The sequence below is a fragment of the Ostrinia furnacalis genome, unplaced genomic scaffold, assembly GCF_004193835.3.
Source record: "Ostrinia furnacalis isolate ACB-3 unplaced genomic scaffold, ASM419383v2 OfSCF3322, whole genome shotgun sequence".
Lineage (NCBI taxonomy): Eukaryota > Metazoa > Arthropoda > Insecta > Lepidoptera > Crambidae > Ostrinia > Ostrinia furnacalis.
In genome coordinates, this window is record NW_021133561.1 from 9036 (window position 1) to 81124 (window position 72089).

General features: G+C 37.0%; 4 protein-coding genes across 7 annotated transcripts in view; 1 reads left to right on the plus strand and 3 right to left on the minus strand.

Moving 5' to 3' along the window:
* Nucleotides 1-7170: 7170 nt before the first annotated feature.
* LOC114357673 (elongation of very long chain fatty acids protein 7-like) lies at nucleotides 7171-24570 on the minus strand. Its single transcript, XM_028311410.1, has 3 exons — nucleotides 24461-24570; nucleotides 21679-21869; nucleotides 7171-7494 (listed from the first exon to the last, which is right to left on the minus strand). Exons 1-3 carry the CDS (start codon nucleotides 24507-24509, stop codon nucleotides 7171-7173), a joined length of 564 nt encoding a protein of 187 aa, XP_028167211.1. The 5' UTR covers nucleotides 24510-24570.
* A 233-nt stretch (nucleotides 24571-24803) lies between these two features.
* Nucleotides 24804-30358, plus strand: LOC114357674 (oxysterol-binding protein-related protein 9-like). The gene is made up of 6 exons (XM_028311411.1): nucleotides 24804-24863; nucleotides 25472-25600; nucleotides 28043-28222; nucleotides 29459-29536; nucleotides 29816-29866; nucleotides 30242-30358. Exons 1-6 carry the CDS (start codon nucleotides 24804-24806, stop codon nucleotides 30356-30358), a joined length of 615 nt encoding a protein of 204 aa, XP_028167212.1.
* Nucleotides 30359-40619: 10261 nt separating this feature from the next.
* On the minus strand, nucleotides 40620-45163 carry LOC114357675 (uncharacterized). Its single transcript, XM_028311412.1, has 3 exons — nucleotides 44902-45163; nucleotides 42422-43116; nucleotides 40620-40687 (listed from the first exon to the last, which is right to left on the minus strand). Exons 2-3 carry the CDS (start codon nucleotides 42975-42977, stop codon nucleotides 40620-40622), a joined length of 624 nt encoding a protein of 207 aa, XP_028167213.1. The 5' UTR covers nucleotides 42978-43116; nucleotides 44902-45163.
* Nucleotides 45164-46203: 1040 nt separating this feature from the next.
* The window catches only part of LOC114357671 (protein lap4-like), a 37517-nt gene continuing 11631 nt past the window's right edge, over nucleotides 46204-72089 (minus strand). The window contains exons 3-13 of one of the 4 annotated variants that reach the window (XM_028311405.1): nucleotides 69317-69485; nucleotides 60139-60259; nucleotides 59766-60058; nucleotides 59437-59682; nucleotides 58881-59050; nucleotides 57972-58058; nucleotides 55244-55350; nucleotides 52031-52201; nucleotides 51429-51557; nucleotides 48718-48873; nucleotides 46209-46332 (exon numbers count right to left, since the gene is read on the minus strand). In XM_028311405.1, coding sequence (XP_028167206.1) covers nucleotides 46228-46332; nucleotides 48718-48873; nucleotides 51429-51557; nucleotides 52031-52201; nucleotides 55244-55350; nucleotides 57972-58058; nucleotides 58881-59050; nucleotides 59437-59682; nucleotides 59766-60058; nucleotides 60139-60259; nucleotides 69317-69485 — 1754 coding nt within the window. In that variant the 3' untranslated portion in view covers nucleotides 46209-46227. Of the gene's footprint in view, nucleotides 46333-48717; nucleotides 48874-51428; nucleotides 51558-52030; nucleotides 52202-55243; nucleotides 55351-57971; nucleotides 58059-58880; nucleotides 59051-59436; nucleotides 59683-59765; nucleotides 60059-60138; nucleotides 60260-69316; nucleotides 69486-72089 lie in introns of all 4 variants that reach the window. The other 3 variants (XM_028311408.1, XM_028311407.1, XM_028311409.1) reach the window with 3 other exon arrangements.

The window sequence follows — 72089 nt, forward strand, 5'->3', positions numbered from 1 at the left end:
TTTTTAAGTCCTTCAAACTATTCGAAATGTATTCCAATGATGTGGCGGGATTATTTTAAGAAGACAGGTAAAAATCACAAGCCTCATCAATAACACACCTTTTGTTAATTAATTTAAACTTAATGCACATAAAACAAAGTATATTAGGCGAACTTAATGTCCTATGGCATTCTCCTGCTCCTTGTGCCAGATGGTAACTGATTTTCTAAATATTTTTATAATAATATCAAACGTTTAGAAGTGTATCTTCCAAAATAATAAACTATCTAGGACAATATTAAATTATTACAAAAGTTGATAGCACAAGCTATGCGACACCCATTGATTTTAGAAATTATTCAAACTTGATTAATATTTGCTATGGAAAGCTTACCGCAAACTATGCAACTATCGATGAAGTCCAATCCTGCATACTACAGTCTAGTCACGAAGTTTGTCTGATGACGCCTCAATAAATGTTGATTACGCTCATGCATGCTGACTAAAGATGTTTTGATGCTGATTGAAAGTAATATTATTGCTTATTGTATTGGTCTAAATTGCAGCATTATGTAGGTCGCACTATAATTTTGTACCTGTTTTGATCATGTCGATCTGTACTTTTGAGTGAATGAGCGATTAGATTAGTTTTTTTTTTCCAGTCGATTGCCATCTGAACACCCCGAATTTAACCTACAGAACAATAAAATTCGTATCCGTAAAGAATTTTCGATTAGACTTTTTGTAAAGACACACCCAAATGGGTTTCTTTTCTTTCTTTCTTTTATCAGCTAAAAGTGAACACTTTTTTAGTTTTCAGTTGTATTCGTCGACCTAAGTGTGCATAACTTGAGATTTTAAAATTATGTTCTTGTAATTCTGTAAATGTAGAGACATTACTGGCAGAGAGAGCTTTGAATTACCAAATTTTTGCTCGTGACATTGAACCGTCTGAATAATTGGACTGTTAGCGCGAAAAAGACCGTACAAAATCCAGTCCTCAAATTAGGGCAGTGGCTCGGAAGCCGGATCTTATCCATTACCCGGGTAGTTATAATCAGCCTCCTAAGGGAGCTCACAGACGAGCGACAGTATATTGGCGACTGCTTGCGACTTAAGTCGGCGACAGTCACCGATAATAATCGCCAACGACAGATCTTCAAATTAGACGACCGTCGCCGACGCATTGCAAATACCGCCAATGGTCGCTGACAGTCGCCGATGCGTCGCAACTCTCGAAGACGGGCAGTCACTAACGTATAGTCAGAGACTCAGAGTGTCAACTTGTGATGACAGCGAAAGGTGCAAGTTGGAGACTGTCGCTGACAGTCGCCTGCAGTCGCTGACCATCGCCTACCACTATCGCAAGCAGTCGCCGACATAATATCGCTCGTCTGTGAGCTCTCTAAGCTTGCTTTGATCTCTAGGTTCATTTATTTCAGTGGGCAAACATCCTATTATGTATTTATTTCGCCTTTCTCTTCCAAACGTCGGCTTCGCGGGTTTATACACATTTCTGAATTATTTAATAGCCATAAATTTGAATGCGGCGCGCCTATGAAATGAACTTTTATTATTCTACGCCACACTTCACTGGAAGTAGGTTTTTCGCGCTTGTTGAAAAGACAGACTGTTTTTCGCACTGATAACACATTACTGTTGTCACTTACTAATATGTAACTTTCAGGATCAGACATTGATTTATCGAGTCGTTTGAATAATTCATTTTTTGTTGAGTCGGAAAAAAGACACATTTTGAGTTACAACACTATTGCACATCGCAATAGTGTAATTTTCAAATACTAAGTACTTTTGGGTATCTCCTATATTTTTAAACTATCAAATCTCTTTAACTGACCTTGATATCTCGAAATAAACTCACACTCTCAGTGTTAGGTCGATCGATCATCTACCCATCTACCGCTAAAAGCTTTTAAGCCCATTCGGGAATAGCATAAGCTTTGAAGTGTCATTAATAATCTCCAGCAAAGTTATAATTCACTAGTTGCTTGATTTACTTAATATGAAGGTTGGTATATTGGGGTGGATTAAAAATAGCAAGGGTTCAAGGGAACACTGTCGAGTGTCGACCTCTTTTATCAAGGAAAAAGGTAAAGGTTCTAATGGCAAACCTGGCCCCCCTCATTAATCAGTGATAAACAGACGGACTGATGTATTAGATGTGTTTTATTTATACCCGAGAATTCATTTATGCATTTAGCCCTTTATGGTGTTAATTCACAATTCTACCGTTTGCACGTCACGCTATGTATCCCACCCATGGGGTATGTCAGGTAGTACCTACTCCATTAACAGAAGAAATATATCATAAATGCATTAAATTCGCATTTTACTTCAAAAATTGTTGATTTACTGAGCTTTCCATTTACGTATGCGTTTATTATACCATTATTTTTCGCCAATAACCTACATTAAGGTCACTTTTTTGTTTGTACACACACTATTTAGTCCATAGGGTAGTTTACTGTGTCAGTTACTCAGTCAACAAGTGAGTTCCATTTTGCCTCGCCTTCTGCAAACAGACCTTTTAACAGCACTCATTGTTGTGTACTGGATAGTTTGCTTCTGTCAATATCAGTTTATAGGTACTCTGTGTCAATTTAGTATCTGTATATTAGTCTGCTGATTTGATACGTATATTGCCTCAAATGGTTAACTTACTTGTCTGGACTCTGGTAACTTTTTACAGTAAATTTTTGCAGAAGTTTTGACGTTTTAATTTAACTGAAATTTTCTTATTCAATTGCATTGTTTTTCCTGTAGTCCGTTGAGCTTTTATGTGGCCTTGCCTTTTCCATCATATTAGTTGAGGATGCATCTTCCATCACCTACTTACACATATTGCGACCTGCGTGTGGTACTAATTAAACTTCGTTTTGGCAATTAACAAAAGGCTAGGTCTGAGGTCCTTAAATTCTAAAAACAAAAGGACTACTTAACTGCTCTTACTAAAACAAAATAACTACAGTTGAAATGTAGCTCTCCATTTAGATATATCTAAGAGCAAGCTCTTTTGTTAACTGAAACCTATTGAGCGGCTATCGCTGCATCTACACCGGAAAGCTAGTTAGAAATAGTTCTAGTCTAGCGTTTTATCAGGTTTGTGTCTTATTGTCTTTACGTAATACGAATAAAGGTGTAGTTGTAAGTTATTACCGAACGTCTTTATTCTAAGCCGCTTAGCGATGACGTAATGCTTTCCTATTTTTTGGGATGACCCAGTTCATTTTGAATACTACCAGATTGTGTAAGGAGAAAAACTTGTCATTATTTTATTAAATTTGCGTCATCATCATTTCAGCCACAGGACGTCCACTGCTGAACATAGGCCTCCCCCAATGATTTCACAAAGACCGGTTTGTAGAGGCCTGCTGCATCCAGCGCCTTTATGAGGTCGTCGGTCCACCTTTTAATTAAAATCATACTCATTTTCATATTAAATGTCAGCACAATCCTTCAACGATCGTAAAATCATATATGCACGCACGCACGTTCTCTGAAAATTATTAGCTTTCCTAGAAATTAGCAAACAGTCAATAACTGTAGTGAGCCGGTAGTAATTCTTGGAAGGCTTCTAACAAATTGAAATACTAAGTGCTTACAGTGCAATAAACTTTAATTGATTACACCCTTAATATACACGTCCCATATTCATTTTAAAGAGGGTTTTCGCGTATGAAAAATCCGCCAGATGGCAATACGTAGACGCGAGGTCCAAATGCTGCATGATTCGTTATTTTTGACATGACATTGACAGATATGTCAAAATCCACCAATCACGCAGCAGTCAGACCCCACATCCACGTCCCGCCATCTAGCGGATCTTTCATTCGCGAAAACCCTCATCGCGTAGTTGCCAAAGATTTCCTTCCTAGTTTTGATTTAGCCTCATATTTTAAAACGAATTAACATCAGGTGCGATTGTGGTCAAATACCTGCCTTGTTATGCATAAAAAAATATCCAAATCAGATTCAAACCAAGCATATAGCTATATTTGATTAATCAAAAGCTTGGTTGTATTGTATATTTTTGACTGTCATTAATTTCATGAATATTATGTAGCGTCGTAAAAAGATTAGGTATTTGATCGATTGCTGGATGCAGGCTGCTACCAACTGGTGATATGGAAATCATTGGGGGCGGCCTATGTTCAGCAGTGGACGTCCTGTGGCTGAAAAAAGTCTCGCAATATCCAAAATAGTAAATTGAAGTTCATTTTTATCGAACACTCCAGTTGAGGCAATAATAGCAATGCGATCATACTAATTTGATGAATCAGCCATTCCATATTCCGTACCTACAATGACGTGCATATTGGCAATTAAGCAATGGTCTTGATGTATGTCACTCTCGATTAATTTCGTTCGCATTAATTTCGTTACGATACAAGTGTAGTAATCTCGAATTGTAAATCACACATAAGCGTTCTTTATGATTAAGACGCACATGTCAAATTGATTTCCACGTAAATTGGAATCCATATTGACCCGATTTGATTGAAAGATTTTACGTAAGAGCCGATTCGTTGTTAATAAATTTACTGTAGCTTCGAAGACGTTATTGCAGCAACCTTTTGCTATGAAAAGTTTGACATTGATTGGCAAACATTAAATAGCAATTACTTCATTTGTTGGTGCCATTTGGTTATCCAAATTAACGAGTCACAATACTGCCGATAGTATCTTTATTATGGTCTATCAAATGATAAAGCAATCACAATTTGCTCAGGGTTCCATTGCCCGCTTAGTGAGTGGTCAAGGTTATTATTAAAAATGTGTTATTATTTAAAACATCAGAATTTCATTTTTTTTATCCACAACGGCGAAGCTCAGCTGATGGTAAGTGATGATCAGGCCGAAGGTGGAAGCGAGCTTCGCCCGGAATCATCAACCACAGAGGAACTGGCTATTTTACCTCTAACTGCCGGAACACAACAATGCTGTTAACATTGTTGTTATGGCGACAGACTTAGGTAAGATGGTGGTAGCTAGGCAGGCGGAGTTGGAACAAGTCCTACCACCAACCAAACCGAACAGAAAATTCTGCCCCCACTGGGAATCGAACCCGGGACCTCTGCGTCTGAAGCAGGTGGTCTAACTCTAGACCACAGAGGCGGTTTGGAGTCTTTTGTGTTAAATAAAAAAAATCTGACTTCACCATAAACTGACAAGTAATCCGTTAACTTATCGACATCAGTCGCCAATGTTGGAGTCCAGTGAATGATTCAATGATTACATTTTTGAGTCCAATGATTCTGATTCAGATTGAATTACTGTGATGCAACTTCGGATATGTTATGTTCAGACTTGACGGAGACTTGTCAATGATTTTATAACACAGGGCATAATAATACAACCGGAAGACACCACATGGTGTCGTTTAGTCTCGCGTAACTCCTGGCTGTAAAGGCTTACTGACTTTCATTGCCTGCTGACCTAAAAACAGTAAATTTTCACTTGTCGAGTACCAGGGATTTTATTGATATCCGTAACCGTAACCGAAACTTTCGGATATCCGAAATAAAAAAGTATCCGTACCTAACCGTAACCGGTATAATATTATTCCTATATCCGTAACCGTATCCATAACCGAAACTACATATCCATAACATCACTATCGAGTACCTACCTATTAAAAGATCCTAGATCCTTATAGGATCCTATAGTTATAGTACGTTCTGAGTTTCGATTGTTTAAAATTAACAATCTACAGAGTAGAACAGTTCATTCCACTCACTTTTTGCAAACGAATTTCATTAACAAGCGTGTAAAATAATCAAGTCAGCGACATCATAAAGCCCAAATCGGCCATGAAAGTTTTAGTAACGTTGGAGCTTATTATGGCTAAACTGTATGTAAAATGAGGTAATTTCGGCGAAATTGTGCAAATGGCGGTTGTTTATCGACAATGGGGCGTGCTGCACGCCATGCGAACTACTTTGGATGTTTGTAGTTGTTATGACGGGGCATATTTGTTTAGGAACGAAAAAAATGCCGAAAGACTGACTTGAAAAGGTCATTAAAGCAGGATAATGTGATTAAATTGAGTTATCATCATAAAATCAGATAGTCAATCTAGAAATCATCATTCTGGGGAAGTATATGCTCGGCAGTGGACGCCCTGTCGCTAAAATGATGATGAATCATCATCAAGACAATTTTGATAAAGAGAAATGCCAAGAATTGATGGTATGTTTTCTGAGAGCAGAGGATAAGCACCAGAATCCATAAAAACACAAATACAACTGTAGAGGCTTACGTTTTTATAAATTACCGATTTTACCGGACAGCTACGATGTTGTTAATTTATCTAAACGATCACAACGTCCATTTAATTTTTAATGTCAGGCATTATCGTCTATATGTGAACATTAGCTTTCATAAGCATAAAAAATATTACGTTTGACCCATATTTAATTTTAAAGACCCATTTAGGTCGGTCATTACGGTGGATGCTTAACGTACACTTATTTTATAGTCTCGACACCTTAATTACTTAGCTTTTAATTAATATCGTAACTGGAAGGGACTTTCATCATATGAATGACGTCAGTGATGATCTCAAGATTATCTTTAGCTTTTTATTACAAGCTTTATATTGACTTCACTTGTTAGTATGTGTGGGACAAATCTTGCTACTGAATTTAAGACCAGTTCTCCTCAACCGATTGAGCTGAAATTTGGTATACTTATGTAAGTACGATGACAATGCAATATTATGGTACCATTGAGCTGGTCTGATGATGGAGTCGGGAGGTGGCCATAGGAACTCCTAAACAAAACGGCGGAAACTCATCGAGTTTGGGTTCGTTGGATTTGTCTTTTCGAGCACTTTAGTGTTAGATAATGTCCAGGGTCCTGAGATTAAGATATAACTAAAAAATGTAAAATAAAATTATAATAAAAATAAACTTTTTTAAAAACAAGCTTTTATTCTGAATCTCGAAAGCTTGTAGCGCAAACAGAGAAAAAGAGGAATAAATTCCATGCGCGATACAAACTTTCGAAATTCAGAATAAAAGCTTGTTTTTAAAAAAGTTTATTTTTATTATTTATGACTCAGAATAAACATGTCTTTAGTCTTCCATGTTTAATGGTTGGTGTTAGTAAGTTTTACCACGCAAGTCTAAAATAGAAAGACCATACAATTTTTATGGTGACAATGCAATGCTATTTACCTATATTCTGCCATTCATTGCCTCTCCAAGAAGAAAAAGGCGAATGACAGATCTTGATACTCTGATACTCACCTCCAACGTACTTGGCGGCTGACCACACAATGACCAACGTGCTGCAGTGATGGTATACATGCAGGAATGACACCTGCCTCTCTCTCTTCCTTAGAACGAAGAACACTGTCTCCCACAGCTCCAGCAGCTTGAGGATGATGGTCCACCAGAGGAAGCGCAGCATCCTTAGAGGTTCAGGCTTCATTGAGTAATCCGGGAGCATGCACCCGAAGTGGTATGTGGTTGTCCAGCCTGACGTCATTATCTGGAAAAAAATTGTTAGGAAATACATAATAACTTTGTTAAAAAGGTTATAGAAACCAAATGTGCTAGAAAGGTTGTACAAGAAAAGTAAAAGTGATACACCATTGATTCTTTCACTGATCGTAAAAGCCCTGGATGCGTCGTGTCTTTAAAGCGTTGGAATTCTCAATTGCACATAGGAATTTGAAATTCAAAAGACATCTTCATTTTAGTCTCTATGAAAAAACTTACATTACAAACGTCACACTAGCAGACTCAGTAACTTGACACAGATTGCTTTTGTGCTATTTGCGAACCAAATCAGGAATTCTCTCAAACCGATTTCGTAAACATGTAAATCTAATCATAATGTTTAGTAAACAAGGGCTACGATTTGTAGCGACTAGGATGGCGCTACAGCAACCACCTTATCACTCATAAGTGCCTCTTAATAATTCTACCGGGTCAAGTTATATTTATCGCGTGGCAGTTCGATTACTCTTGGAGTATATTACAGTACTAATGATGTACACATTTTGTGCATTCTAAAAAAGAATAGTAAGAGATAGGGGATAGAGTTGGCTAATGACCGTTTTCACCATCAATCCCAAATTTTTAAGTGATCCCTATGGAACACTTAACAGGAATTTTGTTTTCAATGGGAAAATTAGAGATTAATGGTGAAAACGGTCATAAAACTTTTGTAGTCAGTGCCTGCGAAGGTCATTATGATTTAGTCGCAGTTTTTTAGGGTTCCGTAGCCAAAATGGCAAAAACGGAACCCTTATAGTTTCGTCATGTCCGTCTGTCCGTCTGTCCGTCTGTCCGTCTGTCCGTCTGTCCGTCTGTCCGTCTGTCCGTCTGTCACAGCCGATTTACTCGGAAACTATAAGTACTACAGTGATGAAATTTGATGGGAATATGTGTTGTATGAACCGCTACAAAATTATGACACTAAATAGTAAAAAAAAGAATTGGGGGTGGGGCCCCCCATACATGTAACTGAGGGATGAAAATTTTTTTTTCGATGTACATACCCGTGTGGGGTATCAATGGAAAGGTCTTTTAAAATGATATAAAGTTTTCTAAAAAACATTTTTCTTAAAGTGAACGGTTTTTGAGATATCAGCTCTCAAAGTCGTAAAAAGTATGTCCCCCCCCCTCTATTTTTATAACTACGGGGTATAAAATTCTAAAAAAAATAGAGGTGATGCATGCTAATTAACTCTTTCAACGATTTTTGGTTTGATCAAAGTATCTCTTATAGTTTTTGAGATAGGTTGATTTAACTGTAATTTTGGTTAAGTTATTGTGCTTACACTGAAAACGATGGCTGAACCTTATAAGATAGATCAAAAAATATACTACAGTATTGTACACCTTTTAAAATCCGCGATGATATAAAATCTTTATAATGTAGGTACTTTTTACGAGAAATATTAGCTTATTCAAGCAATACGCCATTAATCCTTATCCAGTAATGTACCTTAAATACATTGTGCATTTGATAAAGTTTAATATTACAAATGTGATTGTTGAGTAATAATAGGTTAAACATATCCATCGAACCAATATTTTTAAAACGCGTTAATCCTATAGATTATTATTACATCGATTCAAGAAGATCGGTCGCTCGCTGCGCTGCAGCGCGTGAGTTGCGGGGCGTGGTCTCGCGCGGGAGCGGGGATAAGATAGCTAACCGCGTCGACCCGAACGGGCAGACACGTGAGGGCAGACGTCGTTGTCACTTGTGCGCGCTAAGAGAATTTCATCGTTCCCATTTACTTCTTTCGCAAGTCGAATTTGGCGTTGAGACTTTTTAATATTGAATTGTACCTATTATAAAAAATAAGTAAGTAGGTATACTGGTTTAATAGGTGCTATTAAACCGGTCACGTACTAATAAATCCCCCAATAATATAAATTCCTTTGTTTTTGGTGCAAATTTTAGTGTTTCGTAGCAGGTTTTTAAAATTTCTAAAGCTTATTGTATATCATCTAACAATGGATACTTTAGATAATACGTTTTCCTACATTCTGAATTATAATAACTATATCGAAGATGATGTGGTTCGCGCATTTCATGAAAAGTTACTTCGGTGCACATCATTTAGACCGCGTGAGCTAGAATTATTTCAACACCCTGAACTGATTGAACCTGTACCTAAAAATGAGACGCACCTTCAAGTAATTTATGACGGTGACGTGGGATTAGTGGGGCACTGGAGTTGTATTTATTACATTAATGGAATACTGCGTGTGTACGATAGTCTTGTTGGTGTTCTAGGAAAATCGCAAAAAATATATGTAAAAGCCTTGTTTCCGTATCTATCGGAGTCATGTATTCAGTTTCCAAGTGTTCAGCGACAACCGAATACTATTGATTGTGGTTTGTTTGCCATTGCTTTTGCCACCTCTTTAGCTCGGAATATTTATAAATACATATATAAAATTAATATTCATACATAAAAGTACAAGGCAAAATATCGGGAGAGTTTAGGCTCCATTCACCAGGTGTATAAATTGACATAATAAGTTTATTATATTTGCTGCTACGGAACCCTTTGTGCGCGAGCCCGACTCGCACTTGGCCGGTTTTTTTATTTTGTACTAAGAAAGGTCCTAACCTTTCCAGGGCTCTTAAACACGTCCCAAATAGCTTGCCCTACCACCACTTCGGGACAACATATGGGCTGGTGCCGAAAAGAAATGGCGGAAACACTCAGTCACCATTGTCAGCCATTTTATTAGTACAACAAATATTATGGTGGGTCTTCATAAATTGGACAACTGTCCCAATAAGTTCCCATCTCGCTAGTTCCACTCATTATTTATGAATGTCACTCCGTCATGTCGTATCTTTTATGAAACAGCTAGCCTTGGCGTGGCAGTAAAGGGGATAGCCACAAAATAGGTCACACTTTGCCAGCAAACGGTTGTAAAGCCGTGTTCCCACTAGCTAAAAGAACTGAAGTGGGATTCTGATTCCAGCGTCACAGTTATGAATGCCATTCACGTTTGAGTTGTGTAAATACAATCGCCTAGTGTTTATAAAGCTTCTAGCTTACTTGTCTTTAGTACATAAGTCTTGTATTATTATGATTTTGAAAAGATATAAAGCCTGAAATAATCCGGGAAATCTTTAAGCAGTCTTCAATTTTACAAAAGTTATTTAGAAGCCCGTTATTAAATTGAGTGCTCTGAAGGTAGAACCACTAGTAACGCCTTCGATACATTTCATAGCTGACTTAATATTGCAAAGNCTCCGTGTCTTTATTCAGACACCTTGATTCAGTCAGCTTCAGTATTATGAGACCGCTCGGACACCGAGCCCACAGCGTGGTAGGGGTGGGGTTGCCCGCTCTTTTGTTTTTTACTACTACTACGCTGAATATTGTGTGCGGATTGGCTTGTCGTACAGGGGTACTACATGGTAAAATAAATCTCGGAGGCGAAAACAGGATAATATCTGTTTAATAAGCACTAACTTACGTAATAAGTATGGATACCTAAAACACAGGCAAACATTTTTGCTTAGTTTAGGTATACTACCTTAATTAAAATATTGTTACTAACCAAATAATTTCATAGCCCCATTTAAGTTTCTTGTATTTAGGCTAAGTCTTTATTCAATAAATTTATCTTATCTTATCTTATCGTATCAGATTTTTTGTTTAAACTATTTAAATAAAATAAGAAACTTTATTCAATTGTACTAAAACAATGATTTCGAATAATCAACCTGTAAACCATCAGCGAGACCTTATATATATTAAGCTTTCCGCCCGCGGCTTCGCCCGCGTGGAATTTTGTCTGTCACAGAAAAACTTTATCGCGCGCGTCCCTGTTTCAAAAACCGGGATAAAAACTATCCTATGTTCTTTCCCGGGACTCAAACTATCTCTATGCCAAATTTCATCAAAATCGGTTGCGAGGTTTAAGCNCTAAAAATTGCCTGGAGCGCTCCCCTAGGGATATTCGATATACATCGATGTATTGAAAACATCGATGTTTACAATGCGATACATCGAATGAATCCGATGTTTTGAAAAGCTATTGAAATACTCGATGTATCGATGTTTTTAAGTTTCCAGTGTTAAAACATCGAATCGATGATAACCAATTAAAATTTCATAAAACTCAAGTCTGACCACTAAAATTTTACTTATACGGACAACCAAACTTGTATTTTAAAAATGTTGGCAACACTCGGATAAATTTTGTATTATTATTCAATTTTCTTCCATAAACTTTGAATTTTTGACGAATTTCAATATGTAACTACTACATGTGATATATCATTAGAAAGAAGAGAAGCTAGAGATGTTTTTAAGATTATTGGCAATCCATTATCACCTTCATTTTTTTTAATCGACTTCTAAATTGAATTTTTTACCGTGGTTTGTACTTTTGTTAAACTTTGGCGGCTCGTAACTAGCTATTCAATCATTATTTGGATCTAAAATTTATTTTATTTGACTAAAGACATATTCGATATTAATATCGAAAAAAAAAGCGGTTGAAAATACGCGAGAAAAAAAAATTAAGCAGTTTTCAGGTCAAATTTAGGAAAAATTTAATAAAAACAAATATATCAATTAAAAAAAAAGTGGCTCACTTAGGGTCAAATGGGCGAACTCGTATTCTTAAAATGACCTTACATATACACCCACGAAGTTTGTCTAACCTTCCGCCAAACACCTTGTATAATGAAGATTTTTCTCATGTATAGCTTTTACTGTTTTTAGGGTTCCGTAGCCAAATGGCAAAAAACGGAACCCTTATAGATTCGTCATGTCTGTCTGTCCGTCCGTCCGTCCGTCTGTCCGTCCGTATGTCATAGCCATTTTTTTCCGAAATTATAAGAGCTATACTGTTGAAACTTGGTAAGTAGATGTATTCTGTGAACCGCATTAAGATTTTGATGCAAAAATAAAAAAAAAATATATATATTGGGGGCTCCCCATACTTAGAACTGAAACTCAAAAAATTTTTTTTCATCAAACACATACGTGTGGGGTATCTATAAAATAGGTCTTCAAAAATGATATCGAGGTTTCTAAAATACTTTTTTTCTAAACCGAATAGTTTGCGTGACAGACGCTTCCAAAGTGGAAAAAAGTTCCCCCCCCCCCTCTCTATCTAACTTCTGGTACGGAACCCTCGGTGCGCGAGTCCGACTCGCACTTGGCCGGTTTATTTATATTACAATGCTTAAATTAGTGGATTATAAAAAATATTTAAAAAGTACTCGATTTATACAAAACATCGATGTTTTCTTCCAATACATCGAAAGAAATCGATGTACAGTTTCGATATATCGAATCGAAAAAAACATCGATGTTTTTTCAAAGTGGACACCCCTACGCTCCCCCAATCCTGGGTTTTCCCTTTCCAAGCTGAGAGGATATCATTTTGGTTCTATCGATACATTATAAAGGTACTTAATATTTGAAATGTATTACCAATTATTGTTATAAGCATTTTGAGAGAATAAAACTTTCAATTCTATTAGAACTTTAGACATTTCTCTCACTTTAAGCGGCATTGGATTTTTCATCGAATTTTGAAACTGTAACAGATATATTAAAGATGATCCCATATTGTTGTCATTGTCTATATCAGTGTTATGATCACAATTCTTTTTATTTTATTCATGACCTTCGACCAGTTGGACACATTAGATAGCTTCTTGTAGTATCGTGCAATATATTTTTAACTTTTAATTAAAATCTAGTCATACTGTAGCAATTTGGACGATTTATTTTATTTACAAGATCGGTATCTTATTGTCTATGATGACCGCAGTCAACATCACTATTACATGGATTCCTAACAATGAAGTACGGCATTGCCTTGTGCCGATTTTACATAGATTTTATCGACACAAATTATGGAACTTCATAGGATATGGAGCAGGCCACGCCCTAAAATGTCCGGATGTCGTCATAGTATTATGGAATACATATAAAATACTTTTATTATTTCATTTTTTAATCCTCAAGTGTCCGTTACAATCTAATTAATATTTAAGTATTCAAAAAGTAAGAGATTAATTTTGATACTTTACTGCTGTGCCCAGGAATCTAAGGCGGTTTCTGACAATGTCCTTTCCTGTTATCTGATCTGATAAAAACCGATAAGGTCGCAAACATCCGCTTATGCAGTGAAAAAGTAACACGTCAAAATTACATTATTAATAATCAAAATAAATAGTTTTATCCCAAAACTAGTTGAAAATACATATCTGAAATGATAAGATGCAAAAACAACTTGCTTTTAACAACAATCTGTAGGTACAGTCAGCGTCAAATAGCTAGCGACATCCAAAGTGGCCAATTAGTTGACAACGCAACCTTAAGACGTGTTGCGAACTTTTTGGCTACTTTGGGTGTCACGAACTACACTCAACATCAAATAAACCGCACCTTCCGCGACGCGAACTTTAAAGATTTTCTTCTGACACAATCACGGTTACCCCAACAATATTGGTGTTATTTGAAAGCCCAATAAATATCCTTAAAGAAAAATACATTTCATTCCTAAATAAATGATTAACATATACCATAAATGTGACTTGAAAATAGACCTCACTTTGGGCTCACCTCTGGGATCAATTAGACCAATTTTTATGGTTATAAAACCAAATAAAGATCTCACGTGTCCTCTTTAACAGATGGATAGCGATTAATCCCAACTTAACAGTTTTATACTCATAAAAAATGGCTATAGCGTAACTACCTATTTTTTTAAGAAGTGACTCTGGGTCCTTGTAAAGACACATTTTTGGGGTAAAAACCTTTCCTTTAATGAAATAAAGTTTAGAACTAGGCTTTCAAATGGTACCAATGTTGGTGGAAAGTGGGGATGCATACGTTTGATAAGTACTTGTCGCGGGAGGTGCGCTTTATTTGATGCCGAGTGTATTTGACGCTGAGTACACCATGGTGTTGGTGATCTTGAGAAGGCTTACATCCCCAAAAGTCGCTTGGGTTATATGAAGTCTTATTGTTCTTTGACTTTGGACGCAGGAGAACCAAAGTGACCGACGTAGCTCGCAGAATTGCTAAAATCAAGTGGCAGAGGGCGGGGCACATAGCTCGTAGAGACGATGGCCGTTGGGGCAGAAAAGTTCTCGAGTGGCGACCACGGGCTGGAAGACGTAGCGTGGGCAGGCCTCCTACTAGGTGGACCGACGATCTGATGAAGGTCGCGGGAAGAGCCTAGATGCGGGCAGCGCAGGACCGTTCATTGTGGAAAACCTTGGAGGAGGCCGTTGTCCAGCAGTGGACGTCATTCGGCTGAGACGAGCGAACGAACGATTGTTCTTTGACTTTTGTATATGAACTGTGCCTTAGCTGGGCTCTGTACTGAGGCCACAGCCTAAAGATGAGATCTATCTTGTTTGTCTGCACACGTACACCGCATTTTCTAGGAAACCAACCGGTGTTGAGTCAGACGTACTTTCTTATCCATTCTCGTAAATTGTAGACACGCTTCGCTTAGTTATTAATATGATTCTCCCCTCGGTACAGCCTCCTATTTATGAGCTTTAGCTTAACCATATTGTATGTGTGAAAGTGTTTTTCTACTCGCGTTTGCTAGTGAGAGAAACAACATGACTTCTTAGTGTAGATATAGATAAACTTCACAGTATGAGTACCTACTTAGTAAGTAGTATTGTTTATACTGCTGCTTTCGCCTTGATCCTTATTTATTGTATTAATATTAAACCTAAAACCCTAGTTACTACATGGTTATAACACCACCAATTTAATTAGTTAACTAAACAGAACTAAAAATTCTCCAAAATATTCTTCCACAGACTTGAAATAAAAAATGTTTTCTTACAGTTAATTGAGAACTAATTACTTTTTAGGTTACTTCGGAATTATTAGTTAATGGTGTCAACTACCCAATAACATCTTACTTTCCACGTTCCAGAACGTGTAAAGTTCCATTCACGGTTGTCTTTTACACGTATATCGCGCCAATTACCCGTCAATAACGTAACGACCGGCAAAACGTCGTGAACAGCCCACTTGGCTAATTACTCTCACAACACTGCGTTCCCCAATTAGTTGGCCAGCGAAGTAGATCGGTTTATAGTTGCGCACCTATTTGGTAGTTGGTAGGGGTTATTTTGATTATGATGCTGTTCCTGAATTTTCGAGTCCTTGTTAAACAAATTTCAAGACACATATAGACGGCTTTTTTGTGTTAAGAGTTGCAGATCAAACTACTTTTCTAATAACTTGAAAATATCCCTTTACAGGTTGAAAACCTTCTAAACACTTAAATTGATACATTTTAATGTAGGTACAGTCGCAGAATGAAAAGGTTCGTCACCTTAGTGTCGGTTTTCGCTTGCACTATGTACTGACTACTGTAAGAGTCAAACCTGCCAACATAACAGTGCAAGAAATAGTGCTGCTAACATTTAAATAAATATGACGTTTGCTAACAAATAAGGTTTTGCTTGTTTATTTTTCTATCCCAACAGTGCAATGCAATGATGAATTGACCAATTGACAGTAGTTTTTTTTATTTAATAGAAATAATAATGGTAACAAGAAGGTTTTAGTTTATCAATCATAATAATATTCTTGACAAGATAAATCGTCAAACAACTTTGATCTGAATAATTTTGAACTTTACTGACGAACAGTTAAAGATTATTTTCTCTAACTTGAGATTATTCTGTAACATAGTTTCAAAAGGTAATATGTGCTCGCGATTCGTTGAAGGAATCAATTTGAAAACTGACGAACCTTTTCATTCCGTGACTGTACATGAATTTTCTTACATTATACCGGAAACGTGAGCAAGATTTACAGGAGCTTCAAACGTCGTAGTCTTATGATCGAGAAGACTATGTTCTTTACTTTTATGGCTAAAGTGGAATATTTATACAAAAGCTTTCCAGGAAATTTTAATGTACCGGTTTGTATCGCTTTCTCCATTGTACAAAGTAGTCGACAATGAACCTCTGTGGTTTTCTTCACGTTTTCTTTTGCCCTTCTGCTCTACCAGTGGGGCTTTAGTCCTTATTTTAAGTTAGGCTGTTGTTACTTTAAAAATGAGAAAACTTTTTTTATCAATCAGTCACCGATAGCCAGATGGGCTCTGCCTAATTGCTTGTATTTACAGAGAACCCTTGGTAGAGATTTATTGATTCTTAAGCCAATCACAGTGGTATGCATTACAGCCTTGATGGGCTGATCTGATAATCATCAGCATCATCACTTTCAGCCACAGGACGTCCACTGCTGAACATAGGCCTCCCCCAATGATTTCCAGATCGCTTGGTTGGTAGCGGCCTGCATCCAACGCCTTCCTGCTACCTTTATGAAGTCGTCGATCCAATCCACCCATTAAATAAAACATCTTAATCCAAGATTAGACTTATTCCCCGAAATATAGAGCTACATTTTCAGTGCAACGTAAAGGATGAAAATGTAGTCTGATTTACAGCCGTCTAACCTACTGTACATTCAAATGGAATTGAATTCGCCAAAATCCATTATTCCAACCGTGTCGAACAATGAAAGCAACAATCACGAATCTAATCGATTACACGTTTGGTTCTCGGGCCCTGTGTTTAGATAACATCGATTCGAGCCGTTGACCGATAGCAGCCGTGTGACGTTTCCAATTATACCACAATTGAGGTCGATGTCAGTGCCATAATTTGATCTAATTACGTTTGGGAGCTCGATCATTTCTATTTCTTCTTATTTGGTGATGATGTTGCAAATCTTACTGACATTACTTATATTCAAAATCGAAACCTTTACATAAAATACTTAAAGAATATACCTTGATGTATCGTACCTACTGTTACATCCCTCAGATGTATACAATACCCCTGATGCCCAGAAAATCCTGCGGCATCAGAATTTTTGCCCGAGATGGATAGAGTTCTTCGCTACCACTCGTGCGTGACTGCTGCCTCTTCCAAAATCAACCAGTGTATTTCTATTAGCAATAATAATTATCATTTTTTAAAAAGACTTCACCAAAGCCCAGCCTAACAGTACCTTACATAGAGCACCTCAACTTTAATATGTCAGAAAATCTGTTGAGTACCAAAACGAAACATTTTTAGTGGTAAAAAATCTAAGATCAAACTTACAGATCTAAACACCATAAAAGTTTCTTACTGAATCTATTTCCATTTGTGATGATTGTCTCGCTCTACCACACTATTCATTATTACGCCCTTTCAATCGGACACACGTAGAACAGAGGATTGTAATTAATCTCCAACCATATGCATTGTGTCACTCCTAATCGGGATTCCGTACAAGTGATGCAAGATTTATCTTGTGAAGAGGCTATCATTCACACCTACGGATGCAAGGAAAAAGCCTAGAAATTGAAAGCTTCAGTTACTTTACGTTTTTGCTTCAGTTAGGCTGGCCGTTACTATAACGATAACCGATGTTTTTTGTATGGAGTTTGACAGATTTTTGACGTTTGTCAAATTTAAAGTAAGATCGTACAACCCAGCCTTGGTAATACCTTTTAGCTTCATTTTGTATACGCTCGTATCATTTAATTGTTAAATCTTTAATGTCACAAAAATGGGTATATCATAAAGCGAGTTTATTGAATGATTCATTCACTAACGAAATACGTAATATCGCAGAAAGAAGACAAGATAAGCCAGTGAATAATATCTTTTTTGATCCTCCTTCAAACCGGATATATTATGACTATGACAGAACAATTGGATTTTCCTATTATTCCTTATTTATTTCCTCTAAAAGTGAATACGAAAAAAGAGAATGGCCCTTTTAGCCCTTTGATTTATGTCATTTTTAAATCTATTTATTTTAGTTTGACTCGTGATCGAGTAAAGCAGAGCGTTCGTTCAACCGTAATGGTTTCATATATTCAATGCCTCTAAGCTTATTTCGTTTGCTCTCTGCAGAAGATTGATGCCGACTGATCTATGAATCTTAATCGAGTTTAGGATCGATCGATACCACTACAATGCATTAATTAAATTGTTCACTTCCGCGATAATACATTGTAATGTTGTTGAAGCAATAGCCTCTGAATGAAAGGTCGGGCGATAAGCGACAGTAAAATTGAGGTGAATTCACATTAGAGCACTTATCTGTAACGTTTGAATATAATAATTACTAGCTAGTTAAAATAATTATATTGGTTATTTCTGTAGTACATAATGTAATGTTAATATTCGTATTTTTCTTTGCATTACTTCTATAGTTGCCAATCTAGAAATCATTAGGATAGTCTTGTGTTTGGCAGTGGTTAAAATGACAATGGTTTGTTGATACATTTTGATAGTATGTCTAAATTTTCGTTCTGATTCAGTTCCAGTCACTTTCAAACAGTTAAGGAATGACGAATTCGATATCTTTGCCCAATTTGGGAAATGTGCAACAATAAAATGCTGGAACAATTGCAAAAGATCCGCGACTGCGCGTGAGTCACCTGCCTGACTAATATTCGTGGTTAATATGAAAGTGCTGGATGAGGCGTGGCACTATCGGTCGCGTTCAAGTCCGACATCGTGCATTCTTTGAATACCTTTCCTTTCTTCCCTCTTAAGCTCGGCTAGCATTCGAGTTTATTGAATGTAAGCTTTTTTTAAATTTTGGTAGGCTAACGGGTCTATTCCCACCTCTCGTTCCCACCGCTGCAACTCCGGTGTAGCCAGAATCTACAGCTTGATAAGGCTAGGTATCAATATGCTCTTCTGGCGGGGAGAATCCCACGTAACCCACAGACCGTCCCCATGTAGTACGAGTACAGTAGGTATGCGCAGCATTGCCCGACGAAAAAGGTATCTGTTGGGAACCGATAGGTGGACTAACCTTTTTTTGATATTTTGTCTATGTTTTATACTTTTTTTTTCTTTTTGATACCTTTTGTTTTTTAGTTTTTAAGTTTATGTTTTGATAGCCGTCTTGGAATTTTTGGAAGAAATACACCTTTAATTAAACCAAAGGATTCTTAGTTATTTCCGCCCGTCCGAGCGGCTGTCCACCACAGCATCCATACTATAATACCTCTTCTTGTTTTAAAAGTCGTTCTTTAGGTATTATGTAGGTAGATGTGTTACATTATTTGGCTATCCATCACTTATGTAAATTTTACCACTTTTCTAATCGTCTTCAATTATTTTAACTCGTGGCTTATGTATGATGATGATTGTCTAGATTGTAAAGCAATAAAATGTGCATTTATCAATGTTTTGGTTGTAAATATTTAGAATAATATTCTTAGAACGGTCTTTCACCGAGTAATTTATTTATTAGAGCTTTTTTGTACTTTTGCCCCACCTGTCTGGATCTTTCACATAACATTCATTTATTTACAAACTTAACATACGCATATTTTCTAATCTTAATTTCTTACTGCTAAAGCGCATAGACAATAATACTATGTGTAAGACTTCATATCCCAAAAAATCTTCAAACATTTTTTTAGATTGCGGTAGAGAAAGTTTGTATGCTATATCTGATTCTTGAATTGGACCCATTTCTTCCACTACCTCTATATACGCCTAATGTTTTCATCCAGGATGTTATTATAGGTCTGATGCAATTGTAAATTCTTTGAAGTTGCCAGAAGATTTAGCATCAATCCGATTCGTATGTATCAAATCAATATCCAAAGGTTTCAATTTCAAGAATAGCGTTGCCGTTACATAACAAAGTTGTTCCGTAAAGCAGCGATCCATTATTTCGGCACAAAGGGGGACTGAGGAGGGAAAGAGAGCCCTCCACAATTCGGCTTTGTGCTGTGTACCCTCTCCATCAATTGCTTTGAGTCGTATTTGAGTTTCTGTTGATTTTGCAATGATTTTGGCGCTGATAGACTTTAACGGAAAATGTTGGTTGAGTCGCCATTCTCTTTTTATTTTTAATTTATTGTCTTATAAAAGTTACGTCGGTTTTTTTTTTAATTCTAATTTGCCAAACTGCTGAACAGTTTTTTTTATCATCCCAGCCTAACTAGTTATAACCAAGAAAACAAAAGTGCGTGAAGACAAACACCCGTATTAACAAACGATGCTTTCTTAAGTGAAGCAGCTAATCGAACGCACAGCGTTGAATAGAGCTCTTTGATTGGTTCGTGTGTGACACTTTTCACTGCTCTGTGAGACCTCATAGTAGGTAATGTTTGTGAATACGGGCGAAATCGTAGGATTGCGTAAAATAAAACATTTGTGGCTGAAAATGTCACTTTAGAAATGTTTGCGATCAACATCATAAAATCTCGGTTATTTGAATACCTATGGATGAATGCTTTATATGAGCAGTTTAATTACTATCCAAGTTAAGAGTCGACTCTTCTGCAAGACTGGAGTCCATTATTTCTATTAGGAGCGCTTATTTCGTAAACATGAGACTAACCCGGTCTTAATCCCCGGACTAGAAGTTTAAAATTTTCTTACTGTAAGTAGAGTACTGTGTGACACATATTTGGCGTAAAATAAATGCATTCTCTTGTACAATATTTTTACCCATATTTGTTTTAACGCAAAACAAACTGGTTAATCAGCTGGTTACTTCACACAATAAAAATATACAATGAAACGCAATCCAGGCTATCTGTTATTTAAAGTATATAATGTAATTAATATTTTATAAAAGAAAATGTGTGGATTTAGCTGTGCCTGTGTGCTCTACAATTTTTCATTGTACGCATCTTTACAAATGTTTATATGTTTTATCTGAATTTGCGTCTATTTAAGTAAATCATCATTAAAAATATAAAATCGGGTATGTGTATGCGGGCAGCGCAGGACCAGTCGTTCTATTTCGACACTTCTCAGATTGTTCTATTTCGACAATCAGATTGTAAAGCTATTATAATGAGAATGATATTAATATCGAAACGGCAAAGAGATATGCACGTTAAATGTGGATACATGATATCGATAAAGTATCAAGTTGTTTTGTTGCCATGACTGTCATTTTGAATTCGTCGTTCCATATCCCAATTTTTATTTGCGAACGTCAGTCCTCTCCAACCCGTCTGGCCAATGTGGGGAGTCAAAGCAATCCTCCATTTGCCTCTGGTAAATTAGAGACGCTGGTACAATGGAGACGAAAGGAAAGGAGACTGCAGTGGGGAATAAATGACCTGACGTTGACCGAGTCTAAAGTATCTCGCCTAATTTTATTACCCTTAAACCCTTATAGTAATATGTAGTGCAACTTACCCCCCAAGTAACAATGGCATTGGCTACAATCTGCACCACATTGTACCACTTGATGATGGTCCTCAGTTCGTACGCCCTTCGGTTCCTCATGAACCTGGGCAGGATAACTTTGATGAAAACCAAGTATGTTGCTATGATCGACGCTACTGGCCACGGTGACGTCATCAGGAACCAGTCCTTGACACGGGGATCTGAAAAGATTTTATAATTATCTTTAGTTGCTTCAATGGACTCGAATCTTAGATAATATTTGGACTAACGAAGTAACGAATCATATCCAAGCACTGAATCCATCCTAGATAAATTCAAAACCGCCAAGTTTTTTTCTGGACATCATCATCATCATTGCAGCCACACTGTTGAACACTGTTGAATACTGCAAGGCAATTCGCTAATATTCAATAACTTAATAGTGTTTGTATCAGATCAATATATCTTGTCTGAACCACATTCAACCTAGGCATTATAAATGGCATTAGAACTAATCGAAGACATTTGTTATCAGCAGACAATCAAAATTAGCTATGATTGTATGTTACATTTTGCCTCCAAGGTCATAATGTGATCTAGAAATGTTCTTTTTGTTGTTATCTTTACAATTCGTGATTTAGACCATGCAACTCGTTAGAGGGATTGTGTCCAAATTGCAGCTGAGATAAACTATATCACGTTCAGTTCGACCTAGTTTTTTTGTTGCATAATTCATTATAATATGGTCAAGCGTAATTCTCAGGATGGGAGCTAATATTCCGTGATTTATCTGTTTTTATAACCATTAAAATTTTGATGTCGCTGCGACAGTCATCAGCATTGTATCTGGTTGGATGAAAGTTGTTCTTACTCGTTCTATTTCTTCTTATTTTCGTTGCGATTTTGGAAATTTCTCCAGTACTATTAACCATTATCAAATAAGCTTTTTCTTCACTCTATAGCTCTATACTTAGCTATACAACTGTAATAGTGAGGACTAGATATAGAAATAGTCGTGAAAACTTTTCGCGAACTTTTGCGGAAGCTTTTTTGTCGTAATTCCCTTTTGGTGTCTTTGTTTTCCCAGTTCCTTAACTCTTAAGTTACACTTTCCGTGTTATACTTATTATTATTCTGTGGTTATAATATCTACTGTATAGCTTCGCTAGATGTTATTGAAAGGAAAATACATTTTACAATGAGACCTGAGCCTGACTAATCCATCAAGAGGCCAAACAGCTTTTTCACGTTTAAAGGCAACAGGCTCTTTGCAAAATGAAATGGTAATGAATAGGGATCTTGTATTACTTTGATACTTTGACCTTTCTTTGTTGTGCTCTAGGACCTCTGGGAAGTCAAATATCGGATCCTATTTCGGCTTAATAATGTCAATTCCAAATGATTAATTCGAACCTTAAATAGACACGAGGTAAATATCGTCAGGTTATTTCGGTGTTCAAATTGTATAATATTTTTTATAAAAAAAAGTGCATTATTTTATTACATAGTATCTCTACAATAAAAACAAGGCTTGTAAACTATTATACTGTACTATATGATATTATTTCAAATACTACGGCGACTAATATGAAACAGCATACTTAAAAAATAATATTACTGTAAAATTTAATACTTATTATTCAAATTGAAACCTTCCGGTATGACTTGATGTTATATCATCGCGGGTCACTAGAACCGTTCTATATCTGCACACTATTGTTTCCTTATCGGTCAATAATCGGAATGAATTAACCCATCGTGAACCGACGCTACTTTGCAAATCAATTTCGATGTGTCAACTATATCCGTCTTTGTCACTCACAAAAATTGTAAGAGAGACAGACGTCTATATCGGTCGGCGGAATTGGACCAAATCCATATCTCAGTCTCGATCTGACAACTTGGACACCTCTAAATTAAAGCATAAATTCAAAACGTCATTGAATTCACCTAAGTGTTTTGTAACAAAGCAAAATGTCGGTGAGAGGAACTCGGTTGCATAGTTGCAAAGTTATGCAGAAGAAAAAAAAGGTTTTAACAAATGACTGCTGGTGTGGAATATTGCGAAGTGTGTATGGAAAGGGAGGTCTAATGTTCGGTAAAGTTTTCCGAGGTGAAGTAATGACTTGAAACATTTGTACCCGACTGTGCCAGAAGGAGGGTTATTTGTTAATGTAGAGTGGACTCTACATTAACTGGAGTTCTAGACGTCAAATGTTATGAATGAATAAGAAAAGCTCCTTTATAACTTTTTATGACAAGTATTCTGAAAAGTGAAATAGCAGAAGCGACGAAGCCAAACCCTAATTTTCTGTGACATAAACTGAAACCCCTTAACTCCCCGGTCAGCAATTGTAGCGTCCGTTCAGTTAAATGCCACCTCGGTTAGCGCTGAATTATCACCACTGGAGTTGCAAATGTCAAGCAACTAACTACAAATTTTATTGGAGAAGTGTTTGTGGAAGATCGCTTTTGTCTTTGTTTATAAAGATGTTGGATGGCGAAATCTTCGGGTAAAATAAGCAAATAAAGTTGAGAATATTGGCTTTCAAGCTTTGCAGACAATATTACTAAAAATGCCTATACTAATTGGAATGTACGGTTGTAGAAGGTCTAACAAATTCTGTAAATTCCAGAAGTTTAACTTACGTGTAAGATTTTGAGGAATTCGTAATAATATATCACTGATCACGAAATGAAGTCGTTGGTAAAGAAGGCCCAAATACATGGGTCTGCCGAAAAAAGTCCCGCACAGTAAAATTATGTTAAAATTTTGGCAAAAAGGAAGCTTTTATAAGTACAAATTTATTACCTGCTCTCTCATAAAATACGATATTGTAAGCTCGACGAATGGCGTCCATGTTAACTTCAAAATCCTCAAATATTTGCGATTTCACTTCACGTCACGAGTTCAAATTCTAACTGGCCCTAAACCTGCATGTAAAATGTGGACGATAGAATTTACAAAACAATCTACAGTCTGATTCCTTTTGATGCATTCAATTCGATTTTATTTGTCATGGGCTTTGTGACAACTTTATAGTTTGCAGGACAGTAAAGAATGAATTTAGATAAACTTTTTTAATAATCAACATCACACACACAGTCCCGTAGAAGTGCTGCACTTTTAAATGAAAAAGACAAATATTATCAAAATGGTTTGCAGGATCACGCGGCCGTACATCCCTAGCGATATTAAAAGAGGCATAACAATTGTAACTATTTCATATTTATTTAATTTCACTGTCGTGAATACGACTATCAAACAAATCATTCAGATCATCCTGTAAAATCAAAGATATTTACATATATAATGTAAGTTTGTGTGTACATATTTAAAATTCAAAAGGACAATTGAACGGTTGATTAGCGATTTTGTTTTATGCGCACGCGCTGTTATTTGACGATTCAATGGCTGTCCTTGTTATTTTTAATGTGAAAATAATTTAAAAAGGTAACTTTACTTGTTTTGAAGCAAAACTTTTTTGGTATACTACAAGTAAAGATATTTTTACAAGACGTGAATTTTTTGCCAACGCTTGCACACCCCTTATCATAGATTGAAACCTAACCTCAGATATTTCACCCGTATTCACAAACGATGCTTGCTTAAGTGAAGCAGCAAATCGAACGCACAATGTTGAATAGAGCTCTGTGATTGGTTCGTATGTCACCCTGTGCATTCACGCGCACTGTGAGACCTCATAGTAATATTTGTGAATACGGGCGTTATTAGGCACATGTATCATTAGACCTTAGACACAGGCATTCTCCAAAATATGCGACAAACTTATTAATTAATATTTCCTCTCTATCTTTCCAGTCAAAAGAGAAGATGATGCGAGGAGTGCGCCGCGGCTGCGTCAGACTGCGGGCGGCTGTCATCGGCATCGACGACGAAGACGACTCCACCTTCACTATCACGGTCGATCACAAGACGTTCCACTTCCAGGTATGTGTAATTTTTGAAGACTTCGATGATAGACTGTCTACTTTTTCAGACTTTTTTTTATAATAGACACATCGATTTTCTGTGGTCACAATATCTGTGTTATCCATGGCACAGTAGATGAAATGAATCAACCTTCACTATCACGGTCGACCACAAGACGTTCCACTTCCAGGTACGTGTAATTCTTGCAAACTATGACAATACACTATTTTTCGCATGTTGACCCTATCGTGACTGCATTGGTCACCGTCTCCGTTATTCAAGGTAAAGAAGACTATTCCACCTTCACTATCACGGTCGATCACAAGACGTTCCACTTCCAAGTATGTGTAATTTTTGAAGACTCTTCGATGATAGACTGTCAACTTTTTCAGACTTTTTTATAATAGACACATCGATTTTCTGTGGTCACAATATCTGTGTTATCAATGGCACAGTAGATGAAATGAATCAACCTTCACTATCACGGTCGACCACAAGACGTTCCACTTCCAGGTATGTGTAATTCTTGAAAACTCTATGACAATACACTATTTTTCGCATGTTGCAATACCCTATCGTGACTACATCGGTCACCGTCTCCGTTATTCAAGGTAAAGAAGACTACTCCACATTCACTATCACGGTCGATCACACCTTCCATTTTCAGGTATGTGTAATTCGTGATGCTTCTATAACCAAGACACTGTCTATTATGACTGCATTTGGTCACAATTCTCTGTCTAACCCTATTATGACTGCATTTGGTCACAATTATCTGTGTTATACAAGACATAACATTGTAGTAGACGGCTCTACCTTCACCATCAATCAAGATCGATCACAAGACGTTCCACTTCCATGTAATTCGTGATGATTCTACGACCATAGCCTTAGCCTGCCTGCCAGCCAGGCTATTACCTAACTAAATGGACTCTAATAAGGACAGTTGTATTTCAAAACTGCTATCGAAGACAAAATAAAAGTCCAACAAAAGTATCCACAGAACAAAATGGCCGGTTAGTTTTATTTTGATAAAGGTAAATCTGTAAATTCAGGGTGACCACTATTTATTCCTATCTTCGCTATTTATTGGTTTTTTCTTCTTCTTCTCTCTCTTTGGGGCTGTTACAACATGGTGGTGACGATTTTTATTCGTCACCTGATCCTTCAGACATGGTTCAACGGAACCAAAGCCTTTACAGACTTAAGAAATCATCTTTATTTCTGAAAATTGGACTAATTCAAGCTGCCGAATCTTGACTAACTGTGCCAAAGAACCTACCTACTTTGGCACAGTTCAATTCCGTCTTTCTTTCTGCTGTCCTTATTGTATTATACGTTCATTGTGTAAACAAGTCGATATCAACTTCATTAGTCGAACTGCCAGCTTGCTTCCGACCATTGTGTGATCCCTAGAAATATAACAAATACCGCATTGTTACGAATATTATTAAATTGCTGTACCGACCGCCGACTCCAGTGTACTACATACTTCTGACACAACTCCTCTCTATGCCGTATCTTTCAATATAAGAATCTAGACAAAACGTATCTCGCTCGATATGAGAGCTTGATTGGTTTAAAGAAATTGTCATTATGCATTCATCATCATCATCATCTCAGCCATAGGATGTCCACTGCTGAACATAGGCCTCCCCCAATGCTTTACATGTTGCCCGGTTGGTAGCGGTCCGCGTCCAGCGCCTTCCTGCTACTTTTACGATGTCGTCGGTCCACCTTGTGGGTGGATTCCCGGTGTGGTGATTTCCACTCACTCAACTCCAGAACCTAGCTGCCCCATCAGCCGTCAGTTCTGCGTGCATTATGGCCATAAAATTATCTCTGTCAATATAGCTTTGATTTTTTTATTTCACTTGTCTCCAAAATAAGTACTTTTACTTACGTAACACATACGTTTCTGTACGAAACAATTCGATGAAATGGTTGTTGTCAATTTAAACAAAACAGGTGAACTTTTAAGAAATCACTTCATTCCAAGCAATGCGAGTCATTTGAGGCGTGTATGTGTTTTGGATGAATTTGATTGTCGCTTGAGATACAAATAACATCATACGTGAAAGCGGGTAAAAGAAATGTTGCGACTCTTCATTGAATCAATAGAACTTAAAACATTCATTTGAAGTTCGGATTATGTTCAATAAAGTCAGGTCGGTACTTTAGATGATCGCTCTAATCTACTATGATTAACTGAAGCAGCATTTAAGTAATTGGAGACAAGCTGATTTCGGTAATTCCTTTATTGTTGCCATTAGAAGGAAATCTGTAGTAATAGTAGTTCTAAAATCATTATCAGACGACGACGATGCTTTAGTCCTAACTAATACAAACGGATCAATGTCCAATCCAATCAATCTGTATAGTATTTGTCGCATAAATTATTCAACATTCATAATCAAACCGTCATCTTAATTATAATAAAAATATTGGTGGTTGTTCCAGGCCAGAGACGGTTCAGAGCGAGAACGGTGGGTGCGCGCTTTAGAAGACACGATATCGCGGCACGGCCGGCGCGAGCGCTGGTCGCGGTCTATGCCGGCCCCTCGCCATCGACATGGAGACTTGGAGCGCCGCATCTCTGAAGCAGACGCCTACCTGCAGATCATGATCGAGCTAGTGTCGGTAAGGAAGCAAGAGCGAGAGCGATGAGTGAATGCGTTAAAGATATCACGTCACGACTATCAGAGCGCGGTGGGTGCGCGCTTTAGAAGACACGATATCGCGGCACGGCCGGCGCGAGCGCTGGTCGCGGTCTATGCCCGCCCCGCGTCATCGACATGGCGACCTGGAGCGCCGCATCTCTGAAGCAGACGCCTACCTGCAGATCATGATCGAGCTAGTATCGGTAAGGGAGAAAGAGCGATGGGTGAATGCGTTAAAGATATCGCGTCACGACTATCAGAGCGCGGTGGGTGCGCGCTTTAGAAGACACGATATCGCGGCACGGACGGCGCGAGCGCTGGTCGCGGTCTATGCCCGCCCCGCGTCATCGACATGGCGACCTGGAGCGCCGCATCTCTGAAGCAGACGCCTACCTGCAGATCATGATCGAGCTAGTATCGGTAAGGGAGAAAGAGCGATCGGTGAATGCGTTAAAGATAACGCGTTGCCACTGGTGAGAGCGGTGGGTGCGCGCTTTAAAAGACACGATATCGCGGCACGGCCGGCGCGAACGCTGGTCGCGGTCTATGCCTCTGAAGCAGACGCCTACCTGCAGATCATGATCGAGCTAGTATCGGTAAGGGAGAAAGAACGATGGGTGAATGCGTTGAAGATATCGCGTCACGACTATCAGAGCGCGGTGGGTGCGCGCGTTGGAAGACACGATATCGCGGCATGGCCGGCGCGAGCGCTGATCGTGGTCTATGCCGTCCCTGCGCCATCGACTTGGAAACCTAGAGCGCCGCATCTCTGAAGCAGCTATCTACAGATCATGATCGAGCTAGTGTCTGTGAGAGAGTCAGCTAGATAGTGAGAGCGATGGGTGAATGCGTTAAAGATATTGCGTCAATGACAGCGACCTAAAGCGCCGGAGCGCCGCTTCTTCAATGCGCTTACCTGCAGATCATACATAATTGAGCTAGTATCGATTAAGGGAGCCAACAACGCGTTAGCGTCAATCGCGTCTTCACTGGTGTTGGTGGCTCTGTGACATTGTCAATGGGGGACCTCATGACACTGGCATGGATAGTCTTACAAATCTTGATCGAGCTGATTTCCGCATGGAGACACTTTGGGATTCGCCGATATCTTCTAGCCATTTGTCAGTATTTCGAGTTTTCGACTACAAAATTATGACATCATCGAGAGATCACTTTGAATCTATTGATCCAGCTTATTGCATTTTGTTTGTTTCAGAAAATGAACACGCGAGTATCGGAACTAGCTGATCCTCATGAAAAGAGTAAAGGACAAGTAATTTTAGATCACTCCAATGTAAGTGTGATAAATTAATGTAAGGAAATAATGGTGCAAATACGTATTCAAACCTGTAACAAAGCCTAAACAACAGAAATACTCGACCATCCCCATACAAATAAACGTTTCGTATAGAAGACACTTTATACGCTTCATATTATTTAACAGTCTTTTAAATTATAATTTAAAAGAAAAAATGATAAAATTGTATTTTATGTGTAAATGTTAATGGGCTATTTTAACTGCAAATTGCGATTAATTTCAGCGTAGTCATAGACCGTTATTTTTTGTTTGCAGGCAATGTTGGATAACATTAAACATTCCATAGTGCTTCTTCAAATAGCTAAGGTACAGTTGACGCTATTATATATTATGCTCACTTTATTATATTTTTACACACTATTATGAATCACATAATTCATGATTTTCCGATCAAATGCTCCTTACTTTATCTAAGGTTATTTGATTGGAAGTTATTTGATTGGAAAATATCGTCACGTAGTCACGTCACTATTTTGCACCAAAAATTGAACCTTCCTCAACACATGCTATAATTGCATATTATGTTTATTCATAATATACTCAAGTGCGTTATCTCAATGATGTATTACACACCCAATATTGATTATATTACAGCAATTATCACGAAATTCGTAATTATTTATCACTGATAACACGATTATTAATAAAATATCAATGTTTGACATGCTGTTTGTTTTACAGAATACAGTAAATCCCGTCAATGGCGTGTACCAAGGACCAACGAATTCCCAATCACATATCAAACAAGGTATTTACGTAACATTTGAATATGACAAGTATTTATTATCATACATTTAAACCTAGGCGCAGACCACCGATTTTTAGTTGCCCGATAGTTGAGTCGGGCTGTTAATCAGTATGGAGATGTATGAAAGTGCGCACGTTGGATCGGCCGATTCTTCATACAAATTAGAATCGGGCCCGACTATCGGCCGACTAAAAGTCTGTAGTGTGCGCCTAAGCTTAAAATCGTTCTGCAACTTTCTAAATACAAAATTAAACAGTAGAATTTCAGCCAAAATGGTAGCTGCAATGAAAAGAGACAAAACTCCATTCCACCTTAAACAGTGGTTCTTCGCAACGAAATAATTTCTTAATTGTTCATGCTATCCAGATCAGTGTTGCCAGAATTAAATAATAGATAAATGAATATGGTGGCGAGAAAATTACAACCCATTACATTAACCGATATCGTACCGAGTACTATCACTCGGTGAGCGCTTTAATTTAATTATGTGCCTATATCTGTTCTCGCGTCGCCTTTCGTCTTGAACGGAGCACTTATACAATACAGTGACACTAAGAAACATTTATTATTTGTAACATCACAATAAATAATATATTTCTTGTTTTCTAAGAAAATTCTAATGTTATCATACATCAGTGATTGTGAACATTGTGGACATAATGCTAAGGGTTGATATTGCATAAAAACTAAGTAGCAATGTACAGTGTTGTTAAGAGAGTGTCTATTTATAAACGAGCTATAGATTAGCAAATTAATGAGTTGTTGAGTAAACAATCTAGTGTTGTACAATGTGGTGTTTAACTTTGATAATTTTGAATTGGACGGTGTATTTGATATATTGTAACGTTGCAATTTTTGCTGTTTTTTCACAAATTAATATTTCTTCTCAATATTCTGATTTTGGATACCACTAGCGACATCTATTGGCGTGATTTAGAATTAATTTGCAATAGATGGCGCTTTTTGCTCAGTCAATTCAAATATATTTTATTGAAACATTTCCTAATGTTTTTATTGTGATTATTCTATTTTTTAATAGAATATTTTCAGTGTTCAGGAGATTGTTTTCATCATGGTTTAATTAGTACAGTATTTACCTACTTTTTCAAACGGCGAAACGAAACGTATCGCGATGTCTATGACAGAGCGGCTGTCAGTGGAGCTGTCAAATCACTTAGGAATTTGTCGATCGTGCGCAACCGCAATTTTATTATTTTCGGGGATGTAATCCCCTGTGTTTTAAATCGTGTGTTGCAGAATGCATCCACGATAATTTCATAATATAATTTAAAATAATCACACATGAGGTAAGTTCCCGTCGGAGAATTTATTTATTTTTCGTGATTGATATTTTTCGTATTCCAGTACGTGGTATTTTATGTGATGGTTTCTTTCAGAAATTCCCTAAATTCTATTCGGATGAGGGTATTGGGTTGCTGAGGGCTGCGAGCGAAGCTCAAATTAGTGAACAGCCTTCGTAAGTATTTCTTTCCGCAATGGGGTTTTTCATAACCTAATGCCACGTTCCACATGTGATGCTGACAGTGTATTTTTCGTTTCAGATGCGGGATTTCAAATTTTATATTTCATANCACTAAGCTTCACCTGGTAAGATCAGGAGTCTACCACATGTCCATAGTAGTCTATAATAAACTGCCTACCTATTTAAAAAATATTGAAAAAGACTCATTATTCTTGGCCAAGCTAAAAGAGTTCCTTATATCAAAATGTCTTTATAGTATTCAGGAGTTCTATAATTTGAGTAGGATGCGATGATGAAAATTATGTATGAATAGGTATGGAGAAACATTATTGTATTTTAATTGTAATGTAAAATTATGTAAACTAATTAATTTTATAATTTATCAATATTAACAATTATTACTAACTATTGTAGAATATTTAGTAATGTACCTACGATACAAGATTTGCAACACCCTTACAGGGTCATAAGTTGAGACTAAGTTTAAGATCACCACCTATGTACACTTATGAAGCAATAAATAAATGATTATGATTATGATTATGAATGTCGTAAAAGAAGACAAAAAAGAGGACAAATTATGCGAACATCAGGCACCCTTAGCCCTTCTGGTCACCGTGGGCAGCCAGTGTCTTTGATTCTGGTAAATAAAGAGAGAATTGTGCTCCTGCATCTGAGACTCAAATGAGCTGATGATGATGACAATAATAAGGCAACTTAATTGAGAATAGCTCATGAAATCAAAGAAACATAATAACTTTTAAAAGTGTCAATATTAGGTACTTTATTTTAAATGGAAAGTGAGTCGTAGTGTAAAATTAAAATACCGTTGCAAGATTCTCAACAAAGATCGTGATAATCGTAGTAGTTGTTTTTCAGCTATTCCTAGTCACAGAAATTCCAAAAGAGTTATCAGGAGTGTCTATTTCAAATGGCTTTCGTCGTGGTTAACAAGAAAAGTCATGGTAAGCGTCTAACATTCCAAACATAGCTCTCACGGCAAAATCGTGGAATATCTCAAAGTTCATTTATTTTTACTATTGTATGAGGAACTTTTTAGAATGTTCTCATAAACTGTTACGCAAAGACACGGTAAATTCACAATTTATTACATAAAAAATAATTAACTATGTACAATATGTATTGTCTATGTAAGCCTGTACTTTTGATGGAAATCATGTTGTAATAAATATTGGTAATGAATAATAAAAACAAAAGTTAGTTTTCTAATCCTAGACGCAGACCACCGACTTTAGTTGGCCGATAGTTGAGTCTGGCTGTTAATCAGTATGGATATGTATGAAAGTACGCACATTGAATCGGCCGATTCTTCATACAAATTAGAATCGGGCTTAACTATCAGCCAACTAAAAGTCTTTAGTCTGCGCCTAGGCTAAATGACAATAATCGACTACTGGAACCAAACATCTTGAACATCTGAACATTGTTGTAAAACTTATCTTCTTACCACGATAAGATTGCATTGGAGCTCTATTTATGAAATCGCTCGTAAGAGTTATGTACTATTTTTAAGTTATGGCTAACTGTAAATCACGATGTCCGTGACTCTTGTAATACTTAATAATATTACTTAACTGTAAAATCTATAGTAACTTATAAATGGAAAGCAAATTGTATAATGGTGATTGGTGAAGTCACGCGTATAATACTCTTATCTATATTTGCTTATTAATAGTTTTATTGCTCAGGCAATCTAATTTATTTTGTTTAATTATTATACATGTTTACATTAATTAAATCATTCCTAACAAATTAATAAGAAAACTGCATCCTGTTACGAGGCATTATACATTAATTTATATTTTAACTCTTTCCTGAAGAGATATTTATAGTATATTGCTACTTATGCCCAGGCTAGATTACTACTTATATTTGGACGTCTATATCTGCGCTACTTAACATACCATCGAGATAAAGGCCGGCTGCACAAACACTGATCAATAACAAACGTTACGAGTGTTCGGTTCATATGTAGCGTATGATTGATTATGTAAAGCGCATTGTTTCGGAACAGTGGTCATTTGCGCAAGACGCGCGTCATCGCTCACCAAGTCTAAGGCCAAACATTAGCAAAACAGTTAAAACATCCTAACTATACTTAAGGAAACGGACAATTGGACAGAGATTACGAGAAAACCCGAAGAAGGTATGCTTTAATAGATAGTTTACAGCAAATGTAGAAAATGCTGTAAAAGGAAATGGACCATTTACTAATTCGTGGGAAAAATGCGGTAAGTAGATACGACAAAGTCAGTAGCGTACAATTAACGCAATGACCATTTCAATGAAGACGAAACATCTTGACACGGAAAGCGAATTATGCAAGGCCCCGTCCTCATCTAACGAATCGTGGGAGTCACAAAGTGCCGGCAATAATTACTCCTGACCCTGCGACGATCTCGCATGAACAATGTGTTGCAAGGATGCAGGTCGCTGCATTAGCAAGGTCAATGATTACATCATACGATCACGATTACACGACACTGTCACGACACAACGTGATAGAGTAACATTCTCCTAGAGCCATTTAACTTTCACGCACACATTTTGGTAATGGATTTAAAAACTGTCAGTACTTCATTAGTAATGTTGCGAAGCTAGATAATAAACAATCGGAGATATGACACTAATTAATGATACGTTTCTAATGCAACTGCGTTTCTCTTCTTCCATCGACAAAGCACACATAGGAGAATTGAATAACAAATGATCGTGTGGCCGTTTGGTGCTTTCGCACGACAATCAACATGTCAAGGCGGATGAATGGGCTGCAGTGAAATCATGATCCAGAATGGCTGTTAGTCCTGTGCGCACCACAATAGCCAATCAGATGCGATACTTTCACCCCCGGGTAACCTTAATAGAATAACAACGTAACCATTGTACCCAGAACGAGTCGTGATAGTTTACAGAGGAACTCGTGACTCTAATTTCAAGTAGTCTTATTTTATTGGAAATCGTCTCTGGGATCGATAGGGTTTTAACTCCAATGGGAATAACGGACAGGTGAAAATGAAACGTGAAACGTTCAAGTTATTAATGGAAAACATCTGAAGCTTATCGCTATTTGTAGAAGATTACACGTGTTAAAGATAAAATTGCAGTGCGCGATATCGAGTTGAAACTAGGTGGGTAATCCATTTAATAAGGGAAAATGTGGTAGCAATGTAAGAAATTGCTGTTATGATGGGTAAAAGCTAGGAGGTGGTCCGTTAATGTAAAATTAAGAGAGTAATCAGATTTAATGGCGGCGGCGGGCAAAGCTTAATGGGTTTAAATGTTCTACACGTACATAGTGCGCCGGTCTGGCCTCGAGACCGTTTCGCCGTAAATCTACAAAACATATGGCTTCATACGTCGTAAACAACATGCGCGACCTATACTATGTGGCCATTACAATGAGTTTACCTGGCCTCCGAAGTTAGTCGCATAAATCTTCGACACAAATTGAGTTTATGAACGTTGAAACTAATTCTTACGAAATTTTTATTACCCTTTGACCTATTAGATACCGCGGAAGTAGTTCGATATTGGTTTATAGAGCCAATAAAAAATACATTAATATAAAAAATAAAATATAACGCGTAGAAAGTTAACCATTAATATCTTTATGTGTGGGATGCACAATCGTTATTGCAGCAAAAACAAAGAACCGAAGAAATGCGTAATACCTAATTCGGAACGTGTATTTTTTTATAACCTTTACTCGATCTTCTACACGGAATTTCGGTTCGGTTGGCACACGCCTCAAGCAGTTTAATTTAAACGATGACATAATTGCCAAGAGCAATAATAAGAGATGAGAACTCGTAGTACCTTCAAATGTACTTATACTGCCTCACCTCTAATAACATCGAAGGTATTGCGCAGTTGAGAAATACCTTTGGAAGTGTGAACTTGTTAAGGCAAGGGCTACATGGATGTGAATGAGGATATTCGTATCTTCGGTTTTTAAATAACTGTATGACATAATGCAATCAATTTATCAATGCTGATAAGAGTCTTAAATGTCTAAAGAGTTTTATTAATTTGATACGAAGGCATTAAACTTGAAGGTGCGGTTAGATAGCTTTGTGTCTAAGTATAAACAAAAATATAAATATTGCACTCAATATCTAGGTCAAATTATTATGAGCACGATCCACCTGTATCAATAACAAATTAAAGTTTACTGTTTATAACATGCAAGAGAACTTGTTTTGGCTAGAGGAATGGCACGCGCGCGCCCATGGCATTATAAAACGCTTCAACGAAATAACATGTGAGTGATGACCGCATGCTACTGTTTCACCTTCACAGGTTGTGTTCATTGTACTACTCAGTCGCAAAACATTGTGTATGGCCTATTGCGTGATCGAGAGCGCATTGGACGAACACATTCATTGTCCATTGCATTACCCCATTGCATGACTTTATGTAACTTCGTAAGCATTAAGTGCTCTATCCGATTTCTGATCAGAATAATTACCGCATTTCTGATCTCATCTAAAGGTCTTTATGTAAGGCCAGTATAGGCATTAATTTAGATTTTCTAACACAGAGATTTTGCGAAATCTAATTGCGTCTATTTCATCAAATAAAATGGAGCAGTTTTATTGAAGGCTACGGAAAGGAGAACCGGTTGCAGATTAGAATGCATACCTTTTTAAATGCAAGAGTAAGGTTCCATCACACCGACTTTGCATTAAAGAAAGACACCATGAGCTCTAAGCTTTATGCGATGTTATTAATTATTAGGGAGTGTGTCCGTTATTTTGGTGTAAGTCGACCTTTAGATATGCATCGGATCACAAACACCAGCGGGATTAGCCCACCGAGAGCAGATTAATGTTGTGTACCGAATGACCCTAATATTTCCCGTGGAGTTCACGCTGCGCTCTACCGGTCGTAATGAACTAATAAATACAAATGCACTCACTTTTTGCACGGTGCTTTTGATGTTTATATTTCCCGGCTCAATTTTAAGGTAAATTTCAGATAAATTGCTATCTTTTGATCGAAATTATAGCAATTAGTTCGGCGGTCGGTTAAATCTAGAGTAAGAAAGGTATAATTTACGTTCTTTCGCGACAAACAGTAATATGTCGCCTTTCTTAACCATGTCGGGATATCGTAAATACTGTGGATCGACTTGTAATTAATGCAATTTCCGTGAGATGTAATAAATTGATGCCGGTACCGGTGACATTTACATTATAGAGCATGATATCCGTTCACTACCAATTTTCTGTAATTGACCCGCTGCATATCATAGATGTGCAATTAAAATGATTAATGTTTATTCAATAGCTTAATAGCAGTCAATTATAATATACCCAATTTCTAATTAATTAAAAGAAAACAATAAAAATAAGAGAGAAGCTACATACTTGCAGTATATCATATTTATTAATGAGTGATATGTGTAGCCTAAGCCCAATAATAATAAATAACGTATTCAGCTAGTAGCCATTAGTGTTTAGTTAGAATATCCTAATAGGCAAGTGCAAAAGATGACATCTCTGTTGCAACACAAGCTGATGTTTAAATGGTTAATAAATTACATCTTTTATGTATGTTACACGGTAGTTCAGTAGCTACTGAATAATTAATTGAAAGTTTACTCAACGCATGCAACATATTAGCAGTGTGCACTCTGGTACAAGTATAATAAATTAATTAAATGATGGAGGAATAAACAAGACGATGAAGACCATAAAACCTGACCAAAGGCGTCGTTTAACGTCAACCACACAGGCAAAGATTAATTATAACCCTAACATGGTTAATTGGAGTAGGTTGCCATACTTGCCATATTAACCAGTTCCCTTGATTACAGATTAATAACGTAGGAAAGTGAACTTACGCTTTTTCCTCCTTATCACACCCATTTCCTGGTCTCAAACTATTCCCTTTTACTTCCTCGACGGGGTTTGCGATATCCGTGGCCGGCTTTATTACCGGCTTTCTGGTTAGTGTCGGACGTCTATCAACTGGGAGAGCACCGGGAGTTCACCCTAACGCATTCCGAATAGGACATTGTCCAATTTGTGTACGTCCGAATAGTTTTGTTGTGGTGACGTTGCGTTATATTGGAGTTCGAGCGTTGTAATCAAAACAAACAGATGACGGTCGAAACAGACAGTTCGTAGTGCGCGTGCGACGATGCGTGCGCACTGCCCGGGGCGCAAGCGGCGACGGAATGCGCGCACCACCTCGGACTGCCTCGGAGGCTGCGGCGCCGGCGCCCGCGCCCGCAATCGCGACCTCTCCGCTCGAATAAAAATAGAAAGTCTTAACCTGACGCATACCGACTCCTTTTATTTTTACCCCCGAGTTATCTACCCATTATCTGCATCTATATTTCGAATCTGAACCATATTTGACTGACCGGTACGAGAACACTTTCGATTATTAATTTACCAGGCCTAATGATACGACTGATTAAATCTAAAGCTTTAACAATATAACTTATACATAATTATTATTACGGTGCGTTTCTTTTTTGGGAAGAAAATATCAGGAATGCTAGACGAAACAATCCACAGTAGATCGAACATAAAGAGTTCTCAAGAAGGAATGCGCAGCAATTATAAATTAAACCGATCGTGCTACACATTTGCCAAACCAATTAAAACGCAACTTATGTTCAAGCATGAAACAAACAACTGAAGTTAACTGACCTAAAATAAAAATATAACACGGAACCGGTTCACGGTAATACTATAGTATTACCGTGACCGGTTAATTGAATCTGCATACATCCAGAAAGAGCCTTTCAAGAAAGATAACAGGCGCCTCCGCTATTAGCTGGAGAAAATTAGAAACTCCGTAAGTCAATCTGGATACGGCTTTCAGTTTAAAGTGGATTATTAAGCAGGACCTGAGCGTTTCAGCTTTCGAATGGCAGTCCGACAAGTGATCTACATACGGCGAGTGCACCTTGCGGGGTGTCATTAAGCATATGCAAGGATGCCAATTAGATACGGCACGCGACGCTCCATCGTTACAATCCAAAGACCCAATTGACAAAGCCAAACCCGTTCGTAAAAACACATATTCGTTGTTTGTATGTAAACATTTGCATTTCAAAACATTCATATAACGGTCCTTTTGATATTGCTTGGATTCTATGCTAAGTCAGGATCCGTTCTTTCTAGGTGGGCGGGTCGCTAATACTTCAATGTAAACGTACGACGTACGCGAAAGTTTATGCTGGATATCTGTTTTCCTATTTCGATTTATTACACTATTTTACCCTCGCGCAACTATGGACCGTAATAACTCAAAAACTGATTAAAATACCTTTAAATAGCAATTTACTTTGAAAGGAACTAGTTATACTCATCTTTAACTTCAGAAAGTCTAATTAGCAATTAGTAAACCCTTTGAAAGTCATTTAATTGAAGAAAGTGTCATTAAAACGTTGGCGAGTGCTTAAGGTGCGCGATAAATTGGCTATCGTATTGCAGGGTATCATATTGTCGACGCGCTTCAGTAACTCATTTCACAGGTTCACTTTCGAGATCCGCGCCCACGGCACGGATGTAAACCGCAGCGAGGCTTCCTGCGCCCGCTGATTGTCTATCTACAAGCAGTAGCTGCGGTCACTGCCGGCTCTCACGCAAGAATAGGAGAAATGCCACGAAGACTCAGGATTATTACTGTCTTAGGGCCGTCTTACACGCATCATAATACTCGTACATTGAGTTTTGAGATTTAGTTCATTTTGAGATGGGGAACATAGTTCCCTGAATTCAGTTCAGTAGTCTTCTTGACTGTTATAAATTCTACCACATAATACTCTGATGGATCCTTGCAAAGAAGGTAGCTAGGAGATTAAAATTTGATCCATTTAATATACATTTTTAAAACCATTATTTGGAACATTGGAAATCAGAAATTTCCGTGCATCACAACAACAGTATTGAGCCGGACATCTCTATGGAGGACCATATTTTCCGTCATAATCATTCCTAACTTTTTGGTACAAAACAGTACGTCACGTAACACAGAAGTGTAAGATGTGCCTTATACAGATAGAATGAATTAGACGCGTCTGGCTCGACACAAAGGCGAGGTAATTGTGAATCTGTCCAGATTGCTTGTCCGAGATAAGTTACGGAGTGAAACTGATAGATAGCGCGCACGCCAGATAAAATCAGATACCAAAGGGTTTGAGCATAAAGGCCACATCGATCAGAGAAATAGTACTGCACCAGACAATATCCCTAATCACAAATACGCAAGGTAATTACGCCATAACAAGGACTTTCACAAACTTGAGATGCGGACGCATGAAGATTGATAACAAAAGAAAAACGTGAGTACACTACCAGCAATAATTACAGTACAGCGAAAGGTGTTTTGTAGCTAACATTGTAATAACATCTCCCAAATTACAATCTATGACATTAATTTATCGTGTTCGAAAGTAAAACTTAGTAATTTACGCCCGAGTTCATGACTGACAGATCCCTAACGTTACAAAACAATTTTTGTTTATTGCTCAATCACACTCGTGGATGTAAAATAATAACGTGTGTTTTCTGCCTGCCATTTTAACGGTCCAAAGGTGATAGTGTGTTTTACGTGGAATTAGAAACGTTATAGATGCTTTTAATTGCGCCAGCCAATATACCTATATTATTTCAATAAGTATAGAAAAGGTACATATAAGTAGTGAAATGCAGTAATAAAAACGAGATGTTATTTTCATCGTAGCTGCGAGTTCACTAGTGTCAATCGTGCTCGTCTCCTTTTCTATCGGGCATCGGCGCACGACGTAGGAGCGCACGCGCACTCCCGGCGTGCACCTTCTCCCAAGCTCATCCGTTATTTGTTATCCAGCCGCCTAAACAACCTCCACGAATACCGTACCCGATCGACTTTCTATCTGATAACGGACATCATTATACAACATGAATGAAATAGATTATGATTCGCCCGCCTTTTGTTACATTTGCCACTTATTGTGAACGCTTATACTTATTACATAAATTCCCAGTATCAAAACATCGTTCCAAATAAAGAACGTAAAGGTCGAGAGAAAACTTTCCAATGAAATGCAGTAGAAGGCACAACAATAATTGAAGAGTGTTATGTCGTTTTATCTAAAACGATCCCATAATGATCTACATTTTGGTAGACGTCATTTATAATTCGCATTCATTGTGCGATTTCTATTCAGGCATTAGAAACTGAGCATAGTCTAAAACTGTTTAAAGTAATTGATATTCTCTAATAGGACAAGACGCATAAAAGATGATAATTTGTCATTGGCCTTCGAACAGAAAGAAGACAGTTTTAATATGCATACCAAAAAGGTGACTTCATGTATGCCAACGGAACAATATTTGTAACGGCACAACTTAATATGGTTGTATGTAAACAAAAAACCTAAATATATGCATGATGATGATGTCACAAAATAAAACTTTGAACATCTGTGTAGAGCGAATCATCTTACTTGCTTTGAAGGTGAATTCCATAATAGAGCACATGATGCCGCGGACCGCCGATTTTGTGATCGCCATTTTTCCCGTATGGAAGTAAATGACTGCAGAAGTGTCACAATTTTCGCGTGTACTTTTAAATGAGTATGTGTGATAAAGGCGCGTGAATAACTGTGGCCTGCCGACGTAGGCCTGATATCGGCTAGGTTCATTAGAGCGCACCAGTAAGCGCGGGGAGAGCCTATGCAGCTATTGTTGTCCGTCCCTCGGGAGGGTCGAACCAGCTATAGCTCTCGTCCTACTTACGCACACACGCATAAAAATAATTTCATATTGAGAAAGTTTTTCTTTTGTTTACCAGAATAAAGAATATTATATTATTCTGATCACTTCAATAACTTTTTTGTAGATACTGACAATACATAAATACTACATTAGAAACAAATGCATTTTCCAAAATGTAACTGCCGGATGCAAAACTGAAAGTGAACATTTATGGTAAACCACTACAAGTTTAGTATCAGCTTGGAATGTGATGTATTTCAGACTAACGACTAGATCAATTTCTTTTTTGAAAATTATAAATAACTTGAAAAAATCGAACTGCCTAAGGCGGGAATTGAACCCACGACCTTCCGCTTGCCGGGCGACTGCTCTTCCAACTGAGCTACTTAGACACTGGATGAACCCGTCGAAATTTTCAAGTGTAATACGCTGTTACAGCCAGCGTTTGTTTCATCAATGTTAAGTATACCTACCCTACATCTAACAGAAATATTGTTGCAAATATTTAACTGTCAGTTAAGATGAAACAGCTATTTCGTCAAGGAAGGTCGTGGGTTCAATTCCCGCCTTAGGCAGTTCGATTTTTTCAAGTTATTTATAATTTTCAAATTAGTTTGAGATGCGACTCTAAACGCTAAAAATTTAATAACTAGATCAATTTCTATTCATAGAGACTTTCTATTTATTTGAATTTCTCTATCCCCCTATAAAATTCTGCAGTTTTGCTTGTTCACTCTATAATATAACGAATAAAATTCATTAGGAATAATAAACAGGGTATAGTATTACATTCCGAAAAGAGAAACAGTAGCGTAAACAGTAATCACGATTCTTTACATGCAAATAATGTTAAAAGATAAAGGTAAAGATTAATTATTAAGATAACGTACCGTAACCATACACAATAGGCCGTTGCGTACTGATGCGCACTCGCCTCAGGCTGGACCTAGCTGGTAATGTGTTATGCCCAAAATTTGGAGCACCCCGGTGTTGCTCGTGCTCATAGATCGGTGTTCGAGGTAGAGTGCTGTATACGTAGCCCGGTGGCGCTTGGTACATTGGTCGATACCGAAGATCTTCAAACGCCGAGTAGTATTGAGGCTGCGGCATGTGCCTTGATGGTTCCCCATAGTCGATGTACGGGTTGCTTCTGTCCCGCCTATCATAATCGTACGGTCTCTGCTGCTCATAATTATTCAAAACTTGCAGACTCTGAGCAGGATAGCCTTGTTGAATTGGGCGACGCCGATATTTGTCATTTACATCGAAAGGAGTATTGTGTGGTATATTGGTGAAGCGATCATTGGCGAATATCTCGCTCACAGGCAAACCTCCGCTACTACTTATATTACTTCGGTTACTTCTTATACTGCTCCTTGTACTGTTCCGACCCAGTGAACCGTCTCCGCGGACACTTAGCTTCACTTCTAGTCTTTTGTCCTTCATAATTGGCTACATATACTTTACGTATATGTACGTCGACGTCGGTGATATGGTATAAATATTATTGCATCTCTACGCTGTCATTATTCCACTCCAAACATTACACTTTGACATTTTAGACACTAAAAATTAGAAACGCTCTCTACCATTAAACAGATTAATTATAACTTGCGGCGGTTATTATACAACACAATAATGCATCACGAAAGAAAGTAAATAAATGACGGTAACTACAACGCTCTTCGCGAGGCCTGAGTAATGGGAGTTGATGAAGTACAAGCAAATGATCACAAGTTTGAGAACAAGACGCTGTCCAAGTTAATTGAGGTTAAAATAGCTTAGCCGAAACGTCGACACGACTTTAGACAATGTTACTGTCAATCCTCGTGACATGAGATGGCTTATGGACAGCCTCACCGCGATCAATGTTGAAAGAGTAGTTGATGGAGAGTATTTGTGTTCGAGTTCTATTGCACTTGAATAGAAAATTTGCTACACAAAAGGTCTTTCCCTACAAGGGCACTATCAATATAGTGAAATCAGTGTCACTATCAGCATATGTTTTGTAAATTACATAGGTAACAAATCGAAAATATCACCAAAATATGCGGAAACACAAGACAAACACGAAAAGTAAAATTCAGGACAGCGTTTGAAAAATAAAGCACATTAACAATGAAGTCACTAAGCAAACAACTTGTAAGCACGCAATGTTCAGGATTTATATCGGTCGTAATTTTGAAATAACAAAGGAGTTCATTAAATTAAAAACAATAAACAAAAGAATAACTTGATGAATTAATTTTAAGCCATTACAGAAGTACACTTCCACCAACAATACAAGAGCAACTAACTCTGAGGGACAGTTGTTAAGTTATTATTGCAGCCGATAAGATAAGGCTGCTGGTTCAATAACATGTATCATGAACAAATAAGACTCCCTAAGGAACAAAGTTGACTTTGTCATTTGTCTTAGTAAATTAGCATTGTATGGCCTCTATTGTTTCCATTAGATTAAATTCTGACCACGTATATCTTGAAGGGAATTTACCTTGGGTAACAGTCTTCAGTGTTAACATTTTACTAGGTCAAGGTTGTTATCAGTGCGTTCGGAATCAATTACTCATGTGCGGTTAGTTCCGTCTGATTCACGATACATAATCTTTTTATTTTCCAAACACAGTTTCACATTTTAAATGGATACAATGTTAGCGGCTAGCTCTCGAAATAGATAAAAATGAGGTAGCAAAGCAAAAGTGTGCCAGAAGAACAGTTTGATAAATCCATGAAGGCGTATCTCATCCTCAACATGAATTTTATCGCGTATAAGATGAGTGTTGAACGAAAACGTTTCGACACGGTGTGTTAGCCGACGAAGTGTTAAGAAACTTGTCTGTTACTGTTTGTGAATCCAATACTGAGCAATTATCTGTTGTATACAGATCGCCGGGGTATCTAAATAGTGTGGGATCTTCAGTCCCTGTTTGTATAGGACGTTTGAAATCAAGAGATCGCTCCCAGTGTGGGAAAGTATCAAGGTGGTGACGGTGAAATAAACAATTAAGAAACGCTGCACTTACATTAATGTGGTTAAACTACAGAGAAAGTAAGTGCAAACGTAAATGCAGGGAGTATAACATACAATTTTAGGGTTAACGGAGCAAATCCGAACTTCCGTGTGAGACACGACTTGAAAACTGAGCGTGGTTAGTACGTACTTACTAACGTCATAATAACAATAAGATATGACCTTCGCAATCTACTTGAGCCGAAGCGACGTTTCTAGCAAACTACATTTAATTGAAAATTATTTAAGTAGGTACTTTTAAAACAACTCGGGTGCTAATTAGGCGTAATGGAGGCGTTGCAAGGAATGCATTATTGATAAATATTATCAGGCACTTTCTTCACTTCACACAACACTCACTCCAAAGGAAAACTTATCAATTCACTGTTTCCAAAATGAGCACTGAACGTGGATATCGGCTGTGCAATCCGATTTCATACTAATCGAATGCGTCTATATCGTTGGCGTCGGTGACTACGTAGATATCTCTGCTTGGTCACAGATCATGAATTCTGTTGTACAGTGGGTAAGTATGTGTCACGCGACACACGAACACTCGATTATTAAATTTCACAAATAGGTGATAGAATCATAACTCGCCAGCAGTAAGTGAAACACTGTGGGGCTTCGGTCGACGAAGCAAAATGGCACGCCGAGCGCGGAAGATAAGCTGATAAGGGCTATACGTATTTTATACAAAGCGGACATTGCGTAGCGTACCTTACTCCCCATGTTACTCAATTTATTTGCACTTCCTGATTAAAATCTGATAAGCATTTTTGTTTTTACAATATCACCGACTTTTTCAGTCAATCGGTAAAATATTTTCCCAGCCGTACCTAAGTTATGTATAAATCATAATTGTGGGAAAGCGATTGCGAAGTGATTGATTAATTATAATAATATCTACGAAGTTTATGGGTTAGTACATACAAGAGACAGTTCTGTAATAATTTCTGGTAAAGCAAACGATTACTGTTATAAGGTAAAGGCTGGGAAAAGTTAAGTCTAATCATAAAATGAAAGCAGGAAGTGATTTACTAATCTAATAGCCTAATCGAGGATGCAATTTACCGATCTGCTGAATGATGTACGTCCGATCAATCATAGCATCATTAAAAAGTCTTCAGGGAAAATGTCTCTCGTAAATCAATCATTATAATTTCAGTCATTGCATAAACTTTCCTGCAATCGTTCACTTACAGTTTTTAGCGTACCATTTATAAAAACCATGTCAAATGCTAATAAAGTATGATTCCAGGTCTGTGAGGCTTTCTAAACCCAAGCGATTGGAGAAGCAAAACATTTCGGTGGAATAATAAACCCATTATAATTCCGCCGTGCATATCCACGAACTAAACAAACTTTATGACCGATGACCTTTTGCGGGCTCGCCAAATAATGTACGAAAGTCACGTAGCGTTACTCACATAAAAATATGAGTGCAATGGCGCCTTTGTGTGTGGTGAGTGGTGACGCGGCCCACGGGATTGACAGACGAGCTTTGGGGCTTTGGCCGATTCACGCTCGTGATCGCAGACGAGTGTGGTCACGACCGTGTAAAATAATGTCGCAATACTCGACTATCTCACAGGTAGAGCGTGCACTACCAATGTCACCTGGCTGTATAACTGTCCTTATTTACAGCTGAATGCTTTCTAAACGTTCTAAATTACTATATTACAGTCACTCACCATCGTGCACGTCTTCCATCGCCGCCTCCACGGTTTCGGGCTCGGTTTCATCTTCATCAGTCTTCTGATCCTCTTGCTGCTCTCTTTTTTTAATCGCCTGCAAAAAAGGTAACTTTCAAAATACTGGTCTGGATTACTTTCTAAAGGAAACATCGTGCAATACAACAAACAGGCGAGGTGTGCACTGTAAAATATATCTCTGGGCACATCGACAGCGGCGCATAAGGAAGTTGACATAAGTTTCGCGATATAGCATGTAAGTGAAATGGAATGGTCATGCCACAGCACGCAAGCCGTAAGCCAAAACTAAATGCAGCCGAATCTAAATTGAAATCTCGCGTTGTATGTCGGTTTATCTCGAAGGTATCTCACCCGGGCAAGCCATCCTCCAGCTGCTTCCAAGCACCTCATTTTAATAAGTACAGATAGATAAGGAGTAGGTAGTCGTCGGTTTGTTGGCGATTTATTTAACACTACACTGGTATTGAGAAAGCGGCACTTCACTTATCGATTAATCGCGGTACACGAAGCATTGTGAGCGGTACGGTGCAAGGCACTCATTTCTGCGAGCCTCGCGGAGGGTCTACGGTGAGCGATGTGGTCGAGGGCCCGCGCGCATCAGCCCGTAACACCGCCGTATTCCAGCAATTACCACGGTTGAGCCGTGAATCAGAGACTGAGCGATTTATACACTGATTTACTTCTTATTTGTGAACCGGTTTTGATCTTATTCGGGAGTTTTGACTGCACAATGAACGGCTGTGTGAACGGAGCATTTTTTTTTTAGGGAATTTAATTACGTGGCTATATTTTAATTTTGGAAGAAAAAAGCGAACACCCGCGCGGCCGACCGCGTATACTGTGGTCGCAGTCTGTTGGTGCGATGTGAAACAATCTCACGAGTCCATTGTTTCTGCTATTCCCCGTCTAACAAGAAATTTCGAGCCGGCAGCTTTTACCCTTTCGCGCAGCGCGCCGTATAATTTCGAAGTCATTGTGATAAATAAATAATAGCTCACGATTGTAATCAATGTTTTTATTTGACTTGTGCTAAATATCGCCGACGTAATCTCCGTACGGTAACTATTACGAGAACCGTAATTGGAATCGGTAGATCAAAATAAAAAGGAAAGATATTAATAGCATTGATCCTATCAGCTGCAAAGGGGAAATTATGAAATATTGTGGTTGAAGTGAAATGACTGACAGAATTACTAGCGCAGAAGAGAGGTATCTGGCTTACTGGCTTCCATAACATTTATGTATCTAGTATCTTTGTTGATTGGTATCTTTGAAAATGCCACAGAGGCCGTTATCTCGGCATGGATTGATGGAGAACGGTTTCACTTAGAAAAACAATAGACACCAAGTGACATTCAATTTCACTTCTAGGAAAAAGTATTTCTACTGGCTACTAAAATATACTTGGTGGTAGAAATAGTTTCAAAGCATTTGCACGGGTATTATTGAATAACGTCTTGGGAAACTATTATCGTACCGTGAGATAGATACGTCACCGTCAGATAAAATAGCTCAGATAAAAACGAAGGATTTAAATCCCGGAAATCAACTGACGTTTGCAGATACAAAGATTAATTGGCAGGAGATGGAGAAAACCGGGTTTATTTATAAGGCTCATGATTGCTATACAATGTAAAAGAGTGTAAAGCAAAACCCTATAATTTTGAGCTGAGATATTATTAAATCATTACTATAGATATCCATGCCTAGATAGCAGTAAATACGGTACAAATATTAATAACATGATGAAAAACATGATCAGGGTTCATGAAGAATGAAATATGAAATCAAACATGTAAAAACAACAGTCAATTTAGTTAGAACATCTAATAAACATGCATACATCTACGGTTAGAACAGAGATCAACATTAAGAATAAAAATTCTACATTCACAAGTTACAACAAGAATAAAATTAGCATATAAACAGATAAAGTAGTACAGACACAACTGTTAATTGTATTATTCCTTTGCTATTGAAGTTTATTAGCATATCAAGTACACAATGCATGCGGGTAACTCGCTTTGTCGTTGTATTAAACGCTCTATAGCATATCAAACACCTCTATAAAGTTAAGATTGTAATTTATCTCAATGTGTAAACCGAGACTATCTTTTTTCGAGACCAGCATAGAAATCAAGGAACTTTTCACATTAGCATGTATCGGAAATTGGGGTTATGTGGGCCCTAATTTGGAAAAAAAAATACATCATAATGTAATCAGTGGATAGAGATTCTCAAGTATCTAGATTTTTCAAAACTGTCATGAGAGACGCTGGCAGCATCGATATCAAGGAACTTTTGACTACGCTGCGTTTCACGCGCTTGATAAGAACGCTCGATAATGATGAGTCCTTAAAAACTGTGGTCCCAAGGCCGGCTTCACAACCACCCATTAACCATTACTTTGACATTGTACAGAGCGTTTAACATCACGTCAACGCAAACGTGCAAGCGGCACCTGCGCTATTAGATCGCGCGCTCGACCCGCGTCGATCTGGTTCACGCGTTTGTTCTTCAAGTGGTGGGGCGTGTCGCGGCGGTGCAGCCGGCCTGCTCCAGGGCCCGCGTCTCGGTCCTCCACCGTCGTGCGCCATGCCACCCGCCGAGAACCATGCTACCACCATCACCGGGTTATTATGGGTACAGAGCAGGGATGTCATGGATATCCGTAACCGTAACCGAAACTTTCGGATATACCCATTCTATTCTTAAGGCATGAACTGTGTTGGACGAATCTACACTATTGCATTCTATACTTAGCACAGATATCCGTAACGTAACCGTAACCGAAACTTTCGGATATTCGAAATAAAAAAATATCCGTAACCGTAACCGAAACCGGTATAATATTATTCCAATATCCGTAACCGTATCCATAACTGAAACTACATATCCATAACATCCCTACAGAGACAGCACAAACTATTTCAAAACTGCTATTCCCAAAACGCTGTTTTTTCTATTCCGGGTCTATCTGTCACCGTCGCTCATGCTGGTATCTCGCTTTGCGTGAGAGGGATGGCAACATTCGAAACTTCGGATAACGTTTTTGGGAGTAACCCCACTGTAATAATTTATACTAAAGCTACGTCGATCTGGTTCACGCGTTTGTCCTTAGTGTTGGGGCGTGTCGCGCCGGGACCCGTGTCGTGGTCCTCCACCGTCGTACGCCATGCCACCCGCCGAGAATCATGCTACCACCATCACCGTGTTATTATGGTACAGACGACAGCACAAATAGACTGGTTGGGTTTCATTGGAAGACAAACACGAAACTATACACCACTATGGCCTTCAAGGCCTGGTGAATATGAATCTTTTGGACAAGCCCGCTCAAATACCGGGGTGAGATTGTTGTTATCAAGAGCAAACACTATACTACATTAAAAAAACTATAGATCCTGGGTATACAGTTGTGGAAGAGGTGGGATTACCCCCGTTATAACTAAATAAGATGCTACGGTATTTACCTGTGTGCTGTCATCTGTACAATAACTATCAAATCGTCTATTTCTTATAATGATTACTAATCGTCATCCTGATATCAAAATTAATTCACATTTATTTGCAGAGACAATAGGCAAGCCATTTCTGTTGTCAGAACTCTTGCTAGGAAAGTGGTTAGGTAATTTTACTTACTCATTTTTATAGTTTTAATTTAAGTATCTTATTCACAAACACTAACACAATCTTTTAACATAGTTTTAACTAAAAGACGACTTCTCTTTCTATCACTATCAAATCATTCTTTGACAGAAAGTGGCAAATCTGATGAATTAGCTAAATATTCAAATGGTGATATATCACAGAAAGAGTTAATATGTAGGTATGTAAGTGTTTTGTCTGAATAGGCATTATTCAAATTGTAATCTAACCTCTATTCGTCGGGGGCAAAGTAATGGATGTGATTGTTGCAAGAATTGAATAATAACGTTTGGGATTGATCGAGCAAATAGTCTGTTAGCGACTGATTTGAAGATCACGACGATTCCTTTTGTTGTCAATTTGCTTGTGGAATTTTATGATCTGTACTACGAGACAATAAAGAGTGACGTACCATTATGTCCAATACAAATAATGAAGTACTATCTTCCAAACAATCAATGTGTATTACGTTTAAAGGTATATCATCACACACAGGATGTCTTTTAGTAATCATTACTTTTTCCTATAATCCTTTAACAGTCCACTCATCGGTAAACATTTTAGGATATACATATTTAATATCGATTGGTAACTAAGAGGACGACTGCAGGTTTTAAAGAAACTTTCAGTAGAAAATCGAAGATCATTTCAATAGAGTTAAAAAAAACTATCGATCGAGCCAAATGTTCGCACGAACGTAAACATAATCTCTATTATATTTGAATTGTACGACCTGAATACTTGTAGATTCAATTCTTACTTTCATTGGTAATATCACTCAGAAAAATAAATTCTCGTTAACATAACACAAAATGCTGGTTCATTCCCATAGAGCGATTACAATCGCTCTCACAGTACGTGACTCAAATCAACTTTTTTGTGGTTCACGGCTTATAAGTGTGCAATTATCATCACTCTAATACTTTAGCATTTTAATTAACGCAAGAAATGTATACGTATCTATTATTCATTTCAGATAATTATTTAAATTACAATAAATATAGGTTGAGGATCCAATATGGATGCTTGAATGCGAAACAATATACTGACCAGAAATGAAACAGCTACCCTAACATTAAACGGAAAATGTAGTAATAATATTAACCCCTATAGTCGTCCTCTTAACTATAAAATTATGCTGAAAGAAAACTACTTGTAACATGTCTTCTTAATTAAATTAACTTCCCTACTTATTATTCCAGATCCACATTACAGAATACAATTTGCAACTAAATTAATATTGTTATAGTTAGTCCCCTGTTGCTGTTAATGAGAAAATTTCTAAAGAAAGTCACTCTAAATACCGGTGAAGTGTGACGAAAGTATTCGATGTTCATAACATTACAGTAATGAAATGACAAAATTATTAATTTATGTGTTTCTCTTCAGCATTATCGTACAGCAAATCGTCGGGCTATATTTCAACGGTATTAAAGTGACTTTAAATTAGTATAATACCTTTATAGTATTCTAAGCTCTATGCCATACAGTAATAGATGCTAAATAAGTAATCTCGTGCCATACCTCCAACTCGTCAGAGTCGTCGTTTTCGTCATTTTCGCCTTCGGAGGATTCCCTGCCGTCTGCTGCCGTTTGGTTGTCGCTATCGTCGTCTTTTACAATCTCGGGCGGAGCTTCATTATTGTGTACAGTCTGTGAACAAAATGACATAATCAAATTCACACATAATCACATACAATAAACACAAAAATATAAAAAATATTTGACATTTGACGCAAATTATGTTGTAAAATTATATGTGAACAAATTACAAATAACAATAACAGACTATTGAATCTGTCAATTGGTTAATAAACTTTTTTCAATGATTAAAATGAAAATAAATAAGAAATAGTAAAAATATTATAATGATAACACACTAACGCAAATTATTGGTCATGAAGAAGAATTTATTATGTTAAACTGAGAATATATGTTTGTTTATCCCTACGTTTGTTTCTAAGATATCTTTAATAATGAGGATACTTTCTTTACAAATTAGCATGGACAGTCTGGACATTAAAAACGATAGATTTTTGTTGCAAAATAGCTCCAATCACAACTGCCTAAGATGCCACGGTGTTAAACTTAATATGCTGTCGACGATATAAGAAAAGGGTACGTACTTCAACAACCTCTACAGGCAGAGGGGCAGGTTCTGGTGCCGTCAATGGGAGTCCGTTAGCCGTAGGCTGTTCGTTTGGCACCGTGACGACCTCTGGTGACCGGCCTAGCAGCTTGTGTGCCTTTGCCTTCAACTCCTTCGGGTGAGGCGTGTTTTGACGCACGAACGGAGTCTGGAAAAACGGAATTATTAGAACATTTGACAATAAATGCTACAGCAAACGCACTAGAGTTCATTTTGTAATAAGAACACCGAATTCCAATGCGTAAAGAGAAGCATGCCATGCTTATAAAAAGTGAGCGAATTAGATATGTATAACAACTATCTCTGTATAAAATTGTGATGTGCATATTCTAATTAATCTGCTAATTATGAAAAACATTAAAATAACAATCATAAAGCTTGAATGGTAAAAACGTGTTCAGGAAGCTAATTGCTTTCTACTTTACCATAAGTACTCCAATGCAAAATTATGGAACAGCTAGCAGTATGTCCATTAAATCTAGTAACTACACTGCGATCTGTACAATGCGTAAGTTACTTAAGCGTGTCGTTTTGTGGATGAATTATGTTAGGTGTGTGTCCATTGTGGCAGAGGCCACCGAAAATGGTAATTGTCATTTAACCTACACACATCATTTAATAAATGAGGCGAGGCTACGTGAATCACAGGATATGATATCACAAGCAGCTTCTCACCCGCGACAGAACGACGTCTGCGATACGAAGCTAATCTAATGTTAAGTGCATTTCAAACAAGGTGCGGTGTGTTACAATACTTGTGTTGGTAACAAACTGTTTCGGGTTAATCGCTCAAATTACAGGTCAAAATCAAGACACAGATTAAAATGACATCAATCATCAACGGTACTGGAACATGGGTGATCAATGGAAAGTCAGGTTTGTTTCACGCGATGCAACGCAGGTATGTCATTGTGTTTGGATTCGTAGTTGGATTGCAAAAGTATATCAAAACTAAAACCATTCTAGTCTAATGCCACAGGTCTACTTTCAGCAACAAAAAAATGTTATCTAGGACCATAGATGTTTCGGTTATAGGAAGGAGCAAGACGTTTAATGGCTGGCAGCACATACTGACTCGCTTGGGGTGTAATCACAGTTTTAAAGAATAAATTATAACGACGCAAAATGCGATATACTTCAAATCTTCGCGGTGAATTACAGAATGTGTTTGTTCTACTCCTACAATCGTAATTTACGGTGTAGCGATCCTTTATCAGGCGTCTTACGTCATCTGCGATAACACGAGTTTACCTCTTTAGTTTCTTCAATGTTCGTGGGTTATTTATTTTTCACAGTATACAATATAGTACACATCAATATAATTTAGTTTGCAAAAAAGAAAGCAAGGGCTTTCTGCAGATAACAAATTATTTTAAATAACTACATATGTAATATCTTGTCGTTTTTCCTTTCTGTTAACGATTCCAAATGTATTTTTAGCAGTCCGCTGTCTCTTCTCATTTTAATAACCGCGAGATGAGATGTAGATTTCAGAATGAAAATCTATGTATTTTTCTTATTTTCTTCATCTCCCTCTAAATTAGGTGTAGCTTTTGGTCTAGTTAGTTGGCTTGAATTATTCCTTTTAATGTTTATAAAAAAATATTAATGTAACGCGAAATATTTAAAATAATTTATGTGACAGTTTACAGGTTCGCATGTGATTGCACCCCTCGAGTCGTTCGCCTAATACCTCCGAGAGGTTAGTTATAGAAGAGGAGAGCCGTTGAAGCGAGCTCCTCCGCTGAGTGGTGACTAGCTTGCGGACTACGTTTATAGGCCGCCGGAAAGCCAACATCGACTGTGGCGCGAAGAAATGGTCAGTTGGCGTGGTATCTTCATTGTCCTCCTGTATCGATGTCACCTTAAAACCAAACATTCTCTTTGTTTCTTGGGACGAGTGTTACTGACTTTTGTGATTTTTAAAATAAACTTTTATCACAGTTATAATAAAGTCATTTACTTGTGTTCGCTTAGTTTATTTACCAGCGCGTTCATTTTGTCGACATATTTTCGATAGCTTCCAAATCCTTAGCAATTACTTCAATAAGACCTTACACATAGAAATCATTACAAATTAAAACGAATAAGACAATATGCAATATAATTAAAAACGATACGATAAGTATGGATATGACTAGATCAATACCTAATAATACCTACCTATATTCGGTTCTTATGAAGTGAGTTAATTTAACACAATTGAGACAATTCCATTTAACGTGTTATTACTTACTATTAATTTTGTGTTTCATGCTTCATTGCGGTTAAGTTTCGAGTGCATTTAAGGAAACTCGTATAAACAATACAAACTTAGGCATTTAAAAAGTATTATACAGTCTTTAATTAGTCAATAATAATATTAGTAAACTGATACGACATATGTATTAATATTTATGCAACACAAATGAAACATAAACATTAAGAAAAAATAACATTTATTGATTATATTCAAACAAATAAATAAAACAAATAAACTTAAAAACTAAGGAAATAATACTGAATTTACAAACGAATGGCAATCACAATAAAATAATACTTTAATAGAATTTTAAGACAGTCGGATCTTCGACTGAGACAAAATAGAAACATTTTTAGTACACAAAATTAATAGCATGCAAGTTAAGCATATAAAGTTTTTAATTTAAAATATATGACAATACATAATTAATTTTAGTGCGCTTTTACAATGTCTAACTTTATTTAAAGCACAAGTTTGACATTATGACATGTAAATTTTTGTATTGGCCTAGTGGGAGTTCTTTTCAGACCATAAAAGGTTTTAGTTGATTGAAAAATTAGGCCAAGTGCCCATTGTAGTGGAGGCAGGCGGTTCGGAGACGAGTTTTCATGCATTTGCACGCGTTCGCGCCGCTTCAACACGTCAGATGCATGAAAAATCCGTTCCTCACATCTCCGCTTCAATGAAAACTCAGCCTTATTCTAAAGCTACAAGTATTGTACTCAAAGTTAAGTAAGCTCTGTGCATCGAGCATCTATCGCGTACTCTCCTGAACCAAGCCCTAGTGCGTCCGTACCGTTGCCTAACAGTGTTGCGAGCTCTGTGAAAGCCGATTCCCTCGTACTTAAGTGATTTGTAAGCTTGTCTTAAATTACTTTTCGGTGTGACGTAACTGTGTCTCGAACTACCGTGAAACCCGTGAAACATGTTACAGCACCATATGCTCACCTCTCTGGTTTCTGGCACGTCTTCGGTGAATTTGACGGAATGTGTTCGTGATGCCTCCTTCTCTTCCCAATCTTCGTTATCGGAATCTCGGTCGCGCGGTATCGTTTCTGTTTAAACACAAATAATTTCATTAGAAAACAGTATTGGAAAATATGGTATTTTAAGTGTGTGTTAAAGTGTAAAAATACAGCCTTGGCCAAAAGTATTGAGCACCCATGATATTTATTAATTTTGAAGGAATTATACATGTGTCTGAATCAAAACAGTTTTTAACAGTTTTATATTGTTTATTAACAACAAAAAAATAATACTTTGTTGGACCACCCTTTGCCTTAATTACTGCAGAAGTTATTTTTGGTAAAGATTGTACTAATTTATTACAATCGTCACATGTTAAAGCGTTCCACTCTTCCCGCAAGCGACGTTTTAGGTCTTCTTTTGTTTTTATTCAATGGCGCCGGACCTTGTCCTTCAATAGACCCCACAAATGCTCGATGGGGTTCAGGTCTGGTGACTGGGCAGACCATTCAAGCAGCTCGATGTTATTGTCACTAAACCAAGCCATCGTTAGTGACAAGGTGCGTTATCCTGCTGGAATTTGACGCTTTCCATGTTGGTGTCACCAAAAAGTGTTGTAAACGAGGGCAGAAGTGCGGATTCAAGAACGTTTATGTACTTTGTAGAGTCCATGCGTCCTTTACACACAAACATTTTCCCAACTCCTGCGGCGCTCATGCACCCCCAGACCATCACACTGCCGCCGCCATGTTTGACGGTAGGTACCTTACACTCCGGGGTAAATTCTTCGTCTACTCGACGACGGACAAATGTCACACCAGGTGTGCCAACAATCGTAAAGTAACGAAATTTTGTTAAGTGTTTTTCGGTCCAATATTTATTTTTACAAATATAGTTTTATAATATTATTGTCGCGTATTGTTATTACATGATATTGGCTAACTTACCTCAAAGTTTGATTCATCTGACCACACAATATTTTTCTAATCTTCCTCGGTAAAAGTTTGGTATTTTAAAGCCTACTCGTAACGAGCTGTTTTGGTCTTTACTGAGAGCCATGGCTTCTTTCTGGCTGTATAGCCCTTAAGCCCAGCTTCTTGGAGTCTTCTGCGAGTTGTTCTTGCAGAAATCGGCGTATTAATTTCAGCTGATAACTCAGCAGCGAGGTCGGAAGAAGATTTTTTATGATTTTTCAAAGACTAACAATACTACAGTGTCATAGCTAAACATCTCGAAACGTGTTTTATTGCACGTTGTGCCGTGAGTTTATGTTTCAAAACCTGTCAAAGAAAGGTTTTTATCAAATATCTTTGAGTATCTTTTATAGTTATCACGTATAAGCAGTATTTAGGGGGTGCTCAATACTTTTGGCCAAGGCTGTATATTTTCTCTTCAATAGGTCTTGATAACTAGTTGACTATTGTTGAATGGTTAAGTTTTTGTTTTGAAAGCAACAGAAATTCTTATTTAACAGACAATTGAAATTGAAAGCCAATAGAGTGTTAAGAGTGTTTATTTAGTGGGTTATTTCGAATCGAATACCCAAATATTTCATATCCCAAAAATATATAAAGTTAAATTCTCATTAAATTATGACTTTAAATTAAATAACTGGAAATAATAGAGCCACCTAAAGATCGAAGTAAAAAATACGAGTCATAAAGCACGGACGACAAACATTACAAAAAGCATACAACACAATATGGGCCACAATATAAGTGTGGGAATCTAATGGACAAAATAATTGTTAATGTAGACTTATAATCATGAAATGTGGTCTATGAAACTTTAAAGCACTTTAGGGTATGTTCACATTGCTATCTACTAGCGACATTTACACAAAACCGCGGAGAAAATGCAATAGTCATGGGTCTCATACGAATCTCGCATAGCATTGTGAAAATACCTTTTTTTACAGACGACAGCACACCAAGCTAGAAACTGTAGTCTATTTTATTTGTAGTAATGTAGTTGTAGTAATTATGTGCTATTTTGCAACAAAAATGTCTCGTATGTGCTGTCGACTCTACCTTATTATAAAGTCTACACTGTGCTTATGATACAAGTGAAAAAAAAATTAAGCGACAATGCAAAATAAATTAGCGGTGTCAAACTCAATTATTCGGAACACACTATTCATGTAACAGAATTTCCATATCTGTTTCGAATAATTAAGTAATTAAAATGATAATAATAAATTGTAATAGAAGTAAGGGTTCAGAAATGGTTAAAACTTTACACTTGTTTTTTTTAATAAATTATAAAGTCACATTTACAGAAATATAATTTGCTTCTGCAAATACGAATTTTATTTTTGTTGTTCGTATATCGTATAACACGACTCGACTATATTTTTTGGTTGTTGGTTAATGTGTGACGTATAGCGCTCATCGCATAAATTTCAATTACTGTCTGCTGAACAATGGAATTATAAAATCAAATCTATATAAATAAAAATGAATTGCTGTTCGTTAGTCTGATTAAAACTCGAGAACGGCTGGGCCGATTGAGCTGATTTTGGTTTTATAATGTTTGTCGTAGTCCAGGGTAGGTCTAAACGGTGAGCAAATAAGGAAAAATTGCGATGGCTTATTTATTGCCTTTAAGGCGGAACAGAGTTCGCGGGGTCAGCTAGTCACTAATAAAAATTCATCTTGTCTGAACCATTACTTCACTACCGTGAATATGTATAGGTATTTGTGAGCCTTACCTCTTATTTTATCTAGCTCTTGCGATTGTGACATAAATCTGTGATCCCTGAACCAGTTTCCACTGCCGACCTCTGTGTGATCCAGCTCTATTCGTAGTGTGGTAAGTGTCAAAAGTGGCTTTTAGTATTTACACGGCAAAAACAAAACAATAACGCAACTGGGACCATTCGTAACACTAGTCATACTTGACAATAATGAAAATATACACCATAATGTATATTGCAATTAAACATAAATCACAAAGATCGTCATTTCTTATTTTCAACTTCAATAATAATATTAAAAATATGTGTTCGTAAGTAAGACAATGTTTAAAAATGGCCACAGATCGCAGCAGAATTAAAGGAAAGCACAAAAAAGCATTCACAAGAGCGACAATTACACCAGCTCACATCACAACATCTATTACCAAAGATTATGAAACTGGATATACATATTTGCAAATGATGCAAGTAAGTATAAAAAAGATTCAAAATTTTAAAAATACTATTTAGTGCACTAAGAAAATACTGAAGTAACTTATTTTAAATTCTCTCTACATTGAAAGAGGTCAAGATGCTGAGAATAAATAACAACTTGTGATGCTTAAAAGATTTCAATAATAAAATATTTAAAATTATATTTATAATCAAGATGCATTCATTGAAAATAGTAAAAAAAGTACTATGGATTACGCGAATTTTAGTGTATTCGGGCAACCAAAAACTCGATTTCGATCACTATCTATTTAAATAATGATGTTATATCTGAACCAGTAGGCATTGCGTTTGACGGTGAAAGATAAATAAAAACTACCCGTCAAACACAATACTACAGGTTCAATTTGAGTATTTAGGCTTTCAGTGTACATTTACAATAACCAAGAACAAAACACCAAAAGCAAGTAAATGATAATGCAAAGGGCATACCTGGTTGTTGAGTGTAACTAAGCTGCGGTAGCAGAAAGCAAGTGAGAACATTCTCTCCGGTCGTTTCGTCTCTATCGGTTTGGAAGGTCAGTAGCGGTTGCGCTTGATTTTCTGATAACCACACCGCTTTCAATTCCAAATTAACTAGTGTATATGGTAAGTACTGTAACCTGAAAGTCCAGTATCAAGAGTTAGTGACACGAAATAAGCAGAGTTCATAAAACTTTTGCGATGACTTCACGTAAACAACGTTGATTGCAAAAACTTCGGTAAGTATAATGAATTTGCCTCATACCAGCGCTGTTCTAATTAGCGAGTTTGGGAATATGTTCCGAGAAGTTAAACTCTGGAAGGACACATTACCACTGACGTACTTTGTATAGGAACATCGGAACCACAAAAGCACGCAGCGTTAGATAAATAAACCAACGTGTTTCCAAACTATCTCGATAGCACTTTTTAGTGCTTCAGCAAAGATTTATTTCATTGTTATTGTATTTCTTAAACAATTTTTCAACATTTTAAAGAGCAAGTAAAAATATGCGGTGATTCATACCTGTTTCCACTAACATCTAAAACGTGCAGCGATTTACAATTCCCCAGCTCGTTTGGTAGTCTCGTTAACTTGTTGTCCCTTAAACTTAGCACTCCCAACAAAGTCATATTCCCAATATCTACCGGTATTTCACCCAAAGAGTTCCTATCTACATTCAGTACTGTCAACTCGTTGAGATTTCCAATCGACTTAGGCAGCTCCATTAAAAAATTCTCCGTTAATATAAGCTCTTGTAGATTTGTACACCTGCAAAATTAGTACATACGGTTAGAGTCGTAAACAAGGAAGATAAACTAACTGGTATAGGATTAAAGTAAACAGTTACCAACCTTCCTACATTATCATTTAACGTATGTAATCTATTTTGGTCCAACTTTAATATAGCTAACTTGGATAAGTGTCCGATACCGTCTGGTACCGTTTCTAACATGTTTTGTGATAGGTGCAGGTCGGTCAATGAAGATAGTCCCCCGATGTCTTCTGGAAGTTTCTCCAGTTTGTTCTCGCTGACGTCGAGGCATGTCAGCGCTTTTAGGTTTCCTATTTCTGGTGGTAAGTACTGCAGTTTGTTGTGATCCAACCATAATTCTTCTAGAGCGGGCAGCTCACCGATGAAACCCGGCTATTGAACAAAAATCAATTTACAATTCAAATAAAAAGTAAAAGTCACTACTTCTACTTCATTAAAAGCTTCGAACTTACCAATTCTTCTATTTCATTGTCCCCTAAATCCAGTCTCTCTAATTTGGTAAGGTTTTTCAGAGACTCTGGCAATGACTTCAGAAGATTTTCTCTCAACTCCAACGACTGCAGCGACACCAAACTGAAAATAAGAAATAGGAATATTTTTAAATAAGTTGATTGTAGAACATTATAATGTTTCTCATCGTTTCAGTGCTATTGTAGGTCAATAAAATGTTTCTCAATGTGAACAATAACTCTGTAAATAGGAATAAAACGTTATTGTATAATTCCAGTGCAAAACGGACGTAACCTTCAGTGACTGTGACATAATAATTGGATGAGACAAGTCAACGAGGCGGAAACACAATAGAATTACTATCAGAGAGACAACAACCTCCAGTCATAACCACATATTGCACCGATGCAAGGTGAGCTATGATGAATGTCATTATCAGACAAACACATCGTTGTCTGTGAATGTGGTTGAAAATACAAAACCTACAAATTTGAATATTATCGTCGCTAAAATTAACGGCACATTTCTAGGTTGAATAGCTGAAACGTTTACATAACCACTAAACCGTCGTTTTAGTAGAACACTATCATAATTGACTAAACACTATCATATTTACTTATAAGAATATTAATAATTTTACAAAAATCAAGGACACCCATAATAGAAATACCAGACATAAGGATAAACTTTACTTACCTCAATCAAGAATTAAAATGTTAAATACCAGCCCCTACTACATGTCAGTGAAACTATACAACAAACTTCCTGAACACATAAAAACCGAACCTAACATTAAACGCTTTTCTAAAGCTCTGAGACAATATTTAATACCTAAATGTTTCTACTCAATTAACGAATATCTAACAACTGACCACCGAAAATCTCTCTAGATACTTTAATTTGTAATCTGCTTTATTTGTTATTTTTTAGCATCGAAGTATGCAATTATGTTACTTCTCATAATATTATGTATAATGAATGTATATAGCCACCTACTCTGTTGCAATACCTCCTAGGTCACTAAGTCTTAAGCCCATGTGTATGTAATTTCCACCATTACAAAAATTGTCACTTAGTACGCAATAAAGATTTGAATTTGAATTTGAATTTGAATTAGGTCAACCGATCACAGGCATTCGCGATTCAGAACACAATGGTGGTGCAACAGAGTTTAATTAAAGTTTTGTGGGCGTTTGTGTGATGAATGGAATTAATCTTATTTAAAGGATTTAGTGAGTACTACTTAATAAATATTGTGTGAATATTTGATTAATAAACAGATGACACATCAGATTTATTTCCAGTTGACGGGTGCGTCGAGGGCGTTCACTCAATGGGTGATGCTTAATCGCGAATCACAATAAATGAACCATAAAATCAGCGTGCGATTCATTTATTATCTATAGTATCAAATGACGAGTTTCGTGTCAGTGTTATTAGTGGTGTCTGCAATCTGTCTGTCGAGTCAATGACTCGTACGCTTCTTAAAATAATTAGCTGGATAGTAAACATCTGTACAATATTTTGGCGTTAGTGATGTTGCTAATTACTATAGATTTTTTATATATTTTGTAGTCAAAGGAAACACGATATGCTTCATAATAATATTACTTAAGTATTGACCCATCTGCGTCTAAAAAAGCACAAGTCTCTTAGTTGTGTTTATTGAGAGCAAGTTTCGCGTCACGTCGACAAGCGACACAAAATTATCCTGTTAGGAATGCGCCATCAAACTGCATGCAGAAAATCCGGTTTTTGCGTCTTATAAGCCACTTCAAGTATTTCTCAGAGAATGTTGGTTGAACTTCTAGTCATAATCAGGGTGTCCACTGCAAATCTTCGAAAAAATTCCCTGACTTTTCCCTGACTTTCCCTGACATTTTTTTCAAAATTCCCTGACCAACTATGTATACAACGTGTCCCAAAATTCAAGAATAAGCCGACGCCACAGGATGGACATAGTCATGACTACTTTAGGAAAAATAAGGAAAAAAATCTATCTCAATTATTTTTTAACTTACACAATAAATTATGAAATTCAACGAAAATTGACACCCCTTATGATATTTTACATTACCACGACCNCTGCAAGGATTCTGGGGGTTTTAAGAGTTGGGGTGGACAGCAACACTAGGGCAGGTGACCCGGTTTTGGCCATTTTAAGAATTTTTTAGACTTTGAGGCTATATCATTTTACAGTTTTTGTTATCACGGACTTATTTCTTGTAAAAAGTGATTAAGTATATTTAGATCTAGCCTAAGAATACAATTTTTTTCATAATGATTCAATGGAAAAATAATCCTGTAGAAAAGAAAAAGAAATGGGAATTTGTGCCATTTTTGGCCAGCTTTACCCCATTTCTGGCCACAGTCATGTGCCAGTTCTGGCCATCAATATTCATTAAAAAAAAACAAAAACTACTTGACGGATTTTAACGAAACTTGGTACAATTATTTTTCATACTCCTGGACAGGTTATAGTATACTTAGGAATTCACACGGGAACAGGAATTAGCGGGAAAATCCTTTTGTATGAAAAATCTAAACTGCTTAAGTTAGACGCTTGAAATTTGGTATGTAGGTACCTTAGTAAACTTAAAGCTTAGTTACAACAAGGAATTCCCGAAATTCCCACGGGAACGGGAATTAGCGGGAAAATCCTTTAGTATGATAAAATCTAAACCGCGTAAGATAGATGAAGGGGATAAAACGGGATCCACGCGTACGAAGTCGTGGGCGGCCGCTAGTATGAAATATAATATCTCAGCTTGAATTGAAATTACAATTAAGGAGATCAACATTANCTGCAGTGTATTATAAGGTTTGGTACTTAATGATTACTGGCTAGTGAGTTGTTTGTGGGTACACTTACTAACTTGTTAATTTTTATACAAGAATAACTTAATTGATTATTATTTAGGTTTTGATAACAATTAAAAGTTATTAATTTTAGTTAAGTGCCATTCTCTTAGATTTGTATAAATAAGATTAATATAATTTTCATATAACTTTTGGAAAATATTTTTGCCACTTAGTTTTTTATTTTCAAAAATAATTTTATTAAGCTACCTTCTTCGAGGAAGTTTTTTTTTTTTAAATTATGGTTAAATTGTGGTTATACCAAGGTTCTCGGTCGTAGGACTTAGGATTTTTTTTTTCTGGGTAGGTGGGTTCTTTACTTTGGTACCTAACTTATGAGTTTAGTTTTTAGAATATATTAGTTTTTACACACTCGTGTTGTGTAATGTTTTCTGTTGGGAATTTACTAACGGTAGATTGTTTTATCGCAGTTTTTTTGGACACAATAGTATTGTGTAGTTCTTCTGTTGGAAATTCAATAGATTCTTTTATAGCAATTTTTTTTTATGGACACAATCGAGTTGTCGGGTATCTGCTACAGTTTTGCCTCGGTGCTTTATCTGTAACTTAAAGTTCAGATATAATTTTTTTTCCAGAGATTTTATCTCTGTGTTTTTGTTTTGTTTTGTGTGAGTGCTATGTATCTCCTATATACATNAAATATATTAAAGGCATAAACTTTTACAGTAAAGACGAGTTCATGAAGAACTAGAAGTTTTATTTTCTTGTACAAGATTATTACGCACCGTTATTAGCCCGCAGTCGTTTATGTATTAAACTAACTTGTTTATACTCGGTATGTAGTAGGTACTTATTTAAAATTAAATACTCGCTGATATAAAGCAGTTTCGGAGAATTCCAAAGCTAAATCAAATTTCATTTATGACAAAACGCCGACGAAATAACGAATATTCTCGGAAACAGCAATATGAAAATTTCTCCGTGTTGTTTTGGTTTAGTTCTAACCGCAAAGCGAGTATTCATTGTTACTGTTGTTTTACGCTTGCTATGGATTTCCAGAACCCTTGTGTTGACATCCTTGTTATTGTAATTCCAAAAACAAACCGGTTGGCATTTATGTATAATGGGGCAATAAAGGCAGCGTCCGTCAGTGCATTTTTAAGGAGCATCGCAGCGCATGTCTTTTAATGGACACGATTAAGCAACTTTGTGCTGCGATAACTTGCTGGCGAAGTTACGTCACGAGAATATTGTTAACTGATAACACGCACTGTACTATACATCACGTTTAGAACCTTGAGGCCGCATTCCTAAGCAGATGTCAAAGTACTTAGCGTCGGTTCTACAAACATCGCGATGAATCACTCAGTCCGCTGCGTACTCGCTCATCAAACAGCCTTACGAACACGTTTTCTGTATTCGTATGATCAGGTAATCTGCCCCACCCCTGTATAAAACATACTTATCAACGTAAGCTTTTAAGTAGAGCAGTTTTAATTAGACGACTCGTCTTTTAATTATTATGAACTTGTTTGCAGTACGATTATCAAGAAAATAATATTTCAGTTATCGACTATCGGTATGGTTATCTGAGGATTGTTATGATTACAAATATTTATGAATGTATATTTTTTTACTGGATCTTCTATGCAGATAATAAAGAAAAAGAAATGTTTTTAACTTAGTCATGCTAACATTTGCCGATAGTCTAAAAGTCACTATTATTATGCTAAGGAATTTCAGAGTCATAATAAAACGGGAAAGTATTTAAACTTCAGCTATCGCAGATATTAAGCTCTACGAGTCAGGTGTTACTTGTTCTCAGCTAAATCTTAAAATACCTAAGATTGATAGATATAGGAAGATATAATAAATAAAAAAAAGTCAAAACGCAAGTTATAATAGTCTCGTGCGTGACTGAATGCTGTACACGCGATGAAGGGTAACGCATTTTCTTACATAACTTTTCAATTCCTATCATTGGAGGTCCGAAAATATTTCTCATACAATTTGATACCATAATGATCATTCTTCATAAAAAATTTAAAACCTACATATTTAAAGACATAATCATTGATATTCATAATATCACTAATCATACACTTAGTTTTTACTAATATTTGTTTTCATATATTTTTCTATACTAATGATCGAAACTCATAATCATTCGAATAAATAACTATAATATTCATAAATGTGATGTATCCTAATATATGTTTTCATAAATTTATTACTCATAAGTGTATTTATCCATATTATTGAAATACATGATGTCTATATTCGTATTAAATCGTATTTTAATATTAAATTAATTTGAAATGGTCCAAAACAGGCAATATTTTGTGCCACAAAACTAACGTGACAGAAACGAATCGCTGCAAAACCGACTCCACGTAGTCTTGTCTGCCCTACCCCTAGAGTGTAATTTAAAAGCCGGAGGCGCGGAGGGAGGGCAGCACTCGCCCGCTGTAACGAGGCTCAGGCGCCCGGGCGAGCTGGAGCGGCTGAGGCTGGTCGCCGAGGCGCCGAAGGCGCCGATGGCGGTCCAAAAAGCCGAAGCTGCGGAAGCAAGCGTGGGTGCCTGAGCCTCGTTACGCAAGGGCGGAAGGGCTGCACATCCCGCAGCGCCGGAGACGACGAGAAACCAATACATGCTGCATGCTTGCTTTCATGCTGCATGCTCTGCATGCTTATCTACTCTATTAAATTATATATGATTTTTTTAAAGATACGAGTATGTCTGTTATAAAGTAAATTATTCTGAACAACAACATTATGAGTTGAAGTATGTTCTTAGTAACAACATTATTAATTAAAACAATATGATCAATGAATGTTATGAAGAAAAAAGATCTGAAAATAAAAATTATGTATTTTAAATGGTTCTTGGTAGTAACAGTATTGATAAAAAAATTATGATTACTAACTGTTATGAGCTCCGATGGTAGTAATAAAAATGTATGAATAAAAAAAGTATGAAAGATAAAATTATGAAGAGAGATTATTATGAACACAAATCGGTAGTAAGACAAAGAATAGGATTTAGAATTTTATGTGAGCCAATATAGAACCGCGATGAAGACTCGTTAGCCATCTAGTATTGCCATAAGCAAAATTTTATACAAAACCTTTTTATTTAACCACATAATAATTCATTTATCACAGATTATATGAACAGAAACTAACAGACACTGTCTGGAGTAAACAGCTTCATAAAGGGAAAAACATCCAAGTTATATTTACCAATACACAGGTTTTCTGGTATTACCGGTTACCGTGAGATAACGGGCGTGTCGTGTATTTTGACGCGCCTAAAATTGATTATCTCATTCACATTCTTAAACATTTTGTTACAAGACTTCTTACGCCATCTGTCTACTTTAACCCCATTTAATGTAAGTAGACAATAATTGTGTCTATGTAAGAAATAGCTAAAAATGCTTAATATAAAGAAAATTTTCCAATATCTCACATTTTTATCTACCGAGAATACGAATTCCAATATGTCTCAAAAATTGATTCCAGCGATAAGAAATATCTGCGTTCATTCGACTTCAAAGGTACAGTATTGACGTAAATATTAATTCACTAATCGAGTGCATATTTCCTTGAAATATCAAATAAACAAAACAATAACGAATTTAAAACACTAATATCAGCAGAAAACTATTGTTACTCAAATGCAAATTGTTAATTAATGTTCTGAACGTCAATAAACTCAAGTTGAGTTGAGTAGCGCTTTGATGAACTTCGTAGTTAATTTTAGTTGAATTAACGAATAGGGCGGAGTCAAATGAAAACACGATTAACATTGCAAAAGGCAGTAGTAATTGGAAACGAGTCCCAATTCCCAAGTAACAGTGCTTTGGAGTTTATCCAAGAACAGCTAATATTATAGCTGTATCGTTCAGAAATTCAATATTCATCAGAAATTAAACCAATCCCTTGGATCTTGAACTTCGTTGGACAGATTGCTTTATAGTATAATTACTCCTCGGTATCCAATTACTATTAGACGGGTCACCTCTGTCAACAATAATTTGGATTCATAACCTTTATATGGCCTTTGTTCGTTCACAAGTAAATGACCTTAATAAAACATAATATTATTAAGGAAAACAATATGAAGTATTAGTCATTGCATTAATCTACTTACAACAAACACAAGGCGGGTTGAAGTTTAAATAAAATAAAATAAATATTATGCATCAGTAACATTGTGTTTGTGAAAGTTGTCTCGTGAAACGTTACACAAATACATAGCTCAATTTATTGGTATCTTAATCCTTGACATTGTCTCGTAATCGTAAGCTAGTGTTCAAACTCTACTTTCTTAAATTATTACTGTAATACCTGACGCTTAATCACTAGCTAAGTAATTAATCCCTTCCATAACACAGGCACAATATCGGTATATCACTAACGTCCAAATAGATTATTCTTTTGCTCACAATAGGAGCAAACACAAATAATCGAGCTCAATGTAAAAGGTGTTTGTCGAGGCATCTATAAAAGGAACGCTCGGGGCAGTCCGTAACTTTCCAAAGGACTTTCGCTTTCGTTTACTGTAACTATGTACAATCAGTAAAGCTCGGTCAACGTACACACATCCTCACGAAGCTCATGTAATCGTAAATCATGACAAGCATTTCTTAACTCACACCAATGCAACGTAAGACGTAGTAAGACATGTGTAAGTTCAACTGGTTGCACTAGTGAACAAAAGCAGCGTGTTACATAACAAACGGAATTCGGAATTGCTTGTTCACAAACCAGCATGGTCTGTCATTCACGTGAATATATTGAAAGTTACATAGAACATACTCGATTTAGGTTTTAAGATGAAATATAATTTACCAAGTCACGTCTAAAATATAGTCATGTTGAAGGGCATGCAGTGCCTAAGAAGGTTTAAGAGAATGATGAATAATTTAAAACAGCAAAGTAATATTCATAACCTTGTGAATTTTTGAGCAGGGATTTGAGCCATGTGTTAGCAAATACCCAATCTCAATTTGATAAAGTGAATCTTATTTGGGGAAACATGCCATGAATGTTTAAATTGCTTAATTCTGCTTATTTTGAAATAAGGCACACTGGAATATCTTCTTTATCTTTTTCTTTCATATTGTAGATTTAGAAGTTGCTACTTGGCTATTTTATCTTACACATTTTCACATGACGATTCTTCAATCTAAGCAATTAAAATTTTATTAGGTGATATCATTTCTAGAGTTTAATGGAATTAGCCAGGGCCGGATCGTGAATTTGTGGGGCCCTGGGCTGAAACTTCTTATGACGTTGTCACGTAAAAATGTGACGTTGTCACGTAAACCGACTTTACATTTTTTTTTTAAATTATGGCCTACTTTTTAGCGGGATCTGGGGGCCCCTTGTAACCCCGGGGCCCTGGCCTGCAGCCCAATCAGCCCATAGGTAGAACCGCCCCTGGAATTAGCAATTTAAGAATTTCACAGCTCGACAACAGCACTTGCTTTTTCAGCTTGTAGGCCATTAAGATGTGCTCAAAAATTTGTTCAGAACTATAATTTCTGCTACAGTGGATGCCGTGCATACTTATTACTAAATGTATTAATTTTGTTAATCCAAATTTCTTCCAGCTAGGCTTTTTATGAAATGCATAGCCTACTATGAGCTAAAACAACATAGGCATATTGCAAGTCTTCACTTCATACTAACTAGCACATCGGGATTTAATAGAGTCAACTATGCGTTCTGTTCTAACGGAATTTACGGAACTAACTATACCGTGCTAAAGTTAAGGTTTCCTAACCTTGTCATGCCTTAGTAGAGTGAAGACTGTTACCTTTTTGCTACCTTTCTTCACCCCATATTGGCTTTTTCCTAAATGATCTTATGTCACAAGATTTTCGTGTCAACCACACATTTATGTTTTGGTTATGGAATCGCAAACAGCTCAAATCATTTTGCAGAATCAACATCGAAACTAAACGTATCTATAGCAATATAATAACAACGCGAAAGTATTCTGTCTGTAACGTTTTCACGCTTTTACTGCTTAACTAATTTTGACGCTACCGTTCGTCTCAATTTTAGGTCCGAATCGTTAAACGAAACCACATGAATTTATACTTAAAAACTGCTTCAAGTCTGTGTTTGCTACAAATTTTGTTAGCTAGTAATCTTAAAGTTCCCCTTTTCATTGTACAAGTAACAATCTAACACGATGAGAAGGAAGGTAGCTATTTAAACGAAGTTGATTTTAGCGTATATTTCGCGTGCGTGAATTAGGAGGCTACAGGAGCTCTTCACAGCCATCCTTTCCTCGTGATAGGTGGTCAAACTAAGCATACAACATTGGTAGTTATTTAAACGCACCTTCCAAAGTCGCTGGGCAAGCTGGTGAGGGACATGTCATTTAGCCCGAGGACGGTGAGGGCCCGCAGCTGGCTGAAGCCCGCTGGCAGCCGAGGAATGGGGTTGCTGCTGAAGTCCGCGATCTGAAGCGCTCGCAGCTTCTTGATGTCCTCAGGGATGTCGGGAATATCTGGAAGAATAACGAATGGATCACACCGTGGACTAGTCACTTGACGAATCTTCTTCTTTCATTAGCCCTCGCTCACTTATTGCACCATGGATTTCCAAAGGTCGAATAAAATAAATGCATGAGACGATATTAAAAGATTCAATAAGTTTTTGATTGATTAATTACACAAAATGGTTCTAAACTAAATGGATCATTTAAGAAAGAAATCCTCACGTAAACGATAATAATACGTTTAGCACGTATTTTGATTAGGTAGTTAAATAGTAGTAGTAGCGCAAGAAGAGCATTATGTCTGGCAAATATCTAAAGTCATATTTTGGGTTAAAAAATATGCGGTTTCGTAAAGGCGTCGGGGAGTTCTAGTATCGGGCTAAATGGATTCAGTTGCTGATAAGACATTATTAACGATTATACAAATTGTAAAGAGAGTAAATTTCGAGACAATCCAGCTCCCATATTGACCAAAAAATAATGATGACGTAAGCATGCACTGAAATTTCAATGCGAATAACATTGATCGGCCATACAAGGAGTTGGCGCTGAATCGTGATTCTGGCATAATTATGACACAGTTCACCAGACGAGGACCATTACGTAGCGGCGCATTGCTCGCTGAACAAGGGCCGTCGAAGGTCGATACAACATAATTGGCACATGGACACGTAAACATTGCTGTCCTGAAAATAATCCGCAATTGTATCGCAAAGTTTAAACAAAACATTGTGAACGATGTGAGAACAAGGCCGATGTAACTAGGTAACCACAACCAAAATTAAAACAAACCAACCGACGAGACGTCTCCGTGCGTTTGTTATGATAAAATTTACTTTCGTTCAAAGACTTGGTTGTAAATACGACACAACTACTATAATGTGCCCAATAATGTTACACATTGAGAGTATTGATAAAAAACAGGGCAAACAGATTACGTCTATTGGTTTCAATTGAAACCACTATGAGAAAGATAAAAATAAATCTATTGCTATTAAACACGATGTGCGTCAGTATTAAAAAGTTTTATGAGATTCATTCCTCTGAACAAAACGAACGCTTCATTTAAAGTTTGTCAATTGTGATTAATACTTTTAAATTCGGATAAGTTATCTCTCTTTTGCCTATCTGCGATTGATATGTTATGTATTTGGTTCAGTGTTAAAATTTAGGACACTTAGATATAGCCAATAAATTTTGCATACAAACCAGTTTTGAACATTTCTGAATTCATCTTCGTAGTTAATTAAGGTATTTTAGTGGATTTAACAGCGACCTGGATGAATTCGAATCATCAATAAATTAAGATTTGGGGTTTGATTATTCAAAAGGTCAAAACATAGTCTGCTACAGCTGTCGTTACGATAGCAATAACCATATTAACGGTTGTAACCGCTAACTGTACAGGCGCTCCGAAGTTCGCAACAACAGTAACTCGGCTGACGGATACACAAGTTCGCAGCTCACCCGATATGCATATTAACAATTACAGAACCGCTACGTTCGCGTGTACCGCTTACAACTTATTTAATCGATACACAAATCGATTAAACAAAGTAAAAATACAGTGGTGAGGGTTGAGATGATTACTTGAGTTAAAATTTTCACTGGCTCAATTCTGCCGTCAACAGTTAATGATGCAAGACTCAATTAATTTAATAACAAAACGATTAACAAAGGCACTGCTAAACTGGTTTTCTAATTTCACGATGGTAACGGTAGTGCGGCCCCGTTTCCGGTTTGGGGACGGACATTCCAACAGGCGTGTCGTCATCAATTGTCAAGCTTCAGAAACCGGAGGACTAGAGCGTTTGTTGATAGACTGTTGACCAAGAACAATGGCACAGTTTGTGATTGAACCAAATCGTCTTCACAGAGAAAGAAACAGGTCAAACGATATAAACGATTATGAATTAGATAAGCTTGCAGAAACGACCGATAAGATAAAACAACTGCAAATGACCAATGACGAAGAGATTGAGTCCTACAACACTACCTTGTTTACGTTAACGTAAATACGTCGGTCTGAATACGCTTTACGTAAATCGTAGAAAACATAGTATGAAGAAAGACAGCTTTTTTAAAAGTTACGTGCGGCGACGAAAAGGTTGAATGGTTTATGTTAGAATTTTTTCAAAGGGCACAAAGGGGAATGCCAGTGATGTGTGCTGAAGAGTGTCTATTTTAGGAGGTACGGACGGCTACGTGGAATATGTCTCTAAGTGCGCCGCGTTGTTTATGGACGGGGTGCAGTATGCATGGGCTACGGCTATTCAGAGAGTTAAGCCTGAGGCAATAGAACTTCCGCTGGGCTTTTGATACGGCTCTTAACTGTTTGTTTATTTACGGCACGGGCTTTGAATGTAAGTGCTCCTTTTTCTTAAACAATAATAAGTTGGAAGAGTTTAAAATAAACAAACTGTTCAATTTACGATACCTTTTTTGGTCTTGTTATTGTGTCGTGAGGAATCGTTTTGTAACCGAGCAAATTCATTTCGAAAGCGACGGCGCTGTGAACTTTTGAAATATTAAAGCCGGAGATGCTAATCAGTCAGACTACAGAAAATCAAAAGCAAAACGTAAAGCGAACCGATTATACTATATACTATACCT

What these genes read in the sequence shown, in the direction of transcription:
- LOC114357675 (XM_028311412.1), bottom strand. Translation starts at nt 42,977, where the DNA reads ATGAAGGACAAAAGACTAGAAGTGAAGCTAAGTGTCCGCGGAGACGGT. An exon ending in GCCTATTGTGTATGGTTACG is followed by an intron (nt 40,688 to 42,421) that starts GTACGTTATCTT and finishes GTCCGTTATCAG; the next exon opens with ATAGAAAGTCGATCGGGTAC.
- LOC114357674 (XM_028311411.1), top strand. Translation starts at nt 24,804, where the DNA reads ATGGTTTGCAGGATCACGCGGCCGTACATCCCTAGCGATATTAAAAGA. An exon ending in TTAAAAGAGGCATAACAATT is followed by an intron (nt 24,864 to 25,471) that starts GTAACTATTTCA and finishes CTATCTTTCCAG; the next exon opens with TCAAAAGAGAAGATGATGCG. An exon ending in ACAAGACGTTCCACTTCCAG is followed by an intron (nt 25,601 to 28,042) that starts GTATGTGTAATT and finishes TGGTTGTTCCAG; the next exon opens with GCCAGAGACGGTTCAGAGCG.
- LOC114357673 (XM_028311410.1), bottom strand. Translation starts at nt 24,509, where the DNA reads ATGGACGCCATTCGTCGAGCTTACAATATCGTATTTTATGAGAGAGCA. An exon ending in CGTATTTTATGAGAGAGCAG is followed by an intron (nt 21,870 to 24,460) that starts GTAATAAATTTG and finishes AAATCTTTTCAG; the next exon opens with ATCCCCGTGTCAAGGACTGG. An exon ending in ATGCCATTGTTACTTGGGGG is followed by an intron (nt 7,495 to 21,678) that starts GTAAGTTGCACT and finishes ATTTTTTTCCAG; the next exon opens with ATAATGACGTCAGGCTGGAC.